This window comes from Cyprinus carpio, chromosome B25 (assembly GCF_018340385.1).
Source record: "Cyprinus carpio isolate SPL01 chromosome B25, ASM1834038v1, whole genome shotgun sequence".
Classification (NCBI taxonomy): domain Eukaryota; kingdom Metazoa; phylum Chordata; class Actinopteri; order Cypriniformes; family Cyprinidae; genus Cyprinus; species Cyprinus carpio.
In genome coordinates, this window is record NC_056621.1 from 17409574 (window position 1) to 17481662 (window position 72089).

A 72089-nucleotide genomic window follows, 5' to 3' on the forward strand; every position below is an offset into this window, starting at 1 on the left:
TTATATTACTTTACAGGATTTTGAATATGCATTTGCATATTAAACAGACTTGGGTTACTTGTTTACTTGAAGACGTTAGCCAATCATAGTAGCAAAGGTTATTTCCATATGCAACTCTTAAAGGTACAGAATCAAAAGCTGGTTTAAATCTGAGGACAATAGCCATGTAAAGTTAAATTTGGATGAGAAACATTGATCACAGTTATTCAAATTCAAATAAAATAAACATTTTTAATTCTTAAAAGGTTTAGTATGACATTTTCTGGGTCGACCAATGAACATGAGTTTTGGTTTGTAACCAGTGACAGACAGGGAAACCTGTTTGGAAACAACAATTATTTTTCCAATTAGCTTTGATATCACACTTGAGCTTAATTTAGATTGTACTGTGTAACATTCTCATTATACATGCTTTAAAAGCTATTCAGTTATTAAATCAAAGAATGTCATATATTTTAAAAACAGGAAAAAGTGAGACAAAATGGATGTGAGAAAGGACACAGATGAAGTGAAGGAGACGAAGAGAGCATGTCGGTGAAGAAGTCTCAGGAGACGTCGCCTCGTTCTGAGGGTAATTGAGCTCCGTGTGGAGGCAGACTCAGTCCTGTCAGTCTTCTGAAGCCCCATTTGCTGTGTTTAGTAGGTTGTGTGCTGAATACTGATGCCGGGATAAAAAGACAGCGCAGAGCGTTCAGTTCACAGCAATCACCGGCCAATCTAGAGTCACAGGCCCCTCACCCCGTCTGTCAGTCTCTCGCACATCTTCGTCCCGGTCAGCCCCGGACTGATGGAAACGGGTTAGATCTGGGCTGAGCCTGAGGTACAGACAGTTCTGCTGGTCTGAATGTGAAATGAAGGCTTTCTGAACCACTGGATGCAGTCGTTGTCTCGTTCAGAGCACATAGCTGCAAGGACAGGGTGAATAATTCATTAGGAATTAAAGCAGTCGCTTTAGAAGAGTAATATTTACATTATTAGATCTTTCTTATGATGTTTAATATTTTAAGCCTTAGTGGAAAGTCTGAGGTCTAAAATGCACCCAAATACTTGGCACAGACTTCCACAAATTGACGTGTAATTATTTTTATTAATTAAAAAAAATGAGGCACATTGCCTATGAATAGACTAAGGCTTATTTTTGGATTACTTTTGTTGCATTTGGACTATTATTGTTTTCTTCCTCTGACTGGCAGCAGATTTCACGCGGTCGAGTGTTTGAGGAATTCTCCACAGCGCTCTTCATGGGCTTTGGCCTGCCGTGTTGCCATAGCAATACAAGTTAGAGGGACCAATCATTTTGATTAATTCTTATTTTTTTTAAATGGAAGTCATTTAAAAATATGAAAAATCTGAACAATAGCAGTTATTGCCTCGAAAATTATCTTTTTCTTTCCCCCCAAAAAAAGTCGTTTTGATTCTAAACTAATTGCATATTGTTATTGGACTCAGCGTGGCTGTTTGCCGCAGTATTGCTTTTTGTCTCATGAGAGTGATGCGTCTCTAGCGCTGATAAACACACTCATTTGGACGTGAGTGACAGACACACACACACACACTTACACACTCACATAGCCTTAAGCTAAAACCCTTGATTGTATTTATTTAATGTCAGCATTTATTGAACTTTACGTTCAATATTTTATATTCAATATTAATTGAAGTTTATAATTTAAAATGTATCATTTTAATAAAAAAAAAAAAACATTTTATACTGGTTTCCACAAAAATATTGTTTTCAGTGTTGATAATAATAAGAAATTAAAAAAAACTAAAGAATTATCTTCTAAAAAATATATATATATATATTATGTAATAATTAATTTATATAAAAGGAATATAAAATAAATCATATATATAAATCTATAAAATGTCAATAATTTCAATAATAAAACATACTAAAACATAAAAAATATTTTTTTAAAAATTATAAAATATGAAAACACAACCGCTTTGCACCACAGGAATAATTTACATTTTAAAATATATTCAAATAGAAAACAGTTAAAAATAATATAGATAAAATATGATGCTATGTTAAATATACAGTATGTTAATTTCCTCTTGGTTCTGACATCATATCCTGATTAACCTGCTTTTGCGGCCTACAGTAGTTTCAGAAAATCCTTATTTCCATTATGTCCTTTAAAGCGAAACAATATTCAGAGTTCAGTGTTGTCAGATGATTGTCTAATGATTCATGGGGCCGCTTAATGAATATTAATACGCAGTAACCTTTGTCGTGGAGAGAGGAACACATTGTATTTGGAGGCATACAGGTGTCATGCTGAGCTGACAGCCACTCGCAGAATAAGAAACAAGCTCCTCACAGCATGAGCACAAACCATTAGCACTCACTGCTCATCAATCTCAGACCAGACCAGAGCCTGTGCATCTGCAGCATCGATCTATCACAGCCTTTCAGGAAACAGGATGGTGCTCTTTTAGCACAAAATAGCTAGAAAGCAAATTAAAATTTTAATGTGCAGAAACAAATTTGTTTTGCTAGTAAATACAAGTGGTGTTTGACTTTATACTGACACCTGTATCTGCATAAATGCTTTCTGTTTAGCAACTATAAAGTTGCCAGGCAGGATTTGTGTTGTGGAAACCCAAGGTCAGGTTGCTAACAGTCAGAGCTGTCACTTCATCCAACCTTTCATTCAGCTGTTTAATATTCCTGTCCAGCCTCATGCAGAACTCAGAGAAACCACCAAACGAACCTGCGAGCGCACAGGTAACCTGTATACCAACCATATTGTTAAAATGGCCCGATATATAGTTATCGCTACTACTTTTTCTCAGGATCTGTTGTTAAACATGCTGTTTGTTTGTCTCTCAGATGGAAAGGGGTTCCTATGATTTGCCGTCACATGATGCTCTCTCAAAAATCCTGCCGGAGTATCTTCACCTCCTCAAAAAACCTAAATCTCAGACCAGGAAAGAATCTGTTCCACAGAAAAAGTCAAAGTCTGAGCTCAACCGAACGTTTGATGTTCTATCACCTCTTGAAAAGTAAGTTATCAACAGTTTTTGGCTTTGGTTTGAACCTATAATTACTTTTTTTGCTGTAAATACTTCTTTTTCAGTCCACCAATGCCTGATTTCAAAGATGACCCTCATGAAGGTGAAGTGACTGAACATCAAACTAAAGTGAGTAACAAAACTGTAGATTTCTGTTATGTGTGTGTAAGTTTCCCAGAAGTTCTGTGTTTCCTCAAAATGACTTTCGTTCTTTCATTTACTTTCCATCTTCAAGAAATAGTTCACCTGAAAATGAAAATTTACTGAAAATGTACTCATCCTCAGGCCATCTAAGATGTAGATGAGTTTGTTTCTTCATCAGAGCAGATTTGGAGAAATGTAGAATTGCATCACATGCTCACCAATGGATCCTCTGCAGTGAATGGGTGCCGTCAGAATGAGAGTCCAAACAGCTGATAAAAACATCACAATAATCCACAAGTAATCCACACCACTCCAGTCCAGCAATGAATTTCTTGTGACGTGAAAAGCTGTGTTTTTGTAAGAAAACAATCCATCATTCGGGCATTTTTTTAGCTTCAAATCATCACTTCTGGCCAAAAGTCCATAATCTAAAATAACGTTCCTCCATCACTGTTGTCCTCTCAAATCAAAATCTACCGACATATTTGTTTAGAACAGTTTTGGACTTGTTGCACTTGTAAACAGTGCTTTGCTGATTTCTCGCCAGATGAGACCACTTTTTCACTGCAGAAATCAATATTATGATAGAGGACTTGTATTTTGGCCAGAAGCAATGGTTTGAAGTTAAAAGTGTCTTTATAAATAATTTGTTGGTTAAATACATGCAGATTTTGGTTTCACAAGTCATTAACTGATGGACTGGAGTGGTGTGGATTACTTGTGGATTATTTGTGATGTTTTTATCAGCTGTTTGGACTCTCATTCTGACGGCACCCATTCACTGCAGAGGATCCATTGGTGAGCAAGAGATGTAATGCTACATTTCTCCAAATCTGAATAATCAAACTTATCTACATGTTAGCCTGAGGATGAGTAATTTTTCAGTAAATTTTCATTTTTTATGTAAACTATTCCTTTAAGATGAAAAGTAAATGAAGTGTTTGCATTATTGCGATAAAAATGTCTTTGTGCTCATTTAAATTAGAGAATAAAAATAATCGATTCTCACAGCTGTTCGTCAAAGCGGGTGTCTATTGTTGCATCTCCAGTAGTTTGGTATTATTGTTCCATCTCTTTCCTTGCTTTTTTTGGTTGCAAAACAGTGGGCCACAAGTGTCGCCACCTTGTGGATAAATTAGTTAGTGCAAGGTGCATAAGCAAGCTAAGCAAAAAGAGTATGCGCGGTTAGAAAAATGTACTGTGCTGATGATGATGTTAATGACATATCCGAGCATATACATAAAACAAAGTATACTTTATTCTGTTGTTATTCTTTATGAATAGTCACACCACAGAAATTCAAATGAAATCCCTGACGACCATCTCAAGGTGACCTTTATATGTCTGTATATGTCTCTTCTGTATGAAGGTCTGTTGAAATGGTATTGGCTTTTCTTTTCTCATCATGACTGAATCATTGTGAATCATCCCGCAGAGAAACAAAGAGAGAGAGGCCAGCCCATATGTGCTTTTATAATGTGATTGTTTGGAGCAACAGTACGGACTACGGATGGTCTGCGGGGACCAATCTCTCTCTCCATTCACTCTTTCATTGGGTTGAGATGATTCCCTCCGTCTCGTCCCCTCCGCGGGCCCCATCTCATCACCGATCATCATTCTCACCTTGCATGTGTGCCCTTTCAATTAAGCGCTCAATTTCTTTTCGATGACCCCAGGGAGCCACAAGCACACTGGCCCTGATTGGAATCGCCTAATCGGTCCCTCTCCCACCCCTCCCGTTTCTGCACACCCGACCCCCCATGTGTCTCTCCGACGGACCCCCTTCCTGCACACAGTGACCCTGAGCGAAAAGCAGACGCCTTGTGGCATGTTACATGATGTGCGACATACGACTAACACAATGGCACAAAAGGAGGCCTGGAAGTGTGGTACATCCCACAGTGCCCCTGGTCTGCTGTCTGTTTAGTATTATGCTAATGTCTCAATGCTATTGTTCAGTGCTATAGAATGAACTGTTCAAAATAAAGACACGTTGACAAATTAAGACGTGCCAAAGTGACCCATTCAGCCCAATTGTGTGAGTACCCTTGTGAAAAAGAAGTACACTTACTGTAAGCATACTTTGAAAAAGAGCACTTATTATAGGAAGAATATACTTAAAGAATAGACCTATACTTAAGTGGGAACTGAATGTAATGCTTTCAGACACTTAATTGCATGACATAGTATTAGAGTTTAAATTTATATTAAATGCAAATAGTTAAACTTAAGAGTGCTTTTTGACATACTTAAGTAGGACTTGAGTACATATTTACTTTATTGTCTTAGAAATATTGTTAAAGTGTACTGCCGAATGTACTGACAAATATTTACAGTAAACTAAATTATACTTTCATGTCATTTCTATTAAAATGTGTGTCATGTATTTAATAACAATTAAAATTATAATTTAAAATAACATTTAAAATTATAATCAGTGTGCTTTAGTGTGTTAGTAAACCAATCAAAATCAGTTTACTTCTTTAAAGCACAATAAAAGATAATAAAAAACAAGTAAAACTTTTACTTTGACATTTACGAAGTGCACTTTTTAAAAGTGTACTTAAGTGTGTTAGGGAGCATACTTAAGTGTGTCAGGAAAGTGTGTCTCTTAAAGTACACATTGGCTTTCTATATGCAAGTACAGTTTTTAAAAATATACGTTTAAGATTTGAAGTACACTTCAAGTCCACATTCAGTTCAATTACTTATTTTTCACAAGGGTATATAATTGTGGCTGTATAATTTTAGCTCTGTCTAGCTTTATTTTAGGTGACATTGTCTGCCTGCACATTTTGATCAATGTCCAGCAGTTTCAGAACAGGGATTCTGGAAGAAAATACCTTTCACTCCGTGGATTTCATCGTAATCCCTGTATATATCCTCTGTGTACCCAGTTCTCACTCGGGTTTCAGTATCTGCCAGAAACTGCAGCCCAAGGATTGAATACTTTGTACTAGCGCTACAGCGAGTGTATGACAGCTGCTGGTTGAACCCAACCACGCTTTAAAAGTAACAGTTTATTTGTCTTGGCTTTTAAAATGATTAAATGGTTTAAGCTAAAGATTAAAATGAATGTTAATTAGACAGTCGAGTTCAGACAAAAGTCGCATACACACAGTCAGAGTGATGTTAAGCCTGTTTTGGCTCAGTGAAGCCCTCAGCATCCTGAGTCCCGACTGAACACGTGCCTCTGATTCCACCCTGTGGCAGCAAACTGCCACTGTCACTCTCTGCAGACCTTCACCATAACCATAACCGAACCTGATCAAGGTCTGTTAATGGTCAAACGAATACAGGATGGATCATTAAACTTGTTGATGCCAATGACCCTTAAATATGATGATCTCCTTGTGTTCCTACACCTTTACCTTTAAGATATAAAGGCAGCTAAATTTCATGTATACAAATCCATTTTTACTCCCCCTGCTGGAGAGAGACACAAGTGGTGCTGGAGGGCTGCTAAAAAAAAAACAAAAAGGAAAGAAAGAAAAGAAATTGCTAAAACCAGCCTAAACTGTTTGGTTGGTTTTACCTGGTCTTCCAGCTAAGTCATAGCTGGTTTATCTTGTTGGTTTAGAGGGGTTTTGACCACTTCTTCAGCTGGGAGACCAGCTTAAACCATAATATTCTTGTGCGAGAACGATATTACATATACATTACAGAATTACATAAATGTTTCCAAAATGAAATAAAAATTGACATTGTAATGAATTTTAAATTGACATTGTACTAAATTGTTAATATATTAAGGAAAATATGTCCTTTTTATTAGATTTATTAATTAAAAGAATACAGTTATTCTTATTATTCTTATTATAATTATTAAACTATTAAAAAAAACATTTCAGACCCTTATATATATATATATATTATATATATATATATATATAATATAGCTATATTATATATATTAGATATAGATATATATATATATAAATTATTATTATTATTATTATTATTATTATATATTATATTATTTTTTTTTTTTTTTGCAGACCCCTTAGCACGATTTGTGGCCTTTTATTGATGAATCTGGAGTATAAATGCTTTCAAACATTGTCAGGATGAATTAATGATTGATGATGATTACAAAATCCATTGTTCAGAAACAATGTTAAGATAAACACCACAACATTCATCTTAGAGTACAAAACTGGAAAGAAAAAAAAAAACTGTGGTATATACCAAAGTACCATGCTATCCCCATCTGATGCCAGAATATTTTCTAGGGCTAGGTTTGTATATGGCCTACTTATAGGAAACTCCTAAATGAAAAGTAATTGAAATCCATATTTGCAGGTCATATTGTATGTACAAATCCATTTTTATTTCTGCTGCAGGAGCTGGAAAACTACCGTGTGGCGATGCACAAGATGGCGGATGACATCCTGGCGCTGCACTCTCAGGTGAGCGTGCTGGAGTCTGAGAAGAGTCAGCTGCGGCGGGATCTGTCTCTACATCAGGACCTGCTGGACGACACCGACACTGACGTCATGACCAAGAGCGAGATTGCTGACCGGATCGGTATAATTCCTCCCACTATAATCTCATTTAAGCATTTAAAGATTAGTCAAGGCATTATTCTAATGAGTATACACCTCAGCAGTTAACTTTAGCTGATTACAGCTGATGCTGCCATTTCTTCAGCCCATTTAGTAAACTTTTACCACCACCAATATTAACTAGCTGGCAACCAGTCAAATTCTTTTTTTTTTTTGCAAATCATCACAGATTTCTATCATAATATTATCACTCTGACATAATTTATTAGATTTTTACATTTTCAAAACTTGCCGCCACAATGCTAGCAAGTTCCTAGCACAAACTAAAAATCTTACTCTGAATATTAATATTTAAAAATAAATATAAGTAATAGTTGGCTTAGCAAACACTGCTAAGGTTTATATATATATATATATATATATATATATATATATATATATATATATATATATATATATTTATATATATAAGGTTTGTAGTTTTATTCATGTATCACAAACTAACAAATAACACCCTGAGTACTCAACGGTAAATAGGCCTATTAGCAATAATTAGCTTGTTTAGGAAACACTGCTAAGTTGCAATGTTTTTTGCAAATAATTTGAGGTATCATTCATGTTTGTAACACAATTAACAAATGATGATCTGAAGATCAGTACTAAGGCCTTATGGTAAGTATTAGCAACAGTTATTGCTTAGGAAATGTTAGGGTTAGTGTTTTTTAGCGCATGCTTTGAAGTATGAAGCGCAAACAAACAAATTAGGCTCTGAAGAATAATGATAATATTAAATATTACCAATAGATAGCTTACTTAGCAATCTTAGCTAAGGTGTTGATGATTTTTAATGTGTGAGTTAATTACGGGTTGAAGGTTAATACTTAACTGTAAATATTAGAAATAGTTAGCTTACTTAGCAATCTTAGCTAAGGTGTTAATGATTTTGTTGAGTTGAGGTTTTCATGTCTGCAGAATTAATGCAGAATTACAAACTGAAGCCCTGTTGAAAAAACCAGCATATGCTGGTTAGGTATGTTTTGACGCTGGGATGCTGGTTAATGCTGGTCATGTGCTGGCAAAGGACCAGCATAAACCAGCAAAGGACCATCTTAAACCAGCAAAGTACAATCTTAAACCAGCAAAGGACCAGCATAAACCAGCAAAGTACCATCTTAAACCAGCAAAAGACCAGCATAAACCAGCAAAGGACCAGCATAAACCAGCAAAGTACAATCTTAAACCAGCAAAGGACCAGCATAAACCAGCAAAGTACCATCTTAAACGAGCAAAGGACCAGCATAAACCAGCAACGGACCAGCTTAAACCAGCAAAGGACCGTCTTAAACCAGCAAAGGACCAGCTTAAACAAGCAAAGGACCAGCTTAAACCAGCAAAGGACCAGCATAAACTAGCAAAATACCATCTTAAACCAGCAAAGGACCAGCTTAAACCAGCTAAGGACCAGCTTAAACCAGCAAAGGACCATCTTAAACCAGCAAAGGACCAGCATAAACCAGCAAAGTACCATCTTAAACGAGCAAAGGACCAGCTTAAACCAGCAAAGGACCAGCTTAAACCAGCAAAGGATCAGCATAAACCAGCAAAGGACCATCTTAAACGAGCAAAGGACCAGCTTAAACCAGCAAAGCACCAGCTTAAACCAGCAAAGGACCAGCTTAAACCAGCAAAGGACCAGCTTAAACCAGCAAAGGATCAGCATAAACCAGCAAAGGACCAGCATAAACCAGCAAAAGACCAGCATAAACCAGCAACCCAGCGTAAAAACATACCCAACCAGCATATGCTGTTTTTTTTTTTTTTTCAGCAGGGAGGTTAATACTTAATTGTAAATATTAGCAATAGTTAGTTTAGCAAATGTTGCTAAGGCTAGATTTGAGGTATCATTCATGTCTATAGCAGAAGCTAATTACACTCTAAAGATCAATATGGTTAGTATTAGCAAAAGCTTGCTTAGCTATGGTGTTCTGAGGGGGTTTTATCACATGATTTGAAGTATCATTAGTTTCCTTAGCACAAGTTACACTCTGATTAGTTCTTAATAATATTAGAAATAAAAATAGTTTAGTAAACACCACTGCTCTGAATGGTTTCCAGCATATGATTTTGTGTATTATTCATGTCGGTATTACAAGCTAACAAAATACATGCCAAAGATTACTACATAAAAGTACACAAGCAGTAGTTAGCTGGCTTGGAACACTGTTTCTCATACTGATGTTATGGATGTGCATTTGTGCATGCAGAAAGAATTAAAGGCCATCAGACAAAAGTTTTGCTCACTTTGGAAAGTATCACATTTCAGATGTTAATAGTTGTGAGCGTGATTTGCGCAGGTGTAATATCCTCACTGAGCTGTGCTGAGGATTGATAAGACTTCTCATTTAGCTGAGGGAATCTGATAAGAACTTACTGCTTTATCTGCTGAAGGACAGTTTGCGTCCCTCACACACTCACACACACAAACACAAGGCTCCGCTTAAAGGACACGTCAAAGACCTTTGAGGCCTTCAAAGCAAATGCAGGCCTTCATTTCCTCTCTATGGTGAATGCACTGCTTGGCTTTCAGGGTTTTAGATAATGTCGGGAATGTTTTCTCCAAAAATAGCTCCACAGTGTCATGGTCACACTATTGGTTGGTGTTTTTGCAGTCTTCAGAAAGCTTTTAAAACAGATTTTGACTGTAACCTGAGCTCAGAATTTGTCCTTCATCTTTTATATGAACTTTTGTATCAATATATTTCAATGGTAAAATTTGAATATGATAAAATATTATAATATAATAATGAATATAAATGTATTAATGTTAACAATAAAATTATGAGATTCATTTAAGATGTATATCTTTTATTTGATATAATAAATATAATAAAATATTTATGAATATAACATTTATAATGAAAATGTTATTAATGTTAATAACATATGACCATAACAAACGACTTAATATATATATGATATATTATATGTATTAAACTAAATAAAACCAGAAAAATATATATATATTTTTCTTTTGAGCCAGCAAACAATCAAAACAGTATATAATCGTAAATATATTTTTTTATTTTATAATAAATGTGTTTTTTTAAGCACTCATTAATTTTCTATGGCACGTTTTTGCAGCCTCTCTGAAGTTCAAGGTGTCCAGTGAAAGCAGCAAAGCAGCCGCCCAGAAGGACAGAATCCAACAGCTTCAAAACGAGCTCATTAGGGTGGGTCAATCAAGACCACTTTCCCTCAGATCATTAAAAGTTTTTATTAAAAGCAGCAGTGGTGCTCAGAGACCGTGTGTTTCCTTTTTGAAGCTCAAGGGGTCCATTGACTGGCATGCATTTGTGATGTTTGCTGGCAGTAAGGAAATGCTGTATCAAATGCATTAATGGTTTCCTCCCAAGAACATTGATTGGATCAGATCATTGAATTTGTCTCCAGACCTCATGGCATATTGCTTGTTGCATTTGATACTAAGCTGAAAAATCTACAATGCAAGCATGAGTCTCAATAGACCCCTGGCAACTGAGTTAACCCACTGCAAGAACTCATTAGGCCTGTGTGCAGTTTTAGCTCTTTACTTGAATTATTGCAGAAGAACGATATTGAGAAAGAGTTTGTCCAGCTGCAAAGAGCTCATCAACAGCAGCAGGCTGTGCTTAAGAAATATCAGGCCCGGAGTGGTAAAATATCAGCACTGGAGGATACAGTTCACCAACAGGAAAAGGTATTTAGCTGTTCTGTACATGTTGTTGTTGTTGTTTTTATTTGACTACTAAACAATCAAGCAATGAATACACTTCTCTTTGTTTGAGCGTCCCGATTAGAGGATCCAATTTCATGAGTTTGGGAAAGAAAGAATAATTCACCCAAAAAATAATATTCTGTCATTCCAGTGTAATTCAAATGTGTTATTTGTGGATTATTTATATCCTATTATAATATTTATTTTGAATTTACCTTTATTATATTCAGTTTTAATTTTATTTTTCTATATCAGCCAAGGAAACATTGTGTATATACTTTGCAATGTATACATTTTTTCATTTTATTTAATTTCTATTTATTTTTAATAGTTTTAGTTTAGAACACTGCATTCCAAAACCTTTATGATGTTCTACCAAAAGAAAAAAATAGATATATGCTTTATGAAATATAAAGATATTTTGAAGAATGTCTCAGCTGCTTTTCTTCATATAATGAAAGTCAGTGGGGTCAAAAACTTTCAAACTCTTGAAATAACATACAGGTAGTATGAAATTATTCCATGCAACTCAAGTGGTTTAATCCATGTCCTCTGAAGCTATATGACAGCTTTCAGAAAAAATAAATAATACATTTAATAAAAAATAATTATTTTTCACTAAATATATTTACTTCCACTTTGCTCACTTATGTAGTTCATGAAAAAAAATCTTGCATGTGCTTGATTACTAAAGGAATGGTTGTTTGAACTATTCCTTTACATAGCAAGTATCTAATATATAATGTGTTGTATTTTTTTTATTTACTGAGCAGGTCATTGAGAAGATGGAGAAAATATTGGATGCAAAACTGAAGGAAAGAAATAAAGAGAATTCAGAAAAGAAAAAAATTGGCGTGAAACATAAAGGTGTGTTTCTTCACACCTACTTTTGGTGAAACTATATGAACTCAATTTCAGCTTTAATTAATTAGTCAGAGTCCTGACTTAGTGGTTGTGGTGCTCATCCTGGAAATTTGAGTTTGATTCTGGCCTGCAACATGCCCTAATTACATTTCCACTCTCGCTTTTCATAATTTTTGGTTCCTCTTTCTACTATATTTATCAATACAAATAGTCAAAAGCACAAAAAATGACTGACAGGTTAACGCGCCGTGTTTGTGTATAGATGCAGAGGAGCTCAAGAGGAGAGAGATCGAGTCTGTGCTGGCGGCAGAAAACTCTCGACTCAGAGAAGAGCTGCACAGACTACTTAATCTCCCACCAGCTGTTATCATTCAGCAGCCTGTGCAGGTAACCTGAGACCACCACTAATTACACCTCAAATATGCTGCATGAACAACACTCTTTATTTCTGATGTCAGACCCATCAGCCTTTCTCAGACAGTGAGAAGCTGGAGTTATTGACACAGCTGGCGAGAGCCGAGGGTCGAATCCAGACATTGGAACAACAGGTTTGATCTTTAATGCTGTAAGAAGACATTTCACTTCATTATGGGTCAGGGCTTTGGTGCAGTGGTTGATGGAAGCACTCTTGACACATTGAGTTGTGGTGCTTATGTCTGTGATCAACGTTCAGCTCTGACCAGTGATTTTTCCCGTTTTTTTTCCCCAATAATTACCATACATCACTTCATTTTTATAAAAAGAGGTAAAAAAAAATTCACATTAAAAATTTCCTTTTTAAAACTAATTCAAGTAATCATAGTGTTCTAGTGTAGTTCCACAGAATGTATGCATAAGACACTCCAATCAACACAATAAATTATAATAAATCATGTTTTGTGTACATCTGATGCAGCTGAAAGAAAACTCCAGACAGTGGGGGAAAGAGAAACAAGAGATGTTGACCAGACTCAGTGAATATGAACATGGGTTCGCTCGAACATCATCCATGATTCTTCTTGATCTACCCGTGGTGAGTAGGATTGCTGTGTGCATTTGAAAGTTTAATTATTATTATTATTGATTGTTTGACCAAGGAATATACATGGCACTGTCAAGCTGATTGGTCTGATTGTAGGATTCTGCATCCAACGATCGTCCTTTTTTAACATTTAATTAACATGTTGTTCACTATAAGCTCATCCTGTAACACTATCAGTGTTCCTCTGAAACCCTCCACCTCCCCAGCACCACCTGTCTAGATCTGCTACTGGATTTACGTATGCATATTCACAGCAGTAAATCTCACTTGCTCACAGCAACATGTCTATGTTTCTACCAGCAGTAGCAAGTCTATACATGCATGTGTAGCAGATCTAGTCAGCCAAGACTGAATAAATTAACATTATCACATCCATTAACATGCTACAGCTGTTCTAAGAGTTGTCATGATTGAAATATACTATGCTAATGGTATCATCTATTCAAGAAGTCATCTTTTTTTATTTCCAAACAGAAAAGTGTGACTGATTCTGTATTGGGACATACTCGACACAGGCAACTGGAACCTCTTAAGTGACCACATCCCATCAGTGTTAGTAAATTACATTGATAGTAATGTCATTTTTCTTTTCTTTTATTAATTCATAACATTGCAGAAAATGTATATTTGGATCGTGATTCAGTCTTCTAACGATTTGCTTCAATTCAGAAATTAAAAAAAAATATATATTTTCTAGTTAATATAATAATAATAATAATAATAATAATAATAATAATAATAATAATAATAATAACATGATGTTGTCGGAAACAAAAAATGCGAAACCCACCACGAGAGCGGTGTATTTGGAAAAGCACAGAAATGTACAATGCATTCTATGGAACACTAAAGGGACATGGTTAGCCACTTGCTAACGGTTGCTTTTTACATTAGAGTAGGCCTACATAAAATTTTACTTACCACATAAACAGAGTAAGGAGAGATGACTGATGATTTGCAGATCCTGAGCGTAATCTTGTAAAATTTGTGGTAAATACTGTCGCTCTGTATTATGCACAGTACATGTGATTGCGAAATCTCAAAAGTGACAGTAAAAAGCGAGCATGCATTCAAATGCAATTTCAATGGCCTGCATGGTTCCCTGATGCCCACAATTTATATAGAGTATAGTTTTTTTTTATTTATAATGTTACAAAAGATTTCTATTTCAGATAAATGCTGTTCTTCTGAACTTTCCATTCATCAGAGAAGCTGAAAAAAATATATATTTTCAGCAGGTTTCAGGATGATGATAATAATTATAATAATAATAAATGTTTTTGAGCAGCAAATCAGAATATTAGTATGATATCTGAAGGATCATGTGACTGGAGTAACGACTTTGAAATCACAAAAAAATCAGCTTTGAAATCACAGGAATAAATTACATTTGAAAATAAATTCACGTAGAAAAGAATTCCTTTCAAAAACTTTTGACTGGTAGTGTATTTCATTAGCTACATTATTATAAACTTTCAACATCGTAGTATTTAGCATCACATTATGGAGAGGCAGTGAAGTTACTTGCATTTAGTCCTTTGTGAGAGAAAGCACTGAAACATATTTTTTCCTCCCATCTCATATTTATTTCCTTTAGGGGTTCCATACTACACATCATTTCCTTTCCAAACATACTACACATCATTTCCTTTCCAAACATACTACACATCATTTCCTTTCCAAACATACTACACATCATTTCATTTCCAAACATACTACACATCATTTCCTTTCCAAACATACTACACATCATTTCCTTTACGAATATTTTTGATTTATTAGGAAGTTAATAGGAAACACTGATTACTTGAGTCAGGACTACCCATACTGTAGACTGGTGTGTTTGATGTCCAGTGTGCACAAAAAAATTATGAAAAATTGTGAATCATGATTAAAAATCAGAAAATCGTGAATCGATATGAATTCGAATCGTGAGATACCAAAAGATTCCCACCCTTAATGTATATATCTTTAGAATATTTAATTTTTTTTTTTTTTTTATCTGACATTTAGTACCAGTCAAAAATTTGGGCACACCTGCTATACTCATTTTTTATTATTAATATTTTAGAATAATAGAAAAGTCATCAAATCTTTGAAACAAATGCACGCCAAGAAAAAGCAGTTTAAAAATTAAAATGAAAATATTTTAGAGTCGCTTTTTCATAATTCCCTCACCTTCATGTCAGTCCAAAATGTGTTATTCTTCTGTGGAAAAGCAGATACTTAAAACTCTGTGTTCCCAACATTCTTAAAAATATATATTTTTTTGTGTTTGAACTACAGAATTTTCATTTTTGCGTGAACTCGTGATGTCGTGTTAAGATCACGAGAGAAACATAAATTGAGTCCAAACGTTTGACAGGCATTTCATGTCAGAGTTGATTTTTTTTCCATCTCCAAAGCTCAGTGTTCCATCCAGTTCTGTCTTTGACATCATTTCCTGTTTGCAGCTCTGCTGGCGTTCAGCGGTTTGATGGTGAGCATGATGGGCTTCTCGGGCAGCAGGATGAGCTCAAACGTGCTCCTGACCTCCACCTGCCTCTGCTTCTCAAACCTGAAGTTCTCCAGCATCTATAAAGATGACAAAATAACAATATAAAGAAAATCCATGCAACGTTACTTTGCCAGTATAGAGGATGTGATGTCCCTCCCTTTAGACATCCACATACATGAATAAGGAAGAGGTGCATCTCGTTCTCGGCGATCCTGCGGCCCAGACACTGGCGTGGGCCGGAGCCGAAGCCCATGCTCCTGAAGTAGTGGGTCTGGGATCGGACCCAGCGAGAGGGACGGTACTGCTCCGGGTGCGGGAAGATCCGGTGATCACGACCCATAGCGTAGACACCCAGCTGAACTAAGGTCTGATGCACACAGACAGATGAACCCATGAAAACAGCTACATAGACATTGTATTTTCTCAGTACGATATCCTCAAAATCACGCTCACCCCAGCTGGAATGTGATAATTTTGAAGGACGATGTCTTCAGCAATATATCTTTGTAGACTCACTGCTACAGGATGTAACTTCAAAAGAGAGTTTATGGGTACTTTTGACCTTGTAAACTAATAAAGTCTCTTACAATGTACTTTTTTATACACTAGTTTATTTAATCTAATTTGTCATTTAAATTAGTGTTTCTATATCCTAAACACATGCAGTTATATAATATTTCAGGCTTTTTAAATAATCTTAACCATGCTCTCCAGTCTGACACTGTTTGTGTCATTAGTAACTAAACTAGCTAACTGTTGATAAAGTCTAATTAGTTTCAGACTGGTCGGTTGTGGTGAAATTGACAACATCGTATTTTGTGTAAAAACTGGACAATTTTAACATTGAATATTCAAATGATTTATGATTGTCACCTTAAAAATGTTAATATTAAGTAAATAAAAATTTTTCGTTTTACAAGAAAATAATGTTTCAATCTTTCTACTTCAACATTTCATGTTTAATTCAATGTTACTTGGCATTTTCTGTAACTATTTGTGAAATGTACTAGAAGTTTCTGAGTGAAAATTTCATTCAATCATTTTTTTTAAGTGCAGGAAAATGTGACACATTTGGGGGGGTTAGGATTCTTTGATAAACAGAACATTCAAAAGAACAGCATTTATTTGAATAGAAATGCATTTACATTTGTATTTAAAGTATTATTTCTGAATAGAAGTGTTAATTTATTTTAAAAGAAAAAGTCTTACTTACTCCAGACTTTTAAACAATATAGTGTTTATAATAAAAATGTTTCCAAGACCATTTTACATTAAGAAAACAGAAGAATGTTGACCCACCTAAGCTACAAAAACACAAACATTTAATAACACCTGTGTGATAGTTATTAATTTTTTGTATTTTTGGATCCTAGGTGTGCCTGTTTTTTTCTTTTTTCAATATATTTTTCGAGCATCCTGTTTGAGAGTTTTTCCAGTGATGTGTGTGCTTTTGTTTTGATTTTGTTTTTACATTAACTTTAAAGAAAATGTCAAATGTTCAAATGTGTTTTGATGAAAATCAGTACCCATAGAACAGAAAGTGTTTGTGTACCTCAGAGTTTCCTTCAAGGCTCCTTTAAGCAGAGGAACCATCTTGAGCATCTGCACCACATCTCCTTTAGAGGTGATACGCGCGGCTGAGATTTCGGCCCGTATCTCCTCCTGCAGGTCCGGAAGTCGTGCCAATTCATAGAGCGTCCACAACAGAGTGATAGACGTCTGCCGCACAAAAATATTTCAATTAAAGGGATAGTTCACAAAAAAAAAAAAAAGTTTCTGCATGAGTTTCTTTCTTTGGCTGAACACAGAAAAATATTTTGAAGAATGTTGGGAACCAAATACCTGGCTGTAGCCATTGTCTTCCATTGGAAAAAATAGTTTGTTAAAATACTTTACTTACCCACATGTCATTAACAAACCTGTATGACTTTCATTCTTCAGCTGAACACAAAAGAAGATACTTTGAAGAATGTTGGTAACCAAATAGTTAGCGGTAGCCATTGACTTACACTTGAGGTCAAAGGTTACATCCCCTTTCAGAATCTGCAAAATGTTAATTATTTTACCGAAACAAGAGAGCTCATACAAAATGCATGTTATTAATTATTTAGTACCGACCTGAATAATATATTTCACGTAAAAGATGTCTACACATAATCCACAAGAGAAAATAATAGTTGAATTTATAAAAATGACCCCATTCAAAAGTTTCTTAATACTGTGTTGTTACCTGAATGATCCACAGCTCTGTTTTTTTTATTTAGTGATATTTGTTTATGAGTCCCTTGTCTGTCCTGAACAGTTAAACTGCCTGCTGTTCTTCAGAAAAATCCCTCAGGTCCCGCAAATTCTTTGGTTTTCCAGCATTTTTGTGTATTTGAACCCTTTCCAACAATGACTGTATGATTTTGAGATCCATCTTTTCACACTGAGGACAACTGAGGGACTCATACACAACTATCACAGAAGGTTCAAACGCTCACTGATGCTTCAGAAGGAAAAACCATGCATTAAGAGCCGGGCGTGAAAACTTTTGAACAAAATGGAGATGTGTACAGTTTTCTTATTTTGCCTAAATATATGTTTTTTTACATTTAGTACTGCCCTTCAGACATTACAAAAGATAGTTACATGTTTCCCAGAAAACAAAAATAAGTTAAATTACCCTGATCTTCAAATTCAAAAAGTTTTCACACCCCGGGTCCTAATGCATGGTTTGTCCTTCTGGAGCATTGGTGAGCGTTTGAACCTTCTGTGATAGTTGTGTATGAGTCCCTCAGTTGTCCTCAGTGTGAAAAGATGGATCTCAAAATCATACAGTATAGTAAATATCTTATTCAGGTCAATACTAAACAAACAATAACATGCATTTTGTATGATCCCTCTTATTTTGGTAAAATAATGAACATTTTGCAGATTCTGAAAGGGGGATCTAAACTTTTGACCTCAACTGTAAGTCACTGGTTACCAACATTCTTCAAAATATCTTCTTTTGTGTTCAGCTGAAGAATGAAAGTCCTGAGGTGAATGAATTATGGCATTATTTACAAATGGACTGTTCTTCTAGCTTTGATTATTTCTTGTACCGTGTCCACGCCGCCAGCCATCAGCTCTGTGATGCTGGCCTTTATGTCCTCGATGGACAGTTTGTCCTGCATTAGGAGGCTGGCCAGCACACCAGGGTACTTCTCATCAGCGTCTGGATTTTTCCTCAGCTGTCCGTAGATACTCTGGATACATCGGTCGGCTTTGGAAAACCACAGTTAGTGCTGAGAAATCAGTGGAAGTGTTTCCCGCCAAAATCCCCAGCATGCATTTTAAATTAACAGTGTGGTGTTACCCTGGTTAAAGATGCCATCCCAGGCCTCCACGTGGTCCTTCCAGACTTTGGCCCCGATATGGCGGAGCAGGGCCGGCGGGAGGTACAGCATGGGCGAGGTGGTCTTGAACATCATGGTGATGCAGTCGATGAAGTGCTGGGCCTCTGGATCAATGTTGTCCAACAGCAGACCCAAACGCTTGCCGTACAGCACATGACTCACCGCTGACAGAAACACACACCAAATTTATAAAATTCTGTTATAGAAATGTATGTAAATTATAAAAAATAAAAAAAAAACACTCCATCAACAGTGTCACGTCATCAAATATATCATAATATCCTTAATGAATGATGAACTCCATACGGCCAACATATTTCTTTAATATTTGAAAAAATATTGCTGTCTCAGATCATGAATTGGTTTATTAGGTATGAAAAAATATTTTTTCAATTCCCTATTACAGTGGAGAATTGACGAGTAACAGCTGTTCAAATTTACACAGTTATTAAAATAGTATGTAGTAATTCATATATTTGACAAAATGTATGCATAAAATACATTAATTATAGTGTGTAATACAGAATGTATGCATAAAATACAAAAAAATTTCTAATATATAATGTATAATTTAAATATTATTAATTAAAAAAGTTAAAATACAAATGATAAAAACAGTAGATAATAGTTTTACAAAATGTATTCGTGGAAATATATAAATTATTAAATATATAATGTGTAATGCAAATATTATACAATGTATTTTTAAATATTATTGAATAATTATTATTAAAATGTAATAATAATATAATTAAAATATTATCAATTGATGCATTTTACAATGTATCAATTTATTTATTAAAATGATAGTAATTTATAGACTTAAAAATGTGTGCATAAAAGTACATAAATTGATAGTAAAATAAGTGTACACATAAATATTTGCAATGTTGTATCCTTTGTAAGTTATTTTGGATCAAATGTAAATGGAGTAACTATAATGCTATGTATCATGTTATTAAAATTGTAAATAAAATTAATAAATTATACATTTATATAATTGATAGATACATCATGTGTATACACACACACACACACATATATATACTTTTTCACATTTCAGTGTGCAGATGATTTAAAATAAGACAGTTGTCTAAAAGCTTACATTCCAGAGCAAACTTGAAGAGCTCATGGGACAGATCTGTGGTCCATTCGTTCTGTCCAGTCCTCTCGATCTTCTTATAGACACGCGCCACAAAGTCCTGACTGACCTCATCCAGCATTGGCAAAAAGTTCCCCTGCACATTTGGAGAAATCATTTCCTTGTTCAGAACGATCCTGTTGAATTTCCAGTCCTCTCCCTCTCTGCGGGAATAAATCAATATGTGTAACTGTTCCAGTAAGTGTGTTTCTAGCAGATATGGATAGACGGTGCCTACTTGAGCACAACGCCATATTTGCGGTTCCTGTAGTCTCTGTAGGAGATCCACGCTTCCATCCTGAGCCTCTTGGGATAATGACCCTCAGCTTTGAACAGGACAGCAGCGTCTTCTGGCTTGATGATGTTCACACTCTCATAGTACCCAACCTTTTCCCTGTCCAGATTGATTGAACACATACATTACAACCATCATGTATGGGTTTTTTGTTTTTGTTTTTGTACAAGGGTCAGTGGCATCAAACTCTCTTTATACTCTCTTGTTATTATTATTATTAGTAGTAGTAGTAGTCTTTGTAAAATGTAAATAGACAATTAAATGTTATAAAATATATATATATATATATATATATATATATATATATATATATATATATATATATATATATATATATATATATATATATATAAATGTATTACATTTAATTGTCTATTTACATTTTACAAAGACTACTACTACTAATAATAATAATAATAACAAGAGAGTATAAAGAGAGTTTGATGTGATGTTTTAATATACTATTTAATTTTAATTTCTACATTAAAAGTTTTTTTTTTCAATGTTTTTGCGGTGGTATAAAAATATAAAAACGAAACATGGGCTAAATTGTTATTAATCAGCATGCAAATAACCATTTTGTTGTTATGTGACAAAATAAAACAAAACATGGACTTTATATCCTCTTTCCTGTTTTTTAAATCATTATTTTTTTAATTATATATAAAAAAATTAGAATTAAAAATATTATTCTTTTTAAAATAAAATACTAGTAATTCTAAATATTTGAAATATCAATGTTATTATTTTAAATGTATTTTTAAGGTGTTTCTCAAATGAAATAATCTTTAGTACTTTTTATGTCATTAAACCCATTTTGACAGAATTAAATAATAACAAAAAAAGGTTTAATTAAAAAGATTACAATTATTTTACTAATGCAATTCTATTACTTTTCCAGTTGTCAGTGTAAAATATTTGAGATAAAAACATATTTCAAATTTTTAAATAATATTTATAATATTCATATATTTTTTCACAACAGAAATGTATTTACTTTTTATACTTCTATTAATTTGATTAATTTCCATACATTTTTAGGCCTTGAAATCACACACACACACACTCTCTCTCTCTCTCTCTTTCTCACACACACACATACACACACACAATAGCATATATTAAATGTTAAAAAATAAATATGTGATACTATTGTATATGTATTGTATAATTTACAGTATATGTGTAATTATAATGTAATGATACTGTATTTTCATAGTAGGTAAAAATTAAATACTGCAAATATCTTTCTGTTTGCATGTTTTTGGATATTTTGTTTTGTTTGAAAATGTTATGAAAAGTGTGAGGTGTGATAAAGACTGTCATGTAACAAGTCTTAATGAATGAATCTTTTTTTTTACCTGTAAATGGGACCATAAATATTGAAATTGTGCAGCATAATCCTGTGAATATTACCGAGGCCGTCCATTTTCCAGAGTGTGTAGAGATTGGCCACGCTGTTCTTCCATTGTCCGGGAATCTCACTGAAGGCTTGCACGGCAGAGTTATCCTTTCTGACAGCAGGTACCTGTCCCGTGTGAGCGGCTCTGACCTGTTGGGACAGACACGGAGCCAGACGGGCCCTCAGACTGCAGCGGGACATGGCCCTGTCTCACTGTCCCACTCTGACACTCCTCTCCAGTACACTCACCATCAGCGCCCTTGTGTTTTTATTACACTTCCCCCTCCACACGACAGGGATGATGATGAAGTGTCCCGAGGACATTTGCAAAGAGAACACCCCAAATTCATTGGGACATCCTTACTCAAACTTGAAACTAGACACACACACACACACACACACACACACACACACACACACACAAACAAACTACAAATGTGAGGGAAACATTATCCACTTTTTTCTGTCTTTAGAAGTGTGTATTAGAGTACTGATTTCTAAGATAACTAAGATAGTTATAGTGGAATAACCTTGTGTGGTTTTCTGCATAAACACTCGTCCAAGGGCAGCAAACATTAGCGGGTCCAAGGTCGAGAGACAGTTAGCCTTGGACAAGACAACGAATCGCCCACAAACACAGACCTCAAGGATGTTGCTGCATGTGTGTGTGCAGTAAAGCAAGACTCACTGTATTAAAATATACATTTATTAGAAAACATATTTCTGTAATGTCAAGACAAGCCAGTCATAAACAGATGTTGAAAAAACAATCTATCGTGTATCATGCATGAATCGAAATGCTTGGGTCACTCCACACTATTATAAATAAACAACACTGACACAGCAGCAAATTAAATTCTATCCATTCACAATTATATAATTCATGTATTCAAGTCCTGTATTAAACATTGATAGTGCAAACCTTAAATATTAGACAAAGTCCTTTGATTAAATTGAAATGAAACCATTGCAAACGAAAGCGTTATAATAAATGACATCATGTGGTCTTGAGGAGTTTGATGAGTGTCTCCAGCTTCATGGCGGTGTTCAGATCTCCCTGAACTCTCAGTCTGCCGCTGCTGTAGGCGTCGAACGGTTGCAGGCCGCCCTCAAACATGGCCAACAGATCCTGCTCGCTCATGCACAGAGAAACATCCGGCTCCTGCGGCGAGACGCCCACTCCACACGATCCAGCACCTCCACACAGACACAGCATTCAGAGCATTTTACACAAAACTGTCCCTAAACTGGCAAATCAACCCAAATCTTAATATGTGGTTACTCGTTAATTTAATAATGTAAATTGAGCACCAGACGATGTTAAATCCCAATATGAGACGCATATCTGAGGAAAAATGCATTGCTGGTTGGCGCCACCTAGCGTGCCGGCGTGAATTAGCAGATCAATCGTTTCACACTCGGTGTGAAAGCAACGTTCGTCTGCAATTCGCCTCACTTTTTCGCATCGCGGTCAGTGTGAAATGGCCTTAAGTCTTACTCAAATGTACATTTTAGATATCATATTTAGTCACCCATGTCCTATTTTTGTTTAAGTCAATGAAATGTATGAGCATTTTAGTCAGGTTTTAGTCAAATTTTCATCATGCTGTATAATAGTTCAACTGATCAAAATTTATTGTCATCTCGTCTTGATCTCGTCTTATTCATGGGAAAAAAGTTCATCATTGAACATTTTTCGTCATAGTTTGCGTTAACGAATTTATGCATTCATTAATCTTACCCACTGTTTCATTCAGTAACACATCTGCTTCTGACTTATTTGTGGCTCTTTTCATCACTTTACTGACTATTGGTAGAGTAACATCAGGAGGCTACAGTAGAAAGGGTTTCAGAGATGTTGCAAGCCTGACTCGAACCCAAATCACCTGAATGAACACTCACTAAGCCACAGCTCTGATGTAATATTTTTCCTATGTAGGTTCAGAAAACAGCGCAACAGTTCCGGAAATGAAAATGCCATTAATTTTTTCCATAGGGAAATTATTAACATAGGGATTTTTAACCGTAAAGGTCTGAAATTTTGTATGCTTTTTTATTTTTTTAATATGTATATAACTTTTATTCATTTTAATTCTGTTTAGTTGTAGTTATTTTAGTACATCAAGTTAAACTAACTGAAAATGAGAAATGTTGCCCTGAAAAGAAGGTTTTTATAATGCATTTTATTTCAGTTGCGGTTTATTTTATTTCAAGAAATGCAAAAAAAATGTATGGTAAACAGTGTTTTTAATTCTCTCAGTCTTACCTTGTGTCAGGTCTACGTAGTAGCAGTTGTTCTGTCCAGAGTCAGTGGTGATCTGAAAGCGGTAGCAGGCTTGCACCTGATGAACCAGCTGCTCTGACAGCACGGAGCGGACCGCATCCATCAGTCCATCCACACGACTGACCCTCACAGCTGCAGCTGGACGCAGCTCATCTGTGAAACTCACAGAATCTGAAGAGACCACAAAATGAGATTCTGTTTATCATGCTGGTTTGAAAAAATAGGGCATCATAGATGCATTTACATTTAATTATTTGGCAGACACTTTTATCCAAAATTGACTTAAAATTGAGAAACACAGCAAGCAAATTATTACTGATTAGGGGTGTAACGTTACACGTATTCATACCGAAAATTTTCGGTACGGGTCTTTCGGTTCGGTGCGCATGTGTACCAAACAAATCGTTCCATTTTTTAAGGAAATTCAGACAATAAATGCTGTTTTGATGATCTTTGATGTGGCGCGGCATATTGCCTAAAAAAGCGGGATTTATACTTTCGCCTGGCTCCGCTTCGCAAGCCTCCATTGACTGCGCACGCACCTTCCCTAACGGACGAGGCTTTTATACTTGTCGCGTTTGCCATTGTATTATTCTTTGAAACGACGGGGCAACGAGGAGTAATTGTCCTCTAAAACCGTCGGGAATCACCAGTGAGAAGAAGTCATTTGCCGGTACAAGTCTTGTGATGAATTAATAAATTCTTTATGTACAAACTTAAAAAAATCTTAAACTATTGGCTGTATATCGCATCAAACACAAGATAACTTTAAGCAAACAGTGTATAATTAGTATCTAAATAAATTCTAATTCTATTTTTAAACTATACAAATAAAACATACTTCAAATAAAAAGCCTTGAACAAACTATGCAAAAAACAATAAACAAAAAAAAAAACTATGCATTGTTTTCCATCAAAAAGCACCTAATGGGGTTTGAACTTCACATTAAACTGCTTCTGTTTCACACAAATGCTGGCACAGACATGCATGTTCGGCTCGAATCGCCCTGAACTCGTGCATCTACGGATGCGGAGCTGCGTGGAAAGTTACAAAAAATGCCGTGCACACCGCCACGCGAAATGAGTTTGCACGCACTCAAAGTGAACTTCTGGAAACACCGTGATGACGACATATTTTCCACACGCACCCAATCGAACTTTTGGACGCGTCGAATACAAATCAGCCTTAAAGGTGCTGTATGTAAGATTTTGACTCTACTAAAGCATAAAAATACCATAATATGTTTGCAGATATTTAAGAAACATGCTACGTTAACATACTTGTTTATCTGGAAAACAATGCTACAGTCAGTTATTCTCCTTTGAAAATGTGCGTTCCAGCCGGAATGTCGGTGTTTGTTTTGGTTTATGAAACCCGCCCACTGCCAGTTTACCCAACTGTATTTCAGCACCTTGGGTTGCCAATTGGCAGAAAACACAGCGTATTTCATTTCTTTTATCGTCAAGTGCACTCGTTCCTGTTTGTGTCGTCAATCTGGCAACCTGCGTGCGTCAAGTCTGAGAAGGACGGCCGTGTGAAAAAAAAACCCCTCTCCAATATTTAGAATTTGGACTGCAATACCTAGTTCAACCACTCGGTGTCAATCCTACAAACAGCACCTTTAAGTTCTAACGGAGTGCAGATAGGCATATTTTTATCCCTAAGAAAATTGTAATTATAATTTAATTTATTTAAAGAAAGAGCATTTTTTTCAGTAAACCGTTTAAAAAAAAAAGGAAAAAAAGCTATTTATGTTTAGTTTTGTTCCTCTTGCTGTACCGAAACCATACCGAACCGTGATGTCAAATCTGAGGTACGTACAGAAGCGTCATGTTTGTGTACCGTTACACCCCATTACAGATCCAAGCAGCCTAACCATCACCTTGACTGGATTGGGCCGCAGCCGTCTGGCTCAGGAAGTGCATTGCGAGCTGCTGTATGGGTCCAGTGAGTCCTTCCAGCCCAGGGACAGACGGGGGCATAATGACGTGCCCCGCGTGACCCCCGTCCGGTTCCCTGAGCACCCCCTCCAGGATCAGCTCCACACGGTCCACCTCCAGCCCCCACGGCTTCGTCATCTCATTCATGTCCATCTGCAGCACACAGGCATTTCAAAGCTTAAAGAGACAGTGCACCCAGAAATAAAAGTTTGCTGTTAATTCACTCCACCTCAGGCCATCACGACGAACTACCCCTTTAACTTTAAAAATCCTGGAATATAGTGGATCAACGTGTAATATTTCTTATTTGTCTCTCACCCCGAGATGTTCTCCTAGTTTGATCCTCTCGGTCTGTATCTCTCTCAGGGTTTTTTTGCTCAGGGTCTGCATCATGGCGTTCTGTGCGGTGAGGCGGGTGGAGGCATTCAGATCCTGCACCGCCACCACGGACATCACCGGACTCCAGATCCGGAACTGGATATCCGCTCCAACCGACACCAGACCACCGTCTTTGGTGGTGACCTTTTTGGCCGGGAAAATTGTGTGAAATCTCAAAATACTTGGTTTGTAGAAAGATGAGTTTTTAAATGTATTTGAACTTGTTTCACTGTACCTTGCATGGTGGGACGCTGAAGGCTCTGGTCCGCAGGTCAACTCTCTGCCACTGATCAATGAAAGGCAGAACCAGAACCACTCCTGGACCTTTAGGAGGACGGATCCGGCCCAGACGAAAAACAACAATCCTCTCATAGTTCGGTACAACCTAAAAACAATACTGTATATTTAAGAAGCACTTTTAAAAATGCAAAAACTCTCCTAAAAATGCGCTCCGAACTGACCTTTAGGACAAACCATCCAGATATGGGAAAAGTTATGAAGGTAACTAGGAAAACCAGGAACGTTACGATCAAGTTGCAAATCCAGGACAACAATCCCTGAGATCTATCTGTTTTGAAAAGAGTAAAATTATTAATGATCAAAAAATTATAAGTATTATATAATGTATAAAAACATATATAATCTGTTCATATATAATCTGTTCAAATCATATTACTATTCACTATATATATATATATATATATATATATATATATATATATATATATATATATATATATATAACTACTGAATAATATATAGAAAAAAAAATATATAACTACTGAATAATATATAGAAAAAAATATATAACTACTGAATAATATATAGAAAAAATATAAATATAACTACTGAATAATATATAGAAAAAAATATATAACTACTGAATAATATATAGAAAATATGTATATATATATATATATATATATATATATATATATATAACTACTGAATAATATATAGAAAAAAAATATATAACTACTGAATAATATATAGAAAATATATATATATATAACTACTGAATAATATATATATAAAAAATATATATATATATAACTACTGAATAATATATAGAAAAATATGTATATATATATATATATATATATATATATATATATATGCATATATAACTACTGAATAATATATAGAAAAAATATATATAACTACTGAATAATATATAGAAAAAAATAAATAACTACTGAATAATATATAGAAAATATATATATATAACTACTGAATAATATATAGAAATATATATATATATATATATAAAACTACTGAATAATATATAGAAAAATATGTATATATTATTACAATATAATAATAAGATATATATATAGAGAGAGAGAGAGAGAGAGATAATATAATAGTAATATAATACAAAAATGTATTATTATATTGATAAATACACACACACATATACATTTTATATATAACTATTGTATATATAAATAACAAAAGAATAAAAATATTATAAATATTATTTCATAGCATAACGTTACAATTTAGCATTATAATAGTATTACATTGGTTAAGTATGAATCACTCACACACACACACACACACACACACACACACACACTGTTCTAAGCTATAGTCATATTTACTTATTTAATATGTGCTCCGTAAAGTGTGTGACCGTGTAGTGAATACCTGTAAAGTCGTTCTGAGAGACCTTAGGCACATAATCAAACGAGAGTCCTCTCTGATCGTAATTACTGTGAGTGAGTGCAGCATGAGATGAAAACAGTCCAGGAGTGTCACTGTACACTGAATCTCTCTGCGACAGACACTGATACTCATAACCTGAAGACTTCCCAAACATTGTCACGCCGTGCCAGAAGAGATCGCTCCCTCTGTGATGGCTGTGACCTGATATTATTGTTATTTTGCGCTCAGTCCATGGCGAGACAGACAAAAACAAGAAGCACTTCCGCGTTTTGCGACGTCTACTGTGACGTCATGTGCTGAGGGCCAGTGAAACGGCGCCCTCTAGAGTACCGGAAGTGACATGCATCACGGTTGGAAAGGTAATTTCATCATTAAAAAGAATTGCTTCCGCAAATAAAATTGAATTCATAAAGATTAATCATATATTTTATTTATACGTCCTACAAATATGAGGCATATCTTTCAGCTTTCACAAAAGTGCCCCCTTCAAAAGGGGTATTTGTTAACAATTTCTTGTAAACTGATCATTAAACATATTCTAAATAATATTGCATTATAATGGCCTTGACAGGCAACTTGCATTCTCAACATAAACAGGCTGTGCCAAATATCTGAGATTCCAAATAATGGAGATGCATAGCAATATTATAGGTATAAAAACTACAGTAACACAAATAAAAAGAGACATACAAAATCACACAATGAGACAAAATAAGCAACTTATGCAAAAGAATAATGTAGCTTACATGCATTAGGCAGATTCATTGGCATCGTAACTAGCATGGCAGTAAAGCAAAGCACCTAAATTCTTGAGGATTTCATTCCTCTAAAAACAGTCTTTCAGAAAGAGCGCCTCAGTTTTTGAACATGTCACACAGTAGTTTCTCCATGGGCGTGTTCCCGATGGTTCTCTGGAAGAAAAGTTGCTCGATTCTTTCCGAACTCACGAAGTGAAGGGATGGAAGGAGAAGCATTAGCCTGCCAAACCTAAGGAAAGAGATAAATAAGAATAGTTTGCATTAGTTGTGTCCACTCTCAAAAATACAGTTTAACTTCTTTATGCAAATGCATCCCAGACAGCAAGCAGTTTCGGCCCAGACCCGGTCCACATCTGGCCTGCATGGATTTCACATGAGCCAAATGTGGGACGAATCTGGGCCAACTGAGATGCTTGTATATTTGCTCACCTGGCGACTTGACTTGGGTAAAGAGTGTGGCTATGTTGAGCTAGCAGCACTTGGGACTGATCTTGTAGGTTCTCCACCTGTTCTGGATCTTTAAGTCCTCGTGTTTCTGTTACAGAATACGAAGATTACTCACCCAGAACAACATTTATACCCCACTAGCTCAGTGCTTGTAATGTAGGGTATCATTTATGCCCCCTTATGGGAAGAAGAGGGAAAAACCTACCTGGTTTAAACAAAACAATGGCTTTCAAGCATGCAAACTCAGTCGGATCCACTTGCAGGGGCTTAAAGCGGCTGAACACTTCTTGCAAGACCCTCACATCCGAGGCCAAGGGGCTTCCCTTGCCCTGTCCTGGGGGTGAGAGGTCCGGCAGGGACAGCAGGGGGCAGTTGTCCAGAGGTAGCGACCACTGAATTGCACACAGAAGAAACAGCTCGCTCCATGCTTCCTCAAGTAGAATCACTTAATTCACAAAGAGCACTGGGTTAAAATTTATGAATCTTCAATTTGTAAATTGAAGTTAGGCAGATTAATCAACAATATTTGCTATTTTGAACGGCACTTGCAGATTATTGTACCTACCGATTATACAGTATATCTGAAAAAACAACGTAACTATGGTATCTTTGGCTTGAAATCCCTCTGTTTCTGGATTAACATATCAGAAAATACTCATCTGGTGGTAGTAGAGTGAGGAATAATAGACTCTCACCTGGTCTCTGAACGGTAGATGGGAAAACACCGGCAAGTTCTTTGCCCATTTAACAGACATGAAGAGCAGGCGGGCTGAGGTTTCATATACACTCTCTGGTCCACGTGAGGGGTAGAGAGCACTGCAGTACTCTGGAGAACTCCTTTCGGGTTCATTACTGGTCACATCGATGTTCTCATCCACTGTAAACACAGTTGAAAAGGACAGCTTAGACCAGCATAAACTTCCCTGCTGCTCCAGGCTAGTACAGTGACATTGGTCTTGCTGGCAGACCAGCATAAACCTAAGGCACTATTGCCTCGCTATCTAGTCAGTCAATGACTTATCAGGTAGCATTACACTGTCAGAATATAACTGTAAGGAAAGTACCCTTAAAAGGACATCTTTGTACCTCATTTACCCCACACCTTTTAGGGGTATTTAAGGTACAAAGATGTCCCTTTAAGGGTAATTGTCTAGAGATAGTTGTTATACTCCTAAAGGTACAGTAATATTCTGTGTACTGTATGAGGTACACAGTACTTTAGAGAAGTGGTATGTACTCTTAAGGTACTAATATGCACCTTTCGGGTCAAATAAGTTACAAAGTTGGCCCTTTTAAGGGTACACTCTCAGCTACAAAAGCTGTAATTCTACTGTACATTTTCAAAAGGTACTAAATTGCACTTTTTAAGTACCAAAATGCACCATTTAGGTACTAATATGAAGTGTTGGGGGTAGTGCATTACAAGTAACTTGAGTTATGTAATCCGATTACTTTTGTCAAGTAACTAGTAAAGTAATGCATTACTTTTAAATTAGTTACTTTTTCAAAGACAAAACGCAAGTTACTTTGTTTTCCCATTTATTTACTGACACCTCTCCTGTCCTTTGTTGACAGTAAGTGCCTGAGGCTTATTAATTTCACTTTTAGCATGAAAGGGCCATTACAGTTGCCAAAAATATAACTTTTTGTTGTTGTTATTAAAAATAAATAAGCAAGCCCAGCTCAGGTGACAAAAAGTAACACTAAAGGAAAGTAATGCATTACTTTCGATAAAAAATAACTGCATAACGTAATTAGTTAATTTGTAACACAATATTGTAATGCATTACTTTTAAAAGTAACTTTCCCCAACACTGCTAATATGCACCCTTTAGGGATAAATAAGGTACAAATGTGTGCCTTTTGTACTGGTACTGTACCACCTCAGTGATTGTACCCCTAAAAGTGCATTTTTTGCACATTTTTTTCTGAGTGTAGAGAGGTTTCAGGCTGCCTTCTATGGCACCATAACATCATAAGTACATCTACAACAAATTCAAATTCAAGGTTTTGGACATAGGCATGGTGATTTGTATTTTCTAGTTTGACCAAGGTGGTGTCATTCCTTACCGTCCTCTGGTTCCAGCTTGGCGCAGGTCTCAGCCGTCATCAGGCTGGCCATGAAGCGATGTCCATTCTTGGGACTGTTGGAGTGCTGGCTAGTATCTGTGGAGCTGATGCTGGAACTGATGGAGGAGCCCAGCAGTGGGCGGTTGATCACAGTGCAGGTGGACGAGGAGGTGGGCTCCAGGGTGGTGGTGAGGTGTTCCTTGTCCTTGTCCATATCCAGTGTGTCTAATCTGACTTGAGCGGTGCTGCGGGGCTGACGCTCATTCTGAACAGCTGAGAGGAGATGGACGGAAAGGTTTAGAAAGTGAAGACAATGAGGAAGAAGATGATTATTTTAAGAAGTTGACTCACCTTCCTTGTTCATGCCAGCTTGAAGGCATTTCTTTAGGCGACAGGCCTGGCATTGATTCCGATGGGCTTTGTCCACGGGACACATGCCTGTACCAGCTTGACATCTGTAAATTTCAGTATCAGGAAGGTTAGGGTAGATTCTACCTTTAAGCTTCTCTGCTACCAACTTTGAACACTCTCAGAAAAAAAGGTACAAAAGCTATCACTGGGGAAAAGCTGTACCTTTTCAAAAGGTACTAATATGTAAACCTTAGGTACAAATATGTTCCTTTAAGGTACTACAATGCACCCTTTATGGGTAAAGAAGGCACAAAGGTGTAGCTTTTGAAAGGGTACCATCCCATTGACAGCTTTTTTCTGAGAGCAAATATGCAAGGTGTTTTCTCACCTATAGATGAGTCTGCGCCTCACACTGCGCTTGAAAAAGCCACTGCAACCATTGCAAGCATATATCCCGTAGTGTTTCCCACTGCTGGTGTCAGAACACACTTTACAAAGAAGTCCAGAGTTCAGGATCTTGCCAGGAGTGGGGCTTTTACCTGGGAAAGCATAGGAAACAACTATTTGTTATTCCAAGTCGCAATTGCTTATTCCCAATCCAATCATTAGGAGTTGATAATAACAAGACAGCATTTACTTGGCATGCCATACTTGCTAAAGTAAACCTTGCTTGAAAATATTGTATTTTATACCAAAAAGTTTAAAGGGTACTTGCTTGCAAGAGTCTTTACCACTTTTTGCAAGCTAAACTGAAGAAGCAGTTACTCACCATCTTGGCTGTCATCCGTAGAGTTGCTCCTGGAAGACTCTGTTGGTGATGCAAATGGTATCATGAACATTTCTGACATTGGATCCTCCATTCAATGGAGTGTAGAAGTGTACCCTCAGAAGAATTTGGCTTTTGGGGCCAAACTATTTTTCCCAGGTAGGTTGACTGGAATCCTAGAGGGTCCTCCAAGAGATCCGTCCAGTCCTGAGAATTGTGCCAATGCTAGTCCTTCAGCCTCTATCCTGATGGTCCTTTTTTGACTCTGGGTTTCTCTGACGTCTAGAACTGCTTGTTTGATGCTTTTGTGAAGAGCAGTGAGATATGTCACCTCCTCCTGGTGCTGGACAGTGAGTGACTCTGAGGCTACCGTGGGCTCCCTAAAAGAAGACAAAGGGATTAGCAGCAAGCGCTGTGTAAGCAAGTGCCTATTTGCCATCCTCTTAATCTTTACTGTCCATCTAGGGGTGGGTCAATCAGTCACACTCAGTAGCATTAGCTCCATCCAAAACAAGTGTGGAGAAAATGAACAAACAAAGGATTGGGGTTGAGTCATAACTCTCTATCTCTATCTATCGCTCTCTCCTTCTCATCTCTTCTCTTTTGAGGTTTTCCCACAAAACTGCTTGACTTCAAGACTTTCGTTAGTCGGGTGACTTGGCTACAAGTGGTTTCTAAGTTTCAGAAATCAATATTGATTTCATGGTTCTACACCTGTTTCTGCTATGACCAGTGATCCATAAGGAAATTACTTACTTTTGACTACACATAACACCAGATATAAAGGAATGCTAACATCAGTCTATATCTATAATTTTTGATGTGTAACTATTTATTCGTATGAAAATCTTATTTCTTTTCTACAGTACATAGGCTTTTAGTGAACATCTGCTAGGGGATTCTTCCCTAAAGTTTTGTGGTATTTCATCATTGTTTAATCCTCAACTGTCCAACAGTAACGATGAGGCAATGCTAATCTCTGCTGGCTCCAGTTAGCCAAATCTGCTGGATTTACGTCTTGTCCTTACTCAAAAAATGATGTGCAGTAATGTGTCCAACAATGACTGACTGTTGCATGTCTGTCTGTCTATCTATCTATCTATCTATCTATCTATCTATCTATCTATCTATCTAATAACATTTTAGCTTTTTTAGATTTTACATAAATAGTCGGTGTAACAAAAAAACTTAGTTAATATAAATGTGTAAATAATAATTATAAAAAAAATGGATAAAATAATATTAGTATAAAATAGCATATGTTTTACAACTCATTCCATGTGCACTTGCATTTTGTTTGTTTATTGTGTTAATATTTTTTATTCTGTATTTAAGTTAAAATAATTTTTAATTAAAGTTAAATAAATTTTTGTGTACTCTGTTTACCTTTTTATGTACAGCGTTGTCCTTTTAATTTCAATAAATTTATGATTTACTCAACTAAAGTCAACTGATATATAATCATGAATAATGTACCTAAACAAGAAATATATATTTTTTAATATTTTAAGGAAAAAAAAGTAATATCCTAAAACAAGAAAAAAGTAATATAGAGAAGTCCAAGAATATATATATATATATATATATATATATATATATATCTATATATATATATATATATATATATATATATATATATATTATATATATATATTCTCTTGTAATATCTTGTATAATTTCTTGTACTTTTCTTTTACAATACATTGTATATATACACAGAAATAAAAATGATATAGAGAAGTCCAAGAATATATATATATATATATATATATATATATATATATATATATATATATATATATATATATATATATATATTCTCTTGTAATATCTTGTATAATTTCTTGTACTTTTCTTTTACAATACATTGTATATATACACAGAAATAAAAATGATTAATTGAATTAACTAAATTTTTTAAGGCAAGTGGTTGCAAAAATGTATTTTAGCTACATTTAATAAAAAATTTTTTTATTATAGGTAGCTAAAATAAATTGTTTGCAACCACTTACCTTAAAAAATTCCTATCATTTTTTCAGTGTACATGTAATGGAATTCCATAATTTAATTACAAAATAAACGTAATTGTAATCAGTTACAGTTACTGAGAAAAAACTGTGTAATTAATATTTTCTAGTACACACACACACACACACACACACACACACACACGCACACAGACACAGATATAATTGATTTGACTGCTCTAAAATATGAGACACCAGTGTTTCAGGAGTTTAGGACACAGAATAGGACACATGCTTATTCGATAACTGTTTTATTTCCTATTTGGATTTATGTATATACGTTATTTTATAAGATTGACTGATTTTTTTCAAGGCATTGTTGGATGTCAGTGTTTCCCAACTTTCCCAACACACTGCAGAAATCTGCCCATTTCTCTTCAGGAGTCACACTACAGCGTATACATTATTCACCAGATTGTATTTGTATGCATTGCAGGCCAAACATCTACTCTCAGATCCACATATGTGAACTCTATCTGACTTCCAGAGCACAAACACACATCTCCGTCCTCACCAGGAGTCCCGTCCGCTCCTGCACCCCACGAGCGTCCACCAGCACCCGTTTCAAATCAGCTAAGCGGCTTAACCTACCATAAAACCTGTCCTCTCAAGATAACAAAGACCTCGAATGAAAAGAGGGGGAGCAGGGGAAGAAAACAATTAGCCGCTTGTGAGACTGTGGGAGCCGCGAGGGCCCCGACCACGACTCGCACCGGTGCCATATGGTGGCTGCTCTCTGGATCCAGCTCTGCCTAATTAGTGACCCCTGTGTGATTTACTGGTAATTAGAGGGCTGAAGTCAGTGATTTGCTTTTTTCTTTTGATTTGTGTATCTATCTTATTAAAGTCTTAAGCAGTGCAAGGTCACACACAGAAGCCAGACAGCAACACATGCCATCTTAAACCCATTTCTCGTGTCTCTTTCATTGATCGCTCATGAACCATAATCATGTGACCTTTTAATTGCAAAAAGCTTTGTTTTGATTGAATGCGAAACAAGCCTTATTTTGAGTCAGTTGATGCGAACTCTTCTCTAATTGGTTTGTTTAAACTCAACCGATGAATGACCAGCAGACAGCATGCAGTCTGATGAGGAGATGATCTCTGTGAACCAAGAATCCTCCTTAATGTTCGGCTGGCATTAAACTGGTGTCTCAGTCCTGCTGACAGAGGCCTCTCTGTTGACCTAAACGAGTGTGTAAAAAGATTACGGCCCCTCGAGGAGCAGACAGAGCCATTTGAACTGAACTGGAGTCGCAGACCTGTGTGAACAAGAATGCTTGTGTATTTGTGATTTGCATATGGTCATATTTGGCATGATTTAGTTGCGTGCTTGAGTGTGTTTGGCAGGTGTGGGTTGTTTTAGCGCAACTGTCTTGGAAGAGTTTCAGCTGAATGAATTGGCAGTGTTGCCACAAGTCAAGTCAAGTCACCTTTATTTATATAGCGCTTCAAACAAAAAGATTGCGTCAAAGCAACTGAACAACATTAATTAGGAAAACAGTGTGTCAACAACCAAAATCCCACATGTTTAGACAGTGCTGTTTTGCGTGCAAATGAGTTTGAATAGTTTGTAATAAAATTTTTACTTGGTTCTGTCATGGTTCAGAGGTTTTCATTTCTTAAAGAGATTTTATTTCCTCCACTGGTTCCTCAACTTCACCTTACAAAAGTATTAAGAATAAATAAATTCTTATTCTTCATAAATAGTGGATGTGAGCGAAATCAAGATCCCCTGACATACATTAACAGACAAGAAAAAAGAGCTTTATAAAAAAGAGAAAGACACAGATTTTAAAAATAAAATCATAAAATAAAACAAACAAATAACAATAAATACAAAACAAAATACAACTAAAGTCAACAATATTATAACCTTTATTTTACCAGGAAAGAAGCACATTGAGATTAAGAATCTCTTTTACAAGAGCGTCCTGGCCAAGACTGACAGACACAGCACGATAGAGTGTAACAAATAACATCCAACAATACATACACATATACACACACACAAGCAAATCCATCTAATTTCAATATCAATACATAACTAGCTAAAACATCTACAACCCGATGTTTCATTCTCCAAAACATTTAAAACTACTTTAAAAGTGTCCAACGAAACCAGTTCCTTCAGTTTCAATGTACTTTGCAAACAATTCCAGGCAGCGGGAGCAGCAAATTTAAATGTCTTTTTCCCCAACTCCGTACGTACCACTGGAACAGACAGTAAACATATATCCTGTGACCGGAGGCTAGCTACAAGCATACTTTTTACAGATGTATGTACAAAGATAGGAAGGAAGTAAACCCATAACACAAAAATAAAAAAAAAAATGACAATTTATTGTCTTAAGAAATGACAAAAAACACAAACCAACACGAAAATACAACACGCAATGATGAGTGAGGGTTTTAAGATATGTTATAAACCTCAAAGCACCATGATAAACAGTGTCTAAAGCATATAAACACTGAGAAGATGTGTGCATATATATAACATCACCGTAGTACAGTACAGACACAAAAGTGGCTGCAACAAGCCTCTTTTTTGCCTCAAAGGAAAGACAGGATTTGATTCTGAAGTAAAAACCCAATTTTACTTTCAATCTTTTCACCAGTTGCTGAACATGAGGGCCAAAGGAGAGAGCGTCATCAATTAAAATCCCCAGATACCTATACTGAGACACAAATTCAATTTCTGAACCTTGGGATGTAGTAATATGCAGAAGATTATTATGGGGGATTGATTTTGATTTAGAAAACAACATGAATTTTGTTTTATCAACATTTAAAACTAGTTTCAATTCAAATTAGTTACGCTGAACAATATCAAATGCAAGCTGTAACTGAGAGAGAGCCAGATTGGGTGTGGCTGCTGAACCATATATAACTGTATCATCAGCGTAATAATGAAAATTGACATTTTGAACATTATGATCAATATTATTTATATATAGAGTAAATAGGAGTGGTCCAAGGACTGACCCCCTGTGGCACACCTTTAGTGGCATTGAGTGAACCAGAGATAAAACCTTCTGCCTGTACACATTGAGTTCTGTTTGAGAGATAGTTTTTTAAACCAACCAATCGTATGTTTAGATAATCCAATACTGACAAGTCGTTGTATCAGTAAAGTATGATCAACCGTATCAAATGCTTTTGATAGATCGATGAATAAGGCTGCACAGTGTTTCTTGTTACCAACTGATTCAATAAAATCATTTAGTACCTTTAAGGCTGTCGTAGTTGTGCTATGTTGTTTTCTGAAACCAGATTGAAAATCAGACAAGGGATTATTAATAGACAGAAATTCTTTTAATTGATTGTTGACAAATGTTTCGAGGACTTTGGCCAAGACTGACAGCTTGGAAATGGGCCTGTAATTATTTGGGTGGTGTGGGGATCTCCACCTTTTAAACAGGGGAAGGACAAAAGCTGATTTCCATATAAGTGGAATTTCATTTAAGTCAAGTGAAAGGTTAAAAATATGAGTCAGAGATGGGGCAATAAAATCAGCTGCTAGCTTTAAAAAGTAAGGTTCTAAATTATCAGGACCTGCTGATTTCGAAACATCTAACGATTTAAGGGCTTTGCAAACCTCAGAGATTGCAATTGGTGAAAAGTTGAAAGATTGACTAGACACTAAGCTCTCTGACTGAACAGTCAAAGGATTCACATGAGCACCGTTTACTGAATCAAACAAAAAAACAGAAGCAATGAAGTGTTCATTAAAACAATTTAGCATATTTACTTTATCAATGATTGTATCAGATCCCTTATTAATACATGATGGAAGTTCTATACCTTTATTATTTTCAGTTAATGATTTAACACTTTTCCAAAATTTGGATGAATTATTTAGATTGTGAGATGTTTGTATAAGGAAATGTTCAGTTTAAGCTTTTCTGACTGCAACCCGTTTTTCTAGCTTTTGCCCATGCCAGGTTGCGCTCATGAAGCATAATTGATAAAGGATGAGAAAACCATGCATTATTCCAACCCTTCACCCTGTACCTTTTGAGAGGAGCATGTTTGTTGACTAAAGCAGAAAAATTTGCATTAAAAAAATCCCAGGCTATTTCAAGGTCAGGAATTAAATGAATTTGTTCCCATTCCAAATGATTCAAATCGTGTAGAAACCCTTGTTCTGAGAAATGTTTCATGTCACGCTTGGTTATGACGTTTGGCTTAGTTTTAGGAATTTTTGTGTTTCTAACTGTTGCGATGACACAGTGGTCGCTAATGTCATTCGCAAATATGGATGCAGTTGAATACTTATGGGGAGTGTTTGTTAAGATTAAATCTATTAGTGATGATTTTTCTGGACATTTGAGGTTCGGTCTAGTGGGCTTGTCAACAATCTGAAAAAGATTAATTGCATCGCAATAGGTTTTAAATTCATCACTTGCTGAATGCAACCAATTCCAATTCAAATCACCAAGAACTACCAATTCTTTAGCATTAAGAGGTGAAAGGAGCTGGAATAAAGAAGGCAGCGCACTACTATCAGCAGACGGTGTTCTATAGCAACCAACAACTGTTATACTGAGAGATTTAGAAACCTCAAGATCGAGAGCTAAAAATTCAAATTGTTTACTCACTGATTTAAAACTCTGTATTTTAACATAAAACCTTTTTTTTTATAAATATTGCTACGCCCCCACCCCTTTTTGGTCGGTCAGACCTATATACATTATAACCATTAATACAAATATGCTTGTCTAAAACAGATTTGCTTAGCCAAGTTTCAGTTAGAACAATTACATCCGCATCAGTGGACTGTGCCCAAATATGAACCATATCCATTTTAGAGATTAAACTCCGAACATTCAAATGAATAAAACCAAGTCCACACCTTGATTTAAAATCTGCAGGTGTTTCTAAACTTGATGCAGAGTCAGAAACTGGGCCTGGATTAGGTTGAACATAATCCAGGCCCAGTTTATTAAATTATTTTTTAATAAAATTAACAAATAATAAGTAAGCCATTTGAAAAACAAAATAAAACTAAAAATTTTGCGATCCTACAAAAGACTAACTAAAACAAAAAAACAAAACACAAAAAAACTAAAAAACAAAACAAAAAAATCCATGACCCTACATAGGACAAGCGCTTTGGAAAATTGATTAAAACAAAGCAAAACAAACAAAAAGTGAATGAATGAAATAGGCTATTCTATAGGACAAGTGATTTGGAAAACAAAACAAACAAAAAAGACAACCTTACAAAAGAAAACTGATTGAAAAAAAGTAAACTGAGCTAAAAAAAACAACAAATAAAATAATTTATTAATTTAAAAATATGAGACCCTACTACATAGGGCAAGCATTACGGAAAACAAAACAAAACAAAAAAAATCCATGACCCTACATAGGACAAGCATTTTGGATAAAATAAAATAAAATAAAATAAAATAAAATAAAATAAAATAAAATAAAATAAAATAAAATAAAATAAAATAAAATAATAAAATACTGCAGGCCTACATAGGACAAGTGATTTGGTAAACAAAACAGCAAACAAAAGAGATATGTATACAATCAGTTAGATTTACAAATGTTTCTAATTACAAAACAGTTAAAAAACAACAACTGGAGGGACGCTTTTCTTTTTGTCTTTGACCTGCTGATCTCGAATGGCAGTGTTTACCTGACCTAAGCACCCACTTCATTGTGTCTTGTTGGTTTGCTTTTATTTGTTTTCAGACAGCGTGTTGCATGAGAGAGCGAGAGCTGAAAACAGGAGTGTCACAACATGTGACTGTGAGCTTCCAGAAGAAAAGCTCGGCTCATGACACATTCCTGCGGATGTCATGTGTGAGTGACACACCTGAGCGAGTGTGCGCTTCACAGCCGGCATTAGCTGCGTTTATGTAACTAGCAGGTGGCAATAACGTATAATGTTCCTAGTGGCTTTTTAGGACAAGACTTGCTTAGATGAGCAGAGCAGAGATTACCATAAAACAAAGAGATTAGACTAGCCTAAAAATAGCAGGAATATTATACACTATGACTGATAAGGTTTATCATTAACCCTTTAAGTTCAATCTACTAGGATGTTAAGCAATTTACTAGGATGCTGGTTAAGCGTGTCCAAATGGTATTTCATAAGCATCTTTAGTGCTCAGGTTCTGCATCTATACAACACAGATGGGGATTGGAAGCAAACAAACAAACAAACAAGTAGATAAATATTTTCTTTCTTTCTTCCTTCCTTTATGTATTTATTTTAGGGCTGTCAAATGATTAATCACGATTAATCACATCCAAAATAAAAGTTTTGTTTACATAATATATGTATGTGTACAGGGTATATTTATTATGTATATATAAATACACACACATAAATTATATAATTTAGAAAATATTTACATGTATATACATTTATATATTTATATTCTTATATTTTATATTATATATAAATATATTTAATATATAAACATAACATATTCTTCTTTAAATATATACAGGCATGTGTGTGTATTTATATATACATAATAAATATACACAGTAAATGCACACATATATTATGTAAACAAAACTTTTATTTTGGATGTGATTAATCGTGATTAATCATTTGACAGCCCTAATTTATTTATTTTCTTGCCTCATAAAGTACATTTTAATTTTTGTTATTTTATTTTTTCTAGTTAGACGTAACCCAAAATATAAAACTATTTTTAAAATATAAAAAGTATAACATATAAAATAAAAAAAGATAATATCCTAAAATTACTAATAATACAATAGTTTAAAAGTGTAAAATAATTCAATTAAAAAAGTATTTATTTTTATTTCATTTTTTTATTATTATAAAGAAAAACATTCACATAAACAGCATATATTTTGGCCAGATGATGATGTTGTCTTTTTTATTTTATTTTATTTAATTTTATTTTAATGCTTCTGTATCAGAAACTATTGTAGTTAGCCATAACAAAAAATAAATGATTTTAATAAAAAAAAACAAACAAAAATAAAAATTAAATAACATAAAATATAAAAAAATAAAACAAAAAATATACTATTAATAAAATATTATAAAATGATAAAATAACTAAAATAAAATTACAGCTACCTGTAAATCTATAACTTTAGATTAGATATCAGATATTTAGATTAATGCTATTCAGATAAAATCATACTTGTTTAGCTGTTAACACAAGACATACACTGATGCCACTGGTGTTTCATGTTGCAGGGTTTAGTGTAGTGGAGCGGTCATGGGGCACACATAATGCGTTTAGAGTCTGATCTGTGCAGTGCTGACAGTGTAACTCTGCAGCTGTTACATAACCGGTATGATCGAAAACGAGGCTTCTCTCGTCGATCTGCGGCCACGGACCATGAACGCACCAGTGATTCGCTTATGCCACAGATATGGTGCGCCGTTATCGCAGCACAAAGCAAGCATTACAAAACCGACAATGGAAAAAGGGAAATTAACATATCTTAAAATGTCCTTAAAGTATTAGCCGAACAATATATAAAAATGAAATTAACATATATTAAAATTTAAGTACACTCTAAAAAATGCTGAATTACACCAAAAAAATTCTGGATCAAATAAACACAAACCAAACTCAAATATTAAAAAACCAAACGTAAACTCTTAAAAAATCCATAATTTGAAAAAACAATAACCAAACATATTTATTTAGAAAAAATTTTACCAAAAAATTTACAAACACTGTTAAAATGAACTGTAGAAATGTCCATTTTAATAGAGAAAAAAAGTAAAGAAAAAGGAATTGTTAACTTCTCAAGTTATCCTACAATGTACAGTAAAAACTCATCAAATTATCATAAAAAAAACAAAAAAAAAAAAATTAAGGATTGAATGAAAAAAATAAAAATAAAAATAATTTGATAGGACGATATCTTTAATAATGTATGTATTGAACCATTTAAAGAATAGTGTTTTGTTTGTTTGCTTGTATGTTTCTATCAGTTATGTACAATTTGGTGTTTTATATTATATTAATATGGTACATTTGCAAGGCATTATGCACACCTTCATGGAAAAATATTGTAGAAAATAGTGGGAAAATTGTTGTTTCTTTTACAATGTACAATGGAGTGCTTTGTATTATATTTATATTATGCATTTCACAATACATTATGCACTTCACAATACATTATGCACACCTATATGGAAAAATATTGTAGAAAAATATTACATTTTTATATCAGTTAAATCAGTGTATTTTATGTTTGTGTTTATGTTTAGTTTTTGTATCATCATGTGATGTTTACAGGTTTCGTTTTTTACACAATTTCTGATGATCTTATTATATATGCATATTTGCATAAACATAATGGTAAATATATTGTTCTTATATATATAAAATGTAATGCAATTTCAAAATTGCCTAAAAATCTTTATTATTATTATTATTATTATTAATATTTTTTTTAAATATTAACATTTAATTGGCCTTCTTTTTTTTAATTATTTTATTTTTTTTAATGATGCATTTTGAAAGTTTGGTAGTTGCAAACTATCTTAAACAAAACCATGCTTACAGTAATGAAGACCGTCACTGATCGTGCGTTCTGCGTGCTCTGGATGAGAACAGCGGCTTATGGAGAGTTCGGAGGGAGAACGGCGTGCAGTGACCAATGAACGCTCCGCGCGTGTCGCACCGCGTTCCTGACCTAGATCTCTGACAGTGAACAGATGCCGCTGCTGCCATCAGCAGAACGCAGCGCTCAGCTCTCGGCGGATTACCGGCCATCACTGCCGCGACGCCTCCGACACGAGCCGAAGAACGCAGAAAATCAATAAAGACGTGTCATGTTTACACAAAAACCTCATGCTAAGATTACCTGAACATTTTTAAATATTCGAATGATAACTAGCTAAATAGACAGACAGATAGATAGATTGATTAATAGACAGACTTAGCTACTATACAGCACATTTTAAAATAGCATCGCTATTGTCACGTGCATTTGCCCCATGTATGTATTAAAAACTTATGATGAATAAAAAATAAAATAATACAAATGCCAAAAGTATTAAAATAAATTCAGATAAATTAATAAAAAAAGCAATATAATATAATAATACTGAGTAAATATGTTGAAATATTAATGTAAAAATATTGTCAAATATTGTAGAAAACACCTAAAATACATAACAATTGGATGGTGAAGCATTTATGCATTTAGCAGACGCTTTTATCCAAAGCAACTTACAGTGCATTCAGGATATACATTTTAGTGTGTTCCCTGATTGAACCCATGACCTTTTACGCTGCTAACGCAATGCTCTACCACTGAGCCACAGGAACCACTACAAGCATAAAATCAATAAAGATGTGTCATACAGAGAAATGAAATAAAATGAAATTAAAAATAATAAATAAAATTTATTAATTATTTAAAAATAAAATACTGTGCTGGAACCATGGTTAAGAAAACCTTATAGAGCTCATTTTAAATGCATTTGAATATTCAAATGAATTTGAATTTAAATGCATACAAATAAAAAATGCAGATATAAACAAACAATATGTTTTATTTTAATACTGTGAAAATTGGAAAATAATTGTTATTGTAAAATAAATGTTGTAAAATATTGTAGAAAATATATTTGTCATTATTATTAACAATATAATAAATAAATTTATAAATAATATATTCATTTAGGCTTTTGATTATTTATGGATTCATGTTTTTTTTTTTTTTTTTTTTTTTTGCGGATGGGAATATACAGCAGAGTGAGAGGCACCTGTGCAGCAGAAGGAGTCCGCGTGTTTTCTGCAGCTGATCTGAACGTCCTTGAAGCTGTATTGACAGAAGTTCACATCTCCGTGCATCACATAAGGCGCTTTGCCTATAATCTCTCTGAATGTCAGCTCTTGTCAAAGAGTGCGGCTAACTTTTACAGCATGCAACAACATGTGCCTGATGAAACAACAGACATTACTGTGCATATTTACCTGCTTGAGCTCCACATTCAAAACAACATTTCATTTCTTTACTTTTCACACATTTCTGGTTAATATGAGAACCTCACAAAACAAGATCACATTTCACCAAAACAAAACTAAACAAATGCATATCTCTACATTTAATAAAGAAATTAAAACCACAAAATATGATTTATTTATTTGTTAACTTATTGATTGATTGATTGCAATTAAGCTAATTTCCACCAAAATTATCATTATCTAATTTATTTATTTATCATGGCAATTAAGCTAATTTTCCCCCAAATTTGTCTTTATTTATCCATCCATGTTGTTATACAAGTTTATATAGCCTAATAAACTTATGACCGCATCTAAACCATGTTTATTAGATCCTGTACCCACTAAATTACTGAAAGAAGTTGTTACCTGTAGCAGAAGAACCGGTTCTCAATATTATTAACTCGTGATTATTTTTAGGTCACTACCCAAAACCATTCAAGCTGGCGGTTATTAATAATCCTATTAATAAAAAAAACCACAACTAGATCCTAGTGAACTGGCAAATTACAGACCCATTTCAAATCTTCCATTTGTCTAAATTTTTAGAAAAAGTTGTGTCTGCTCAATTATGCTCCTTCCTGCAAAAAAACGATCTCTATGAAGAATTTCAGTTTCAGGCCCCACCATAGCACAGAACCCGTACTTGTTAAAATTACAAATGACTTGCTTTTTGCGTCAGACCAAGGCTGCATCTCATTGCTAGTTTTACTTGATCTTAGTGCTGCGTTCGACACCATAGATTATGACATACTCCTAGATCGATTACAAAACTATACAGGTATCCAAGGGCAGGCTTTAAGATGGTTTAGATCCTACCTGTCCGATCGCTACCACTTTGTTTATTTAAACGGGGAGTCATCTCATTTATCACCAGTAAAATATGGAGTGCCACAAGGATCTGTCCTAGTTCGGGATTTGTTTCCACTTTTATGCGGATGATACTCAACTATATATCTCAACGAGACCAGATGAAACTTCTAAATTATCTAAGCTAACAGACTGTGTTAAAAATGTAAAAGATTGGATGACCAATAATTTTCTCCTATTAAATTCTGATAAGACAGAGAAATTACTTATTGGACCAAAAAACATTACACAGAATCTCTTGGATTACAATTTGCAACTAGACGGATGTACTGTTACTTTACTGTCAAAAATCTGGGTGTTATATTAGACAGTAACTTGTCTTTTGAAAATCATATTTCCCATGTTACAAAAACAGCATTCTTCCATCTTAGAAACATTGCCAAGCTACGAAAAGTTACCTGTTCCTGATGCAGAAAAGCTAGTTCAGCATTCATGACCTCTAGACTGGACTATTGTAATGCACTGCTAGGTGGTGTCCTGCATCTTCAAAAAACAAACTACAGGTAGTCCAAAATGCAGCGCGGGCTAGAGTCCTTACCAGGTCAAGAAAATATGATCATATTACCCCAATAACTACAGTCTCTGCACTGGCTACCTATTAAGTTCCGTATCAGTTACAAAATATTATTACTTACTTATAAGGCCCTTAATGGTTTAGCTCCTGCGTACCTAACTAGTCTTCTACCACGCTACAATCCATCATCACCATCTGATGCACATTATTATTCTTTAGCTTGGGTTGAACAAATAATTTTTGCTTGGTTGGAACAGCAGCTACGCTAATTATGTCTCTATTTGTTTCTCTGTTTTTGCCACGGATGTAACTAGGATTTACACAAGCTCCACTCTGGATCCAGAACACCTGAGAAGAGATGATGCCAACCCCTCAGAGGACCTCAGATGATGCCAACCCTGAAACAACATACAGAACTACCAAATTTTGCTACAAGTTTGATTGCAACATATAATAATTGCTGTTAATAGTGTTACTCAAAGAAATTTGATACATACTGTAAATCCAAAAAAGTTATTATAAATATAACATTACAACTATACAAATAAAAAATACAGATATTTTATTTCAATATTATGCAAAATTGGAAAATAATTGTTATTGTAAAATAAATGTTGTAAAATACTGTAGAAAATATATGACAATTGACTGTTATTTGTCATTATTATTAACAACATAATAAATTAACAAACAATATATTAATTTAGGCTTTTGATTATTTATGGATTCGTGTTTTTCTTTTTTTTTTATGAGGATGGGAATATACAGATCAGTGGAGGCACCTGTGCAGCAGAAGGAGTCCGCGTGTTTTCTGCAGCTGATCTGAACGTCCTTGAAGCTGTATTGACAGAAGTTCACATCTCCGTGCATCACATAAGGCGCTTTGCCTATAATCTCTCTGAATGTCAGCTCTTGTCAAAGAGTGCGGCTAACTTTTACAGCGTGCAACAACATGTGCCTGATGAAACAACAGACATTAGTGTGCATATTTACCTGCATCATTAATATCTGATTAGGATTTCACTGCAGTATAGTGTTTATTGCAGTACAGTCACAGTGCTTTATTTATTTATTTATTTATTTGTTTGAATCTAATTAGATTCTGACGAAATATGTATTTGTTTTACTGTATTAAAATTTTTACAGTTCTGTAACACATTGAAGGCAGAATAAATTAAATTCAGTAAACTAATAAAATAATATTTCTAATTTCAGTATTAGATATTTAAATTATAAAAAATTATTATATTAATAACAAAGCGATTGTTTGAATTTTTTGGCATTACAGTAATGAAAATGGCAGAGGATGTGCTTAAATTCTATTATAATAAAATAATAATAATAATAAAAATTAATCTTTATAAAAACAGGTTCAGTTTTCCTTAAAAATGTATTTAAATCAATCAATCAATCAAATCATGTCTTACTGACTGACACCTGAACCTGCTGTGGCTCCTATGAAATCATGTGCACAGCTCTCAGTTTACAGCAGCTTTCTGAAGACATTGCCTTGATAAACTACACACAGATCACTGAGCAAAGCGACGGGATTACTGCTCGACGATATGGATGCACATCTCCAATAAAACAAACTCTGCAAACAGATCCTTATGAAACAAAAGACATCTAACACACTTTTATATCTGTATATAATCCAGAACAGCCATTTAGTTTATTTGAGTTTATAAAAAAATCATTCTGCATGATTTATGTACTCCTGCATGAGTTTTAGTACAGTTAGAGAGTGAAGCAATGCAGCTGTCCTTCTTACAGTACGGCTTATGGCATACAGTTGCCAATAATAGGCTATAATCATGAAGTAAATAACTAATAGGCTCTGAAATCTTATTAGGGGCATTTATCATATTCAGAAGAGGCCCTAATGCCTGGCATGGTGGAAGGAAGCTAGTGGTTTATAAATCTGTGACTCATCGAGATTAATCTTTGTGTTTGGGATTAAACACATTGATGGACATATGCTGCAAACTGTTATGAAAACTGACACAAAATAACACGCCTTGTTTTAGTACTAATTAACTAATAAGATTATTAACTAGATTTCCGAATATTCATTAACCAACAGAGAAACTGCAGGTCGCTTGCCAAGTGAGGACGATTTGGCGGGAAATCTCTTCGCCTGTGCGCAACATGTTAGCAGACAGTCTTTTGCTTACAATATGTACATAATATGCAATTCTGTTCATAACATCCACTTCTAATGAACAGGTTTGACTACTTTAGTAATTTCCATGAGTACAAATCTTAATGATAAGCATATAATGATATTCTAGGGATAGAATACCATTATATAATTATATATTTATTTAGATAGAATTTATTTATATCTAATTTCTGAGTCCTCAAACGGTTCCAGGTCACTCTAGGTTCTCATAGTCCCGCATCCGTAATAAAGTAAAGGTGTCAGGGGTCAGTCTGGTCATGTGGATTTAGGGGGACAGAGAAGGGCAGGTGGAAACGGGGCGGCAGCGCTGCCATCTGGGATTAGCCAATCCCTGCCATCTGCTAGCAGCAGCATAATCCCGTCAATGAGAAAATCAATTGCCTAAGTAAATATCAAAGGCATGGAAGCTCATTTTGGCAAGTGACTTAAACATTAGGAGGACTTAAGTTAAAAGACCATGTTAGTGCTGAGCAAGGGATCGGGAGGCTTATTTATTACGTGCAACTTGCTGCTGAATCGTCAAACAAGGATCAAGCTGCTATTAACTGAGAAAACAAAAAATTAACCCACAGTGCTGCTGAAATAAATAAATAGGTTGCTACATCTGTTGTTGTCTTTATACAAAATATAAATAGCAAATATACAAGATTTTCTAATTTCATTTTAATAAATTTTTACTTCAAATATTTTTTGATTTTATTTTAATTTCCTGAAATTCTTTAATATTTTAATATAACGTCATATAATATAACTATGAAATAATTTTAGAAAATAAAATAAAACATTTATATAATATATAATTATATTAACCCATTCAGAGTTAATGGGATCTGCTGCTGTGCGGCTGTGAGACAGGATCGGTGTCGTAGTGGCAGGCGATTTCATTAAATGTGTAGGTACTGTACTTCACATCAGCCGTTTACATCATACTCTCTAAATGTGGGAAATCAGGACCAAACCTAACCTTTGATAATGAAATGATGAACTAACTGACTGAGTTGTGCATTTTACATATGCCACTATGATAATAGCTTAATTTTTTTATATCCTATAATTTGTTATTCATACATTTTTAAGTGTGACATTTTAGCACCATTGCATTTAGGGGTAAATATATTATTATTATTATTATTATTATTATTATATACTAACAATAATATTTAAATATATTATTATTACTAAAATATTTGTAACTTAATACACAACTAAATCATTGTTGAATAGATCTTTATTAAAAAAATTATTTTGTAAAAGTCAGTTTACATGATCAATAATAAACTGATCAAAATATACAGTATTGAGCAAATTCCAAAGCAATATTTCAGTGCCCAAACACAATTTAGTGGCTGATCAGAGAACTTACAGGCCATCATACTCATGTCTGCAATGGCCAACAAACAGAGGCTCCGCTTGAATACCCCGCCTGCAGAAACACAAACAGTACTGTTATTTGAAAAAACAATTAAACTAAAACAAAATTCTTCTAATTAAGAATATTTATATATATATATATATATATAAGGGTGACCACATGCGCTGGCCAGGATTTAATATTGCCTAAAATATCCAGGTTTTGGCTGTTTGCAGGTCGAACACATTACAACAATAAAGAAAACCAGACAGCACATCATACTTCCCGATGGCTCTCGCACCTACTTTGCTGTCTTTTTTTTTTGAGCAGCGACGCTTCAAGTCAAACGAACGAACAAACGTGCACATATTTGATACAACAAACGAGCACATATTTGTATCGCTTTGATTGTTACCTGTAGATCTCACCAGCGCAGCGCAAGCCCCACGATTTGGCGATTATGTATAATACCTGGATGTTATTGGTCAAACTGCTTTGGATGTTTTAGGCAATATTAAAATCCTGGCCGCAACATGTCCCGTATAAACGGCACATATGTTCACCCTAATATATATATATATATATATATATATATATATATATATGAGAGCCCGACCGATATGGATTTTTTGGGGCCAATGCCTATACTAGGGAGTAAAAAAATATATAGATATCGATATATCAGCCAATATTCTTTATGTATATTAAAGCAGTGGTTCTCAATTCCAGTCCTCACGCCCCCCTGCTCTGAACATTTTGTACGTTTCTCTTTTCGCTTCAGAAGTTTGTTCTATTTGAACGTAAGTGCCCTGCGAAGTGGACATCACAAGATATTCCGGCATGATTCCAGTTCAAAGCGAACGTATATGTTCCATTCAAAGTGCATTGAAGTGTGTTAAACAACGAAAATAAAAATTATATATATACACAGATATGATGACACAACACTCCTCCTTTTGCACAGTCGTTGCGCGGCGCAAATCCGTGAATGAATGTTCTGAAGTGAGGTAAACTTCAACAGATTTCCCCTGCTCAGGGAGCAGGTAGCAAATAACACTGTGTTGAGGCCATGTCAATGGGAACACAGTTCATGCACGGAGCTCACTTCTAACGAGCTGATTATCTGAATCAGGTGTGTTAACAAAGAGAGACATACAAAATGTGCAGAGCAGGGGTCGTGAGGACTGGAATTGAGAACCGCTGTATTATAGTACAGTACCAGTCAAAACTGTGTCCAAACATTTATACATAAACACATTTTTTGTAATGATCCCTCAAATGTGGTGATCAAACACTTAAAATGACGTGACAAAGATATGTAATGGAGGCAGGGCATTTAACAATTTAACAATAAACTTTATTATCCAAAATGAGTCTGACATCAGTGGACTGAACTGTAAAGATGAAGTTTATTCAACTTTATTTAAATTAAATTCCATTCAACTTTATTCTGTTGAAGTTTATTTCACTTCAGAACATTCATTCATGGATTTGCGCTACTGTCTTCACACACAGACGAAAAAAAGTGTGAAGTGTGAAATAATATACCTCTGTAAATAAATACAATATAAATTCATGTCTCACGCACTTTAAATGCCCTTTGAATGGAACTTGTACGTATCATGGCGGAATTTCATGTGAAGTCCACTTCCAAACACACTTAAGCTTCAATAATACTGTTGGCTGGTGTCACTATCTTGCGAACGCGGCGGCGGATCTCCACCAAATTTGGGGGATCCCTTCAGCTTGAGGAACCCTCTTGAACGCCACCCTCCACACATCGGTAGCTTCCGGGATCGCTAGGACCGCAAATTTAACCACACCTAACTTCCGAACCCCAGGGGCTATCGATGTGGGGGTTGTCTCATTCGAAAGAAGGACTTTAGACGTACACTCGATTCAGCGGTCGAGAGAATTCGTTGAGCTGAAGTGATTCCCCCAGCTTGCTGCGGATTTGCTGCGCCGTTACGGAGATATGGCCATTCATAGTTTCAATGGTTTTCCAAATTCCATAGAAACGCTTTAAAGCCAGTAGCAAACAAAGGAGAATGCTGTGCTGGACAAACTAAGTAATTACGCCATTTCAAGCATTTTATCTGCATTATATGTTCAAAAAAATTTTAATATTGGCAACATATTCGCTGATACCGATATATCGGCGACGTGCGCATATCGGCCGATAAAATCGGCAAAACGATATATCGATTGGGATCTAATATATATATATATATATATATATATATATACACACAATAGTCAAAAGTGCATCAAAGTTGTCCTAAGACAAGAACACATTTTGGTTTTGGGTTAGGACAACTTTGATGAAAGGTTTTGATTCACTTCAAATGTTGACTAGTGTGTGTATATGTATATATATATACACACACACACATATAGATAGATACGATAGTGATATGATATGGATAGATAGATAGATAGTGTGAGAGAGAAAGAGAGAGTAAAATAGTTTACTCTCTTTATAGTAGTACAGCATTTATTTAAAATAAAAATCTTCTGTGCCAATATACATTACCGTTTAAAAGTTTAGGTTCAGTACATTTTTTTTTTCTGAAATAAATTTATACTTTAATTCAGCAAGAATGTGTTAAATTGATAAAAAGTGAGAGTAAAGACTAACATTGTTAGAAAGGATTTCTATTTTGAATAAATGCTGTTATTTTTAACTTTTTATTCATCAAAGAATCCTGAAAGTGTATCACAGGTTCAAAAAAAAAAGAATATATCAAATACTAAATGTTTAGTTTTGTATGCGCACCGTGCTTGGAACAAACCAGAGGTTGATAAAGAATAATTACAAACATATTTCCAATACCTTAAAAGTTCACAGCGAAACTCCTTCAGACGTGGGAAGGCCAGATCAGCGTTCAGGGTTTTTTCTTCATTGCTCCACAACCTCTCCGCTGCAGCACAGGCTCTCGGCTTCACAAACACACAAAATCATAAAGATCTACAACAGTGCAATAACTCATTATGATCTGGACTGTTCTTCTAGTCATACCACAGGCGTGGGCTCAGATTGGTGGCGTCCACGTATTCACCCCACATGGCGACTTCTCCACCAATCACCAACTTCTTTTGCTCATCTGTGCCTAAATCATAGAAAAAAAAGGCTCATATTTAAACAAGCACAACAGACATGTGCTGAAAACACACACCAGCACTGCACTACAAACAACATCAAGCAGTGGTTGATTCTGTGAGAAATTAATCATTACTTAAAATTCCTGAAAGTCATCATGAGTTCTCATTTATCGCCTGCTTGCTTTTAGGGAATTATATTTTATATTGAATATTTTAATATTACACAACAAGTGCAAGCACTGGAGAGCGTCTGAGCCCAGCATAGCATGCTGCTCCACACACCGGAGAAATTCTGGGGCTGCACTGCGTAGGAGTTGCGCCAGTCCTGGCCGTAGCTGATGTGGTTGATGTACCAGGGGGCAGAGAGCAGGACCCTGTGCCCAGCCTGGGTCATCCTGCTCAGTTCAGTCTGGTATTTTGCACCCTTCCAGATCTCCAGAACCGTGTCCTGTGGAATCTGAGACAGCAGCAAACACTGGGTCACACGCGCTGCACTTTACATGCCTTACTGGCCTCTAGGGATTTACCAACCAGCTCTGCTTTATTCATCTGCATAAATGCAATGTTCTGAGTCTTTTACTGGGCATATTGTGATGAAAAAATTATAGAAGATTTTAAAAATGTTGCAAGCTAGATTCAAACTCAAAAGTGCCAAAAGAGCACCAGAGCTCAACGGGTTAACCACTAGCCCACAGTTCTGACTTTTAAATAACTTGTATTGATTGATTTTGCTTCATATCTTCTGATGGAACCTAATTATGTCTCATGTTCAGTCTGATGACAGAGTTTCATACTATAAAAAGTCGACTCTTGATTGACACCTTCTGGCTACAAAGCGCAATGATCGTGATAACAGGATTTCATGCCCCATTGTATTAGTTACTTCTTTGCAGTGTTATTTTAGAATGGAGATACTATTATAGTTTTCCTTAATATTTTAAATTAGTTTCTATTTATTTTATTTATTTGTTTTTTAGTTTTTATACAGTGTAGCTTTAAATTAAAGTACTACAACTCGAACTAAAATTTAAAATAATAATAATAATAATAATAATAATAATAATAATAATACCAAATCAAAATATTTTTAAAAAGCTAAAAAAAAAAAAAATAAATTAACTAAAATTAAATTAAATTTAAATACAATCTGAAAATGACCTCCAAACATAAATAACTATTTGAATAGTATATAAATAATACTAAAATACCACATCTAAAGTCATGCTTATCAATGCATGTTTGTTTGATTCTCACAGCACAACACACTTTCACAACGAACATTTGAGATACATCAGCACTACACTGACACACAGCACTGCAGTCTCTAGTATTTGTTAGTGTTTTGCACTTATGCTCTGACCCCTGAAGGCTAAGGGCCGCACGTTGTAGTAACGGGCCCAGCTGTGAGTGGGTATCGGCAGGTCCAGGTAGAAAGGGGCCGCCAGGATGACCTTTAACCCTGCCTTAGTCACCCGGCGCATCTTGCACAGGTAACAGCCCTGCTTCCAGACCTCCACCACGTACTTAGATCTGGGCTAGAAGAGAAGCGTCTCATTCCTGTTACAATCACACACGTCTCTTTTTGACGTTTGAATGCAACCAATGTGACTGTGTGGTAAAGCAGACTCACTGTTTTTACTCACTCGCTCATGGTAGTCAAACACGTCCTGCCAAACAATGGAGGTTTTGTTGAGAGCGGCGGTCATGTTCATTATACTGAAGAACATAAAGAGAGACATATAGTGAAAAACAGTTCATGAATGTGCCATTTCTTATGTTTATGCAGAAAAACTGTAAACATTTTTTTCCCCATTGTTATCAGAAGACAAAACATTTTCATTCTTCACATATTAAAACAGAATTTAATCAATGCATGGTCACAGGTGTGCTTATATCATTTTTTTACGGTTTCAAACATGTCTTAACCAAACACATTTTAGAACTATTCATTTTAGAATCTTGGATTAAACCTAATAAAATGTATCTTTAAATACAAAATAGTTGGAAAGGATCATGCAGGAAAAGCATTCAAAAATGTATGCAATTATGCTAAAATGTGAATCATTGTTCAAAGAAATTTAAAGAATTTAATTATTTTTTAGAAATTAAAAATCAATTCAATGTAAGAAAATGAATTAATTTTGAAAGACATTCAGCAAGGATGCAATAAAAGTGACTATAAATGAACTGTTACAAAAAAAAAAGTCTGAAAATAAATATGTATCACGGTTTCTTGAGCAGCAAATCTGTATATTAGAATAATTTCTGAATGTGACACTGAAGTCTTGAGTAATGATGCTGAAAATTCAGCTTTGACATCACAGAAATAAATGACTTTAAACATATATTCACATAGAAAACTGTTATTTTAAATAGTAATAATATTTACAATATTACTGTTTTTATTGTATTTGTAATCAAATAAATGCAGGCTTTGTGAGTGTAAGAGAATTCTATCAAAAGGTTTAAAAAAAAAAAAAAAAAAAAAAACTTACAGACACCAAACTTTTTTGTACATATGAAGTTTTTTTTAACCTTTCCACTCACCTCTCCATATAGAATGATTCCAGTTTAGTAAAATCCTTCCCAAAACCCATCTTTTCCATAAACTTCCGCACATTGGGATTTGACTGCCTGTTTGAGAGAATAACATAGCTGAAGTCTTAGAAATAAAAACACCACATTTCTTGCTAATGCAGTCGAGCTCAAATGAGGCACTCAAAACAATATCGTGTCAAAAATGCTTACCAGCAGGCAAAACTGACCTCATCCCCTCCTAAATGAACATAAGAGTCAGGAAAGACAAACTTCACCTCTTTCAAGAGGCTTGCCATGAACTTATAAGTAGTGTCTACTGTTGGATCGACAGGTCCGAATGAACCAGACGGCACACTGCCCTTGTAACAGGGAGTCAAGAGACCTGGCTGTCCTGAGAACAAGAAACAAACGTCATTATTCTTTAACATTATTAAAGAATATTGTGTGTGTGTGTGTGTGTGTGTGTGTGTGTGTGTGTGTACCTTTCCCCCATGACTGAGTGTGTCCAGGAGAGTCAAACTCAGGAACGACTCTAATCCCTCTCATTCTGGCATGTTCAATCACCCTGATCACATCTGACTGTGTGTAGATGTGAGTGAACGGATGAAAAGCTCCCTAGAAGAAAAAAACACAACAGTTATGTTATTATTAAAACTATTAAAAAGTGTTTTTGTTACCTGAAATAAGAGGAAAATAAAATAAACATATATTAGATGAAAAACTCAAACTTAAAAAAGAAGAAAAAAATAAACACTTAAATGAAAATTAGAAATGTTGCCTTGGCAGCTAACTGAAATAAATTAAAAATAAAAGCTAAATAGATATATTTATTATAATAATAATAATAATAATAATAATAATAATATAAATGACAAAAGCACAGGAAAAATTACTAAAACTTAAATTAAATTTAAACTGAAAATATAAAAACAAAGGCTTATTTGAAACATAAAACAAAATACTATATCAATATATAAATAAAAATAATAATAAAATAACACTAGCTGCCTTGGTGTACTGTGTATGTTATATATGCAGCATCTTTAATGGAACTACAATTAATATAAACAACAAAAGCATATAAAGTTAGTAATTCAGAATAGAAGCAAAAAATGATGTTAAAAATGAGGAGTGAGAGTGTGTGAGATTTTGAGGTGATTTTATAGCATCTCTACCTTATTACTGAGGTCAGGAAAAGTGCGGCTCTGATACGGGAAGGAAGGATCATCCACAATGTGCCAATGAAAGACATTCAATTTACTGTAGGCCATTGCATCCTATGAAAGAAAAAGTATATTAAATATATATATATATATATATATATATATATATATATATATATATATATATATATATATATTATTTTTTTTTTTTTTTTTTTTTTAATTATTATTATTTCAAAGTTCTGTTCAAAGTTTTGGGGTCAGTAAGATTTTTTTTAAGAAATTAAAACTTTTATTTAGCAATGATGCATTAAAGTGATCAAAATTGACAGTAAAGACATTTATAATATTACAAAAAATAAAAATAAAAATGTATTCCAAATGCTTTTCTTTTTTATTAAATCAAAGAAACCTAGAAAAAAGCATCATGGCTTCTCGAAAAATATTAAGCAGCACAAGGAGCTTTGAATCACAGGAATAAATTACATTTTAAAATATATTCAAACAGAAAACTGTTTGTTTAAATTGTAATAATATTTTACAATATTACTGTTTTTTTCTGTATTTTTAAATGCAGCCTTGGTGAGCATACAATACTTTTTTCAAAAATGTTTAAAAATCTTATATATATTTACAGTATATAATTTATAATGAACAGTAAATACATACCAGAGTCTTCAAAATAGCATAGAGAGGTAAATAATGCCTTGAAGTGTCCAGTAAAAGTCCTCTGAATGCAAAGCGTGGGAAGTCTACAATCTCTGTCTTGTTGATAAAATACTGCATGGAAAGATTGAGTTAATTAACATAGAGGATATGAACATACCGCTGCACTATTTATCACAAGCACTCACACAATACTTACAGTGCCATAATCATCCTGGTACACAAGCTGACTTAAGGACTCCAGACCTGATTTTCAGGTTTGATAAATTGAAAAAGAGACAACTGTTAGGGTTAGTGCTTCAAATTCAAGCAAAGAATAAAAGAGACAATAAGCATGAAGTCACACCTCTCAAAGCGCCCCATACAGACACTGATCTCAGCACAGCCTGGCCCTCTGACACACTCAGCGTATCTGCAACAACAAACATGAGTACAACATCATTAGAAAGTCTTAGAATATAAGATATCGAAATACATCCAAAAATGACACATAACATTCAGGTATTTAAATGACTGGATTCTAAATCCACTGTAGAACAGGGATGACTCACCCAACTGTATGTGGACAGTGTACAGTAATTACACCTTATAACTGAGCGGACTTTCTCTGACATGACCTGAGCAATTAAAAGGTCAGCAGGGGTTAAGAAGATCACATGATCAGGAGATACTCACAGCTCTCATCTGAATCTTCGTCAGGGTAGCCGTCACATCCTCTGGTTTTGACGCTCACTGATACCACAAAGGGTTGAGGCTCCGACCACATGTACTGAAGCACATTTTCTGTTAAAATAAACATTAACATATCAACACACATTGTTTTGTAGTGTAAATTTGTTTCATTTGATTATGAAGAGCTATTAAGCTATTATTTTTATTTTGTCATCATTTAGTTTTAAGAGGCTAAAATTCACAAAACACTTGCGTTCTCTATCAAAATTACTATGTTCCTATGAGAAACTTTGCGTTCTCTTGCAAAAGTATTGTGTTCCCACAAGAATCTTTGCATTTTTTTGCTAAAGTTTTGCGTTCTCTCTCTAAAGTATTTTGTTCCCCCAAGAAACTCTCTCGTTAGATATTTGTGGTCTAACGCTAAAATATTGCATTTTCCTGCGAAACTTTATATTCTGTAGCAAAACATTTGTGTTCAAATGCTAAAGTTTTTTTGCTCTTGCTAAACATTTGTGTTCTATTGTTCTAGTATGATGTTTTTTTTTCTAATTTGCGTTCTATCGCTAAAGTTTCGCATTCTCTCTCTAAACATTTCCATTCTATCGCTAAAGTATTGTGTTCCCCCGACAAACTTAGTGCTCTCTTGCTAAACATTTCCATTCTATCACTAATGTTTCGTGTTCTTTCGCTAAACATTTGCATTCTACTACTAAAGTTTTGTGTTCTCTCGCTAAACATTTCTGTTCTATCACTAATGTTTTGTGTTCTTTCACTAAACTTTTGCGTTCTATTGCTAAAGTTTAGTTTCATGTTCTTTCGCTAAACTTCTGCATTCTATTGCTAAAGTTTTGTGTTCTCGCTAAACTTTTGCGTTCTATTGCTAAAGTTTTGTTTCATGTTCTTTCGCTAAACTTTTGCGTTCTATTGCTAAAGTTTCGTGTTCTCGCTAAACTTTTGCGTTCTATTGCTAAAGTTTTGTTTCATGTTCTTTCACTAAACTTTTGCGTTCTATTGCTAAAGTTTTGTTTCATGTTCTTTCGCTAAACTTTTGCATTCTATTGCTAAACTTTTGCGTTCTATCACTAATGTTTCGTGTTCTCGCTAAACTTTTGCGTTCTATTGCTAAAGTTTTGTTTCATGTTCTTTTGCTAAACTTTTGCGTTCTATTGCTAAAGTTTCGTGTTCTCGCTAAACTTTTGCGTTCTATTGCTAAAGTTTTGTTTCATGTTCTTTCGCTAAACTTTTGCGTTCTATTGCTAAAGTTTTGTTTCATGTTCTTTCGCTAAACTTTTGCATTCTATTGCTAAACTTTTGCGTTCTATCACTAATGTTTCGTGTTCTCGCTAAACTTTTGCGTTCTATTGCTAAAGTTTTGTTTCATGTTCTTTCACTAAACTTTTGCGTTCTATTGCTAAAGTTTTGTTTCATGTTCTTTCGCTAAACTTTTGCATTCTATTGCTAAACTTTTGCGTTCTATCACTAATGTTTCGTGTTCTTTCGCTAAACGTCTGCGTTCTATTGCTAAAGTTTTGTGTTCTATTGCTAAAGTTTCATGTTCTCGCTAAACTTTTGCGTTCTGTCGCTAAAGTTTTGTGTTCTCTCGCTAAATATTACACATGTGATTTAGCTAAACCTTTGCGTTCTATCGCTAAAGTTTTTTGTTCTCTCGCTAAACATTTCCGTTCTATCACTAATGTTTTGTGTTCTTTCGCTTAACTTTTGCATTCTATTGCTAAAGTTTAGTTTCATGTTCTCTTGCTAAACTTTTGCGTTCTATCGCTAAAGTTTTGAGTTCTCTCGCTAAATATTACACATGTAATTTAGCTAAACCTTTGCGTTCTATTGCTTACATTTTGAGTTCTCTCGCTAAATATTTGCATTCTATTACTAAAGTTTTGTGTTCTTTGTGTCCTTTCATTACCTTTAAATGAAAAAGTAAACATTTGCAAACAGTATCAGTATACTGGAACAGCTCCATTTTAATGACACTGACTGAAGTGATGTTTTTAACAAACTGCATTTATTAATAATATATCTTTCAAAACTTTATCATTTCATATTTTTAAATGATGGATTTTAAACAAGGTTTTACGTTGCCGTCTTGTTTACTTGTTACACAGTTCACACATCCATCCTGCTACACGGAAGTACATGTTTGACTCATTCTCAGGCATCAACAGACCTGATAGTGTTGTGAAGTCAGGGAATATGATGGAGAAGTATCTTTTGAAAGCAGCATCCAGGACGGAGCATCCAGTCTGCGCAGCCGAGTCCCTCCCGTAAGTGAAGGAGAAGCGCTGAGGACTCAGACAGTCCCTGTCCGCGGACTGATGGAGCTGCTGCGGCAGCGGCCAGACTCCCTCCACCTGCTGCACCCACACAGCGACCACAGCCACTATTAAACACCACCACCGCACCCGGTGAGAGTGTGAGCCGGAGCGGGACATGTTACCGGACACTTCGCTCGTGTTTCACAGCTGACGGACTGCAGCTACACAATGAGAAAACATTCAAAAGCGCTGAGGCTGTCAAAACACGAGTCATGTGACAGCGTCTGTGTTCACCTGACCTGAGAGGGAGAACTGGCATCTCATTGGCTCAGCTTGAGTCACATTGAGTCTATTTCCGGGATGGTTTGTATATTAAGGAGGCTAATAAAAAGTTAAGTAAATTAAAAAGTTTATAAATTAGATCATAAAGTGCACAAAGAAATGCTAAAAAGTCAAACACTTAGTGCGAAAGTAAAAGGTCCAATTCCTTGTTACCTGAAGAAACTGTGAATCGCGAAAACTTTGAGAAAGGATTGTGATTAAAAGTGTTTTACATTTTATTTCGTCGGTCGGTTTATATATATATATATATATTTATACACACAAACACACACACACACCCACACACATATATAGGCCTATATATAAAATAAAATATTTATATATATATATATATATATATATATATATATATATTATCTATATATATATATATATATATATAAAATTATATTTTTATATTATATATATATATATATATATATATATATATATATATATATATATATATATATTATATATATATATATATTAATAAAAAATATAATTTGATATATATATATATATATATATATAGGCCTATATGTGTGTGTGTGTGTGTGTGTGTGTATATATATATATATAATAAACCGACAAAATAAAATATATATATATATATATATATATATATATATATATATATATATATATATATATATATATATATATATATATATATATATATATATATATATATTCTCTCTCTCTAGGCTTATAAGTATGCAGTTTATTATTATTATTATTATTATTATTATTATTATTACGGAGAAAATATTCTAGTATATTATTATTATTAGTGGAAACACCCCTGGGCAGTATATTATATTATATTATATTATATTATATTATATTATATTATATTATATTATATTATATTATATTATATTATATTATTGGCACAATGTTTTTATTACATTTTTATTTTTTAAATGTATGTGTTTTATTTTTTATGCTTTGGCAATGAAAAAAAAAGTATTTTATGCATTGAAAACTAAATTTAAGAGTCAGAACAAGCCTCTAGATGGCGTGAGTATACAGTAAAACAAATTCTTAAATAACTAGACTTCAACCAACTTTTCAGTAACGTTGGGAAAGTCACCGCAACAGTCAGTAATTTTGTCTTTTCGGTTAAACATTTAACTAATAACATTAAATGACTCATATTAAAAATCCTCTTTATTTTATTTTTTCTGTATTATGACTGAGGATAGCAAAGTACATCCAATAAGATCAACTGAACGACGTGAATTATGGTTTTAAAGTAACCATAATGTAAAGCCTAACCATCATTGTAGTGCCTGCAGAAAACATGAAACAGCTTAATTGGATTAAATTACCATCAGTCATAACGCCATTGTTCCACGAATAAAAGCATACATTATGTAATTGCTATGAAACAATCATCCCTTATAATAAAGCATTATCCAGAGTGGAAGTCAAAGTCCATGTGGCCAACCTAAACAGACAAAATCAGGGTAAACATGTAGTCTATAAAAATAAGGCTTTATTAAGCACACTTAAGAAGCCTCTTAAAACCCAAAGACTTCTTTACTCAGTGGAAGCCCTGTGTGTCTCTGTAGCTGCTTGTTTTGTAGCTGGTTGTTTGAGCTGTGGTGGATCTGTTAGATGTGTAATCACTCACACACCCCCTTCCTATTCTGGAAACCCCTCACTGTGTGTTACCGTTGAACTTGATTTCACAATCATCATCTACTCCCAGTTCTAGTTCTTTGAATGTCACCGGCTGGACATGCCATGCTGTACTGTATGTGACAATGATGAAATATGACTCATACAAATGCTCATATGAGATTTCATCACTGTGATTAATATGCTTATAATTTTCCATGGCACTCACTGTCACAACAAGGAGCGGGAATACCTTATTAACCCTTAAGAAATTTATTAATTAATCAATATAATTTATAGATAAATATGTATTTATAGGTAAAGGGCGATTTTGCCTTAACGTTTAGAATTATTATTATTATGTAATGAGTTTTGCAAGGTCCTTTCTTTGTATTTGTTGTGTTTTATTTGCGTTTTAACAGAACCACACCCAGTGAAACCCGTGGAAACAGCACGCAAACTGATTTAAGTTCTAGTAAATACACAAACACACTCAGAGCGTACTGTAAAAATACAGTTACTGAGAATTAATCACAGATGAAATCTACATAAAACGCCCCAAGCTAGGTGTGAGTTGATAATTACTGATACTAATAAAAAAAAAGGTGAGTATTAGGAAGTTTCGTTTGTCCACTCAGTGTTTTTGTTCTTTCGGACTTGGAGTTGGTGACACAACTGGAATTGCCAGTATTTCCAAATGATTACATTCTTAACTACTGCTTTTCATAATTGTCGAAAACTCTATCTTAATTCTATATTCACTTTTAATTATTCAATATAAAGGTTGCTAAGACTGTCTGTTTACTGTACTTTTGCAGTTTCTGTCTTCACTGCACCTTGTTAATTACATGGTTCATATCACTCAGGATCATAAAACGGTTATCTTGGTCTGGATCTCTGGGATAGTAGTTGTAGTTTTGTCTTGATAGACACTGCCATATAATCTCTTCTCAAAGCCTGTGGTGAAAACTAATACTTGGTCACAACTGAATAACTAAATATGTTTCGTTCAATAATCTGTACGTTAATCATTATTGCACATGTGCACATTGTAATCACAATAACTGCACATACAGTCCATGTGCATTTATTGTGATTTATTATTGTTATTTTTTACATTTTTATAATGCTTGCATTGTTCTTGATTTATTTAACACGAAACTTTAAAAGAGAGTTCACATTAAATTGTCTAATGTCTAATGAATTTTTGTAACCACAATAATTATGTGCCATGGTGAAAGAAATTCTGTGGTTACAGTTCTGTAATCCTTGATCTTACTTTGTTTTCCCATTTATTGACTGACAAATCTCCTGTCCCCATATTAGGAGAAATCGGAAGTACAGAGGCGTTGTGTGCGCTGTGTGAACATGATGTAGTTCTAGACTACATGTGAATGTTCATTCATTCATCCCACTCGCAAAAAAAAAAAAAAAAAACAGATTTAGTTTTCATCACAATGAATTAAAACAGTGAAATGCAAACTCAGAATATGACGCAAACCTGCAATAATTAAATGTGTTAAGCAACACAAATGTATCTAATCCCATTTTATTAACTGATGTCTTTGCTGCTGACCTTTGATCCAGTTCAACCATACTAATAAGCAAAAATTACTTTAGATAAACTAACAATTGTGCTTCATTTATTTATTATTATTTTATTTTTTTTATTGCTGAAGAGTGTTTCTTCTCCTGTGTTCTACTGTACAGACGTGAATTTACTTTTCCTTCAGCCTGAGGTTTATTCATTACACTTTTTGGTGTGAAAGGGCTTTTACATTGCTATAAATAGAACTTCTTGTATTAAAAACAATCAAGCCCTGCTCATATTTAAAAAGTAATGCGAAAGTAATGCAAAAGTAATGTAATGCATTACTTTCCATAAAAAGTAACTAAGTAACGTAACAGACAACCCTAAACACAAAAACAATAATAAAAAACAATAAATAAATAAAAACTGACAAAAACTAGTAAAACAAAAAAGCTAAACAGAACACAACCTAAAACAAAACACAGCACACAACACAAAACAGCAGTAAACAAAAAGTAAACAAATCGAAAAACAAGCAAAAACACAACACAAAACAACAAATAAAAACAAAAACAAAACAAAAATGTTAAAACTTAACAAAAACAAATAAACAAAACAACGCAAAAACAAAAAAACAAACACAAAAACAAAACAATAAATAAAACAAAACATTTTTAACTAAAAAAAACAAATAAACAAACAAACACAAAAACAACAGCATAAAAACAAAAAAATGCAAAACAAAAAATACAAACAAAAAAAAACTAATAAAAAGCAAAAAAAACAAAACAAAACAAAAAAAAAAGCAAAACAACAAAATAATACATGACCTTACAAAAAAAAAAAAAAAAACACAAAACTGCAACATATATCAAAACAAAACAAAAAGGCAAATAGCTAAATAAATTGAAAGGAAAGACATTTTAAGGTAAATTATATTGAAATGATTTTTCAAAGCTGTACATGAAACAACTATTATTTTATGTTTTACAAGAAAATACTATTTAACGTTCAACATTCAAAACTTTGTGTTTAATTCCGTTTGTTACTTGCCATTTCTATGTAGTTGTTCATAAACTTTTCTAGCAGTTTCTGACTGAAAATGGTTGCCACACCATTTTTTCCCCCAGTGTACAAAGAAATCTATACCATAAGCTATGCTACTTCTTTAATAGAGCCAGATGGTCAATTTGTTCAACCATATATAAGTAGTTTATGATTTTCAAACAGTGTCTTGATGCTTTGTATTTGTGACAGTAGTTTATATTAGCGTAATGGATCTACAGCACGTTTCGCAGGGCATTCTGGGGTATTCATACCTGAAGAAAGAACAAGAGTTGTCATAAACCACGTTTAAGGTGGTACTAAGTTGAAAATGCTTTCTCATAGGGAAGGGCAATTGATTCTGTTTTCAACTGAATGAGAATCCACCTGCCCTAGCCTCAGGAAATCTCTATAAAAAATTTAACTTTCTTTCTCAAAGTGACTCACGTGTTCAAGACTAACTGTATACTGTAGTCAGTAGTGGATGCCACCCTCCTGATACAAAACACTGGGTTTCTCTGACAAGCATGATTAAAATAACAGCAGTGGGAGATTTCATTAACTAATGGCACTGATACAATGATTACACTATAACACATTCAAATAAAACGGGAAACTTTGAATGTCGACTTGACAAAACCATGCCTGAAAGATTAAAGTTCACTGACTGAAGGTTAGTTTGATGTTGTATAATGTCATATATTGTTTTACAGGACTCTCTACCGTTCAAAAGCTTTAAGGTCTATAGATTTAATTTGGCACATTTAATCTGGCTGGTCACTGCACGTAATAGTATTATGGGGGTTGTAGGTTTGACTAGCCCCGCTCGCACCCTCTGATCCTCCTGACGTCTGCATCACACCTCCACCATTGTGTCTCTCTCTTTCTCTCTGCTGTAACCGTCTGACACATTATCACACACACCTTCTTAATTCAGGGGATTGGTAACCAGAATGTGATCACGAATGCACACACATGCATCTTTTTTAAGGTGATGAAGGGCGTTGTCACTGCAGATTCTATAACTTCTTGCATCTCTCAGACACCTGTCAGATTTCCACAAGCAATCTGCGAGACAGCACACTAAATACATTTTCACAGCACTGGAATTATATGCCTAATCCTGACAGTCCTATTGGTGAGTAAAAACGCAATCAAACACTTTCTATTTGTGTCCATCTCCGAATAAATGGTCACTATTGTGAGCTTATGAACAATGCATGATTCAGTTTTGTGAACGAGCATGCAAATGCTGTCTGAACAGAAATCAGTATCAGTCACAGTGACTCAGAGCTAAGTGAGTGAGTTTGATAACTAACTTTCTGAGAAAGATGCTGATTTGGGTTTTTTGTGCTTGTGACAGGTGAAAACCTTAATTTAGCATATTTTATAAATGATGACATTTTCAAAAGAGAATATAAACATAATAATTATAAGAAATGATATTAACATAATTCGGGGTTTTTAAATAAATGTATGTGTTTTAAATGATTTACAAGTGCATTTGTATTAACAAACCGTTATAAGCGGATAAATGAATCACACTTAATTAAAAAGGGGTATTTAAACTGGAATTAATTGAGTTTATTTGAAATCTAGTCAAACTGAGTTTATTTGGCACTGGTAAAAATACAACTGGAAAGTACCATCATTTTTCATCAGATTGTTGATATTAGTGTTTGTGTTTTATAGAAAGCAAACCATGCATGAGTTTTTTAGACAAAGGTGAAACTTGATTCAGCATGATCTGCCGCGCTTCCTACATTGCTAGGCGACGCTAAGATACAACAACAACACGCTGTTTAAACGGAGACACACGTCACCTGCATGTCAGAGCACATTCTCTGAGAATCTGATGACAAGATGTCTAGAAGAAACAAAGTATTGGTGACTGTATCAAAAGTATAGGCGACTGTATACTCACGATAAACGTGTTAAATCTTTTTTTTTGGTTAGATCGCTCAAGATTTTTTAAAAATCCACATTGTAAATAATGTTTGTCAGGTCCTAAAATTAGTTAGCCTATTAAATTGCTTTCATAAATTAAACTTATGTAATTTATCAACCTGTTTTTTCTTGATATACTGTATAATAAATGATGGTAACACTTTATTTTAATTAAGGTGTCCTTGTTACATGTTACATGTAGCATGTTACATGTAAATTAAATAAATAGCCAAACCCTAACCCTAACCCTAACCATAGGCCTATAGTTAAATGATATTTCTCAGTACTTAAATATACAATTATACTATAACAAGGACACCTTAAAATAAAGTGTAAACTTTAATAATTTGTTGTAAATCCCATTACGTTGTTACACTTTATTTTACAGTTATTTTTTACATTTAAGAACTGAGTACTATTAATTAACAACCTGTAGCCTACTTGCAGCAGGGTTATGGTTAGAACTGGAGTTTAGTTTAGGGTTAGGCCTACTGCGTGTAGCTAATTATGCATAATTTACTGTTATTACTATAGTATAGTACAGTACATGTAACATGTCCAACGAACATTAACATAAAGTGTTACCAAAAAGTCTACACACCTTTTTTTTGGGTTCCAAAAGAACATTTCAGTGAACAGTTCCAAAAAGAACCATTTTGAAGAACATTAAAAAATTACAAAGAACCTTTTCTGCATTCGAAAGCTTCCTTCCATGTTCAAGGTTCTTTATAGAACCACTGGTGCGAATAAAGAATCTTTATTTTTAAGAGTGTGACTCTGAAACACAAAAGTAAACGTCCAGATGCATCACAGAAACGAGCCTGCTAGCCTACACATTCTTTGGACATACATTTACATTTATTTACTCCAAACGCACTTACATAGAATAAACAATAATGAAAAGAGCCTGCTTTGTGCGTTTTTGAGTCTACCTGGATCAGGTAACCGATGACTCACCTCAAAGCCCCGCCCACTTTACATCCCACCTGCGAAAAAGCCGCAGAGTTCAGAGCAGAACGTCAGTAGTTCAGCATCAGCGCAGAGAAACACAAGCTCACTTAGCTGAAGAAGCCTTTATTGTTTCGCACCGTGGGGATCTACTTTTCCCACTCTCTGGTGGAACCGTAACTTTTTAATCTCGTCGCTTCGCCGTGAGTGCCAGTATGACCTCGGAGAACGTCTTTCTGACGGCGCTGCAGCCCAAGACGACCGTCAGCACTTACGCGGTCCCCTCCGAAACCGAGCTCTCTCACGGCGGGACCCACGCCAAGGAGGAGGCGAGGTTCAAGCGCGTGCACCAGCAGGTGACTTTGAGACTGGCGGAGAAATCCACGCTTCCGCGCCAGAACGGCTCGTCGTCACAACACGCAGCCTCAGGTGTGTCTCTGTGCGCTCGGAGCTCATTGTAATACATCTACAATAACACAACAGCCTTTGAATTATTAATCTGCTCATCATCTGCCAGCTTGACTTTACATAAAAGCCTTTGTGCGGTGCTTTTATACAGTATGTGCTTTCATTTAGAGTTGAATTACATCTTCATTAACTTTTGGGAACGTCATTATTTGTTAGATATCAATAGAAGAAGCGTTATTATTACATTCACACGCACAGGCGGTACTGTGCTGTTCACAGACAGGTATGCAAAACAATATAGTTATCAGAAACAAACTGCCTGGAGCAAAATTGTGGTCAAATGGTTTCTGTTATTTGGATATACAGTAAGACTAAATATCCCACGTCATTTGTAGATAATGTATCGTTTTTGTGTGTGTGTGTGTGTGTGTGTGTGTGTGTGTGTGTGTGACTTGACCTGAACTATTTTGCATTTACCTTTGTTTTCTAGCGATAACAAAAAATACCATCATAGATGGTAGGCAGTTAGTTTTCAGCATTGTTTTTAAACATTAGCAGTGGTGATTTAAATTAAGAATTAAAATCGGATGTGAAAGTTTTTTGTGTTAATAATTTACAGGAGTGAGTTGAGCAAGGTTCAAGTGTAATCTCAGTTCCGGTTACATGACTAAGTGAGAGTGAAAATTTCAAATGCTCTGCTTAGAAAAACCCAACCCACTGTAGACAAAAAAAAAAAAAAAAAAAAAAGTGCTTAGCATTGCACAACAGAAAGGTAATTTAGATCCGTCAATCATAATGGCTTTAATATGAAGAATGTAACCTAAGAGAAATCCAAACTATTTGTTTTAATCCGCAACCTTATAGGCGGCAGTTACTCGAAGTTTAGTTTTTAAAGACAAAAGAAGCTTGCAGTGCTGTGCGACTGTAAATCACATTAGTACACATAGTGTGCACTTGAAAGTACTCAAGTGTTCAAGAATTTGTGGTTATTTTGAGTGATTAAGGCCAGAAGTGATCGAATTTCTGGCTTTATTAGGGTCTAGCATTGCTATTTTCAGGGTTTTAACCTCTGGTGCTTAGCGGATACATTAACCGGACCCCAGTTTATGAGGTTTACCTGTGTTTGACAAGTTAGAAAAGCCTTGCGTCTTCCTGTTACAGGCTCGCTTTCAAGACAGTACCGTGTCTTGAAAGTGTTTGTGAGTCTGAAAACTAGATTTGACATTGAAATACCAAGCATTAGTTTCGAGCTTGATAGAGATGTAGGCCAAATGGATTGTTTTAAAACAAAACTGCATTTGAACACTTAAAATGTTAGTTCTAACATAGTAATAATTATTTGTGGTTAATTCTACTAATTTGAAGCAATGCGCTAGGGCAGGGTGAGGCAGGGTGAAGGGTGTGTGTTTTTTTTTTTGGGTAGGGACTTTGGGAGTGTCTCAGTCATCAGACCGGTTCTGTCTTTTCTGCTGGCTGTTGTCTACAACTCACTCCACACTTATTCACTTATGAAATGCTTATACCACACCCTAATTCACACACACACACACACACACACACACACACACACACACACACACACACACACACACACACACACACACACACACTCAAGTGCATGTACTTGCATGCCCGTAGATACATAAATAAGCCCTTGATGAAACAAACCTGGATGCCTTAGCCCCAGTCTGCTGCTGATCCAGAACAAAAACGCTGTAAAACTGTGGTGAACTTGCACTGCGGTAATTTGTGTAACTCTACTAGTTTGCAAAGACGCAGCCGAGCATACTGACTTAGCTGTAAAGTTACAGACTTGACGACTTTACAGAGCAGTAACTCTTTGGCTTTACATCTGAACACCTGTAACTTATTTCCCACAAATGTAGGCACTCTGTAATGCCATCCATTCAGCAACTTGATTACATTCAAACAAGACATACTAACTTGCATACAATAGTGTCATAAACCTGACTACAAGGAAGCAAACAAACTTGCACGTTAGTTCACAAAGTAGACAAACCTATGTACATGCGTAAGTGTCACAAACATGAAAGTTGTTTAATTAATTTGAGCAGACATGCGTGTTTACATCAAAACATACATACAAAGCTATAATAAACATGATTAAAGTGAAACAAAAAACATTTAATGTTTTTTCATGTTTAAAACAAACATGGATTTTTGCATACAAACTTGTGTACAGAGATATCATAAACATGACTGAAGGGAAACAAAACAACATATTTGTTTAATTGTTCAAAGAAAAAACATGGATGTTTACATTAAAAAAAAAACTTACTTGCATATAAAGCTGTAGTAAACATGATTAAAGTGAAATGAAACAAAACAAAACTTTTTTATTTAATTGTTCCACCAAAGAACAAATGTGCATGTTTGCTACAAGCTTGTGTACAAAGTTATCATAAACATGGTTAAACAACAAAGTTATTTGTTTAATTACTGCATAGTTTGTATGTTCACAATACTCAGTGCTTACAATAGGTTTTCAATTTAAAATTGTGTAGATAGTTAATAATCTTGTGTTGTAAAACAAAATCAATTAATTGGTTTAAACTAGATTTCTAGTTTCTTTTTGTTTTTTAATGTTACCTGATTGAATACATCTTTTGGAGAAAATGTTCTGATGGAAAACAGTGCAAGTGCAAGATCAAAGGCCATATTTTTATAATGAGGATCTTTGATTTAATTTTAGCTGGTTGTAGTTACTAGTTCAGATCAGTCACTGAGTTGAAATCATGGATCTTGTTTTTCTGATTCAAATATATTGTAGCTGAGCTCTTAGGTGTGTCAGTTGTGTTCAGAAATGTGTTGAATGTGATGGCACATTGAGAAAGTTCACTGAGAGGATTACTCAGGCCATAGAGACTAGTCCATGTTATTTTCTTCTGTGAGAAATTCAAGTTTACATGTGCATTTATATTCATTCTCTGTATTTAATGTATCTTCTCTTAGAGTCTGGGAATTACTCAGCGATGACAAAATATTCAACAACGAGCCAGAATTTCACTCCAAATTTCAGCTCGAAATCCTTCGTCTATGCCCCCGGCAGATCAATGACGGTAAGATTCTTTCCATTTCCAGGTCCGTTTAATTGTTTGAAAGACATAGCACTTATTGAGCCAAGTTAAATAAGTCTTTTGTGTGTGTGTGGCTTTATGGACATTTAACTTACATGTATCTTGTCCGTGTGTGTGTGGCTTTATGGACATGTATCTTGTCCAAATATTGAAAATGAGTAATGGAGATTGTGTTAGTTAGATGTGATATTTCACAGGTAAGCTCTAACCAACAGCCACATATGAAAAATCACAAGTTTAGAAATCTCTAAGCATCACTTTCAGATATATTCCTGTTGAGTGATCCATGTTAAAAGTAGAGCTGTTTATTTAATGTATTAAAAATGCATTTATTAATGAATGCCAAAAATGCATAAATTATTGCAAAAACTTTAATTATGATAAAAAATGAATAAACATAATGCAATTAAACTTCCCCATTGCATATGTTATTTCTATAATTAAGACTTGAAATACCACCCCAAATTTTTTCTCATCTCAATTTTGGGACCTTTCACTGCCGATATTGATATGATTATTATCAATTGCATTGATTCATTAATTGACACATGTAATTCGATAACTTTTTTTAAATCAGTTGATAGCTATAGTTGATAGGGTTCTACCTTTTCAATGTCTCTTTTCTTGTCTCTTTTCTTCTAGGCCCAGCGTCCATCCCAGTACTCTAGTGGTTACTCATCCCGCTCTGCCATTGATTTCTGCCCAAGAACCAAAATGAGTTACACAGGAGGTGGTGGTGGAGGTGGGGCGTATTACCAAGAAGATTTTGTGAGCGGCGGTTACCAGGGTGGCGGTTCCCTGGGTGGCACTTACCAAAGTGGCGGGGGCCAGGCACAACAGCAGCAGGTCAACAAAATGACTAGATCCTTCAGCCGAATCGGGGGTGACCCGGAGACCCAGTCCATGCATTCCATGCGTGTGGCATCCATGCCGCGCCAGGTGGTTTCCTCATGGGCGGCGCAGGATGACAGCGACGGCAGCCTGGTTTCAGAACGAGACGCCACTTACATGCAACAGGCCTCCATGCAGGGCATGAGCAACGGTTACACCACCAACACTTACCCACGTCAGTCCGTGTATTCGACCTGTAGGGTGAACGGATTCGAGAGTGGACAGCAGCAGGTCGGTTCTATGACGCTGCCAGTCA

General features: G+C 34.7%; 6 protein-coding genes across 10 annotated transcripts in view; 2 read left to right on the plus strand and 4 right to left on the minus strand.

The window, feature by feature from the left end:
• Positions 1–2044: 2044 nt before the first annotated feature.
• LOC109082246 (coiled-coil domain-containing protein 33-like) lies at positions 2045–15897 on the plus strand. Of its 2 annotated transcripts, XM_042752737.1 has the most exons (12): positions 2046–2734; positions 2840–3012; positions 3087–3150; positions 7509–7692; positions 10812–10900; positions 11275–11406; positions 12198–12291; positions 12551–12675; positions 12747–12836; positions 13184–13300; positions 13784–13861; positions 15763–15897. In XM_042752737.1, the coding sequence occupies exons 1-11, from the start codon at positions 2690–2692 to the stop codon at positions 13844–13846; spliced, it is 1176 nt and encodes a 391-aa protein (XP_042608671.1). In that variant the 5' UTR covers positions 2046–2689; the 3' UTR covers positions 13847–13861; positions 15763–15897. The 2 variants fall into 2 exon arrangements, with proteins under 2 accessions (XP_042608672.1, XP_042608671.1); XM_042752738.1 differs by lacking the exon at positions 13784–13861 and having other exon boundaries at positions 2045–2734.
• Positions 14885–22567, minus strand: LOC109082245 (cholesterol side-chain cleavage enzyme, mitochondrial-like). Of its 2 annotated transcripts, XM_042752735.1 has the most exons (9): positions 21984–22567; positions 20566–20721; positions 20292–20491; positions 19147–19350; positions 18893–19053; positions 17359–17525; positions 16260–16338; positions 15982–16173; positions 14885–15883 (listed from the first exon to the last, which is right to left on the minus strand). In XM_042752735.1, exons 1-9 carry the CDS (start codon positions 22223–22225, stop codon positions 15746–15748), a joined length of 1539 nt encoding a protein of 512 aa, XP_042608669.1. In that variant the 5' UTR covers positions 22226–22567; the 3' UTR covers positions 14885–15745. The 2 variants fall into 2 exon arrangements, with proteins under 2 accessions (XP_042608669.1, XP_042608668.1); XM_042752734.1 differs by having other exon boundaries at positions 15775–16173.
• A 145-nt stretch (positions 22568–22712) lies between these two features.
• On the minus strand, positions 22713–28585 carry stoml1 (stomatin (EPB72)-like 1). The gene is made up of 7 exons (XM_019126266.2): positions 28278–28585; positions 27089–27195; positions 26863–27012; positions 26568–26771; positions 26192–26402; positions 24291–24479; positions 22713–23221 (listed from the first exon to the last, which is right to left on the minus strand). The coding sequence occupies exons 1-7, from the start codon at positions 28447–28449 to the stop codon at positions 23022–23024; spliced, it is 1233 nt and encodes a 410-aa protein (XP_018981811.2). The 5' UTR covers positions 28450–28585; the 3' UTR covers positions 22713–23021.
• Positions 28586–28703: 118 nt separating this feature from the next.
• Positions 28704–33097, minus strand: LOC109045083 (photoreceptor-specific nuclear receptor-like). Its single transcript, XM_042752736.1, has 8 exons — positions 32691–33097; positions 32310–32460; positions 31922–32025; positions 31571–31843; positions 30196–30377; positions 29706–29946; positions 29483–29588; positions 28704–29282 (listed from the first exon to the last, which is right to left on the minus strand). The coding sequence occupies exons 1-8, from the start codon at positions 32779–32781 to the stop codon at positions 29150–29152; spliced, it is 1281 nt and encodes a 426-aa protein (XP_042608670.1). The 5' UTR covers positions 32782–33097; the 3' UTR covers positions 28704–29149.
• A 16370-nt stretch (positions 33098–49467) lies between these two features.
• hexa (hexosaminidase A (alpha polypeptide)) lies at positions 49468–60340 on the minus strand. Of its 3 annotated transcripts, XR_006158586.1 has the most exons (15): positions 59932–60338; positions 57753–57860; positions 57424–57489; positions 57277–57323; positions 57081–57191; positions 56424–56525; positions 55731–55863; positions 55459–55639; positions 55258–55344; positions 54354–54426; positions 54071–54245; positions 52993–53167; positions 52628–52718; positions 52442–52549; positions 49468–49680 (listed from the first exon to the last, which is right to left on the minus strand). XR_006158586.1 is itself a non-coding variant. In XM_042753011.1 (14 exons), exons 1-14 carry the CDS (start codon positions 60194–60196, stop codon positions 49617–49619), a joined length of 1611 nt encoding a protein of 536 aa, XP_042608945.1. In that variant the 5' UTR covers positions 60197–60340; the 3' UTR covers positions 49468–49616. The 3 variants fall into 3 exon arrangements, 2 of the variants coding, with proteins under 2 accessions (XP_042608945.1, XP_042608944.1); XM_042753011.1 differs by lacking the exon at positions 52993–53167 and having other exon boundaries at positions 59932–60340; XM_042753010.1 differs by lacking the exon at positions 54071–54245 and having other exon boundaries at positions 59932–60333.
• Positions 60341–67477: 7137 nt separating this feature from the next.
• The window catches only part of pkp3a (plakophilin 3a), a 17571-nt gene continuing 12959 nt past the window's right edge, over positions 67478–72089 (plus strand). The window contains exons 1-3 of the mRNA XM_042753678.1: positions 67478–67865; positions 70818–70924; positions 71585–72089. The exon at positions 71585–72089 is cut by the window's right edge and continues 325 nt beyond it. Of these exons, the coding sequence (XP_042609612.1) occupies positions 67652–67865; positions 70818–70924; positions 71585–72089 (826 nt within the window). The 5' untranslated portion in view covers positions 67478–67651. The remainder of the gene's footprint in view (positions 67866–70817; positions 70925–71584) is intronic.

Coding starts and splice junctions, on each gene's coding strand:
- stoml1 (XM_019126266.2), bottom strand. CDS start 28,449: ATGTTTGGGAAGTCTTCAGGTTATGAGTATCAGTGTCTGTCGCAGAGA. Junction 27,196..28,277: donor CTCTCAGAACGACTTTACAG/GTATTCACTACA, acceptor TTTTCAAAACAG/ATAGATCTCAGGGATTGTTG. Junction 23,222..24,290: donor CTACGTAGACCTGACACAAG/GTAAGACTGAGA, acceptor GTCTGTGTGGAG/GTGCTGGATCGTGTGGAGTG.
- LOC109045083 (XM_042752736.1), bottom strand. CDS start 32,781: ATGGAGGATCCAATGTCAGAAATGTTCATGATACCATTTGCATCACCA. Junction 32,026..32,309: donor AGGCGCAGACTCATCTATAG/GTGAGAAAACAC, acceptor TGAAATTTACAG/ATGTCAAGCTGGTACAGGCA. Junction 29,283..29,482: donor TACCCAAGTCAAGTCGCCAG/GTGAGCAAATAT, acceptor CTCTTTCCTTAG/GTTTGGCAGGCTAATGCTTC.
- hexa (XM_042753011.1), bottom strand. CDS start 60,196: ATGTCCCGCTCCGGCTCACACTCTCACCGGGTGCGGTGGTGGTGTTTA. Junction 57,192..57,276: donor ACCAGGATGATTATGGCACT/GTAAGTATTGTG, acceptor CTTTCCATGCAG/TATTTTATCAACAAGACAGA. Junction 52,550..52,627: donor AATCTGAGCCCACGCCTGTG/GTATGACTAGAA, acceptor TGTGTTTGTGAA/GCCGAGAGCCTGTGCTGCAG.
- LOC109082246 (XM_042752737.1), top strand. CDS start 2,690: ATGCAGAACTCAGAGAAACCACCAAACGAACCTGCGAGCGCACAG. Junction 10,901..11,274: donor TTCAAAACGAGCTCATTAGG/GTGGGTCAATCA, acceptor GAATTATTGCAG/AAGAACGATATTGAGAAAGA. Junction 11,407..12,197: donor CAGTTCACCAACAGGAAAAG/GTATTTAGCTGT, acceptor TTTACTGAGCAG/GTCATTGAGAAGATGGAGAA.
- LOC109082245 (XM_042752734.1), bottom strand. CDS start 22,225: ATGTCCCGCTGCAGTCTGAGGGCCCGTCTGGCTCCGTGTCTGTCCCAA. Junction 20,722..21,983: donor ATTTATGGTCCCATTTACAG/GTAAAAAAAAAG, acceptor CAATCTGGACAG/GGAAAAGGTTGGGTACTATG. Junction 17,526..18,892: donor TGGCTGGCGGCGTGGACACG/GTACAAGAAATA, acceptor TTTGTGCGGCAG/ACGTCTATCACTCTGTTGTG.